Source organism: Protopterus annectens, chromosome 2.part2 (assembly GCF_019279795.1).
Source record: "Protopterus annectens isolate FY-2018-M chromosome 2.part2, PAN1.0, whole genome shotgun sequence".
NCBI classification, from domain to species: Eukaryota; Metazoa; Chordata; order Ceratodontiformes; family Protopteridae; genus Protopterus; species Protopterus annectens.
Window position 1 is genome coordinate 50954724 of NC_056730.1, and position 72089 is coordinate 51026812.

Sequence of the window (72089 nt, forward strand, 5' to 3'; positions counted from 1 at the left end):
TGAAGGCTTCTGCAGGGTAACTATTTCAGGTCCCAATACAAGGCTGAGTCTTAGAATAGCTTAGCCAAGAAGGGCACCAGTTTAACTGTGAGTCCACACATGGGTGAACAATGCTGTCACCAATATAAGGACTTAAAAAGGCAAAAACAGGAGTTGCTTAGCTGATGGAAGGAATATTATAGGCCCCATGACCCATCTTAGTTGTGTAAGTATATTGGCCCATAGCAGGCAATACACTGCAATGAATTGGCAACTCAGATAAGTGTTCATTACTTGTTTGTCTGTATATCTTCTGTAGAGACTGAAGGAAACTGGAAGGTGCATCAAGAGAGACTGTACTACCTCAGAGAGACACAGGGTACAGCTTCAGGTATGACTGATTGTAATTTCATAATAACATCAATTTCATATATAGGTTATTATTGATATGGAAATCAATTCATAACTGTTTGTCAGAGAAATACATGACTATGCATACTCCACAGAATGTAGAGACCTGTAAGATTAGCTCTTGCAACTTGTCAGTAGTCAATGGTTAGGTAAATGCAGATGACTGTGGGTTCATAGCCAAACAACCGACACTACTCTCTATGATTTAATATTTAGCATATGTAATCAATAAGTTAGAATAATATGTACTCAGCTGTCATATATATTTAATAAAATGTTTTGCATAAATCAGTGTTTCTATAGTCACACTTTTAAATAATTTTTATAACAGTGAGAACCACAGACATTACCCTTTAGTGTAATAGAATTTTTTGGACCCATACTCATATCTGGTTTGTAAGAAATGTATGTGGAATATTTAGTAACCGGCACATATTAAAATGATATAACATCCATGATATATTTTCTTTTTTGCCTGTCCCCCCACCCTCTATCAAGTTATAGGTGTTATTATTATTATTATTATTATTATTATTATTATTATTATTATTACATTTGAAATAACATTCCTGCTGCATCACCAACGACAACATGGGGAGCTAGACCAGTCTTAGCAGCTCAGACCACCATCCCTCAGCATGTAGCTGTGGTGGCACTACCACCAAGAGCACAGGCACCCATCACATCACAATCACAACCTGTCAGAGCTGCCACCACAGCCTCTGCACTACCTGCATCACCTGTATCAGGTAGTATCCACCAGGAGTAGTGCTTGTGTGCAGGAGCTGACAGGGCTGGTGGAGGGGGTTATAGAGAGGTGCATCAGTGCTGCATCACCTACAAAGAAAGGGTCCTGGAGCATATCATGAAATCACTGCCACATCCAGCACTTCTTTAAGCATCAGGTACAGGAGACAGTGGTGACATTTCTGAGGATGAGGACTCGATTCTGCTGTATTCGTGCTGAATGAGGATTCACATCTGAAGTCCCATATCTAACCCCAGTCTTGGTGTCCCCCATCCTGCTGTGTCCACCATCATCCCTGTCTGTCTTATATGCCCTGTATGTTTGCATCTGCTACTTAAGTGACTCTTCATACATATCTGTCTTCCTAAATACCTTCCCAGCACTCCTACAAAATGGAAAGGGGCATCTGTCCCACAAAAAAATATATATATATTTCTCATACACAACTTTCCACTTTACATACATGTATGTCTGTGTATGACATGCTTGATTTGATCAAATTGATCACATGACATTGTTACTTCACTGTCACACATCCGTTATGGTGTAATTATCCCTCCTTTCACAAATCCCTCATAAAATACAGTCTTACTTTATGAAGAAGTGGATACCTTTGCTGCTCAACCACCACCATCCTGCACATTCCTTTATTACTTCCCCAGTGTCCTACCCTCTGCTTGTTGTCAGTTTTTACCACTGTGCTATCACGATCATTTTGCACCATTAATCTTGTCAAAAATAGATTCACACACCACATACATGGCAAGAAATGGCCCATAAACAAACATATGTATTTCTGTTCTCAGCATTTGCACTCTGCTTGGCACTGAGCAGCACCTCTACCCATACTTATGTAATAGTAACTACTGTTTCCAGTCGTATGGCAAGAACTCATTGGTTTTTGCTTTAGGCTGCATTCATGTGGTGTCCCTCACACTACTGTGCTTACCCCTTCACAGAAAGAAACATGGCTATCACTATGAGGAGACCATCATTATTATATGTATAATGGGCTTCAGGGTGTAATGTACTCCTGATGGGATATTTCAATTATGCATACAGTATTTTGTGAAGTCTGATCCACACATTGCCAGTGTCTGATTCACAAAGCACATTGACCTTTGCTTCATACATTTCTCATGCTCCCTTCAACTGTGTGATTTCTGCTAACCGAAAATCTGACCTCTTCTATGGTATGCTCACCTAGTGCATAGTTCTATCAAATGTTGACTGAGACTGGCAAGTGTTCAAATCCAGCATTGTGTACACTTTTTTATTATACAGTCTTATCTTGTAAAGAAGTGCATAGATACATTTCTCTCCTGCAACCATTCTGCTACTTTGTTAATTAATCTACAAGTATCCTACCCTTTGCTTGCTCTATATTTTCAACAGTGTCCTTAATACCCCATTGCATACTCTAAAATCATTATTAGCATTACTCTTGGCAGTGAACAGCAAATCCTACTGCTAGTTCTTGTCATATGTTAAAAAAATAAAAAAATAATTTCCCAGGGGTGACACAAATAAGCGTGGCAGCAATGCTCTTCAGTAAGCAATTGTGGCAGATTGAAAATAATGGCAGTGGCCTCTAGCAGCTCTGTAGTATTTCTTGGCTAACGTTATCCCAGAAATGGGTAGCCTATTGTAATGTTGTTACTGTACTGTCATCTGTAAATGAGTATGGTAGTGTCTCACATTTCCCTTCCAAGTGTGTTCCATTGTGCTGCTACCATTGCAAACACATTTTCAGAATGGTATTAATGATTCACCTGTGCCTGGCTTACAGGGGCAGTCTCTGACCTTGTCCTCATGGAAATGCTACACATTCTTAAATCAAACTGCACAAGGTTCACTCACTCCTGGGATCTTAAACTAGCTTCTGACATGAGCAGGTCATGTTGGAGAGATAGATACAACTTTTACTAGACCTCACTCAATATAATCTCCTCGCTGACTCCCAACATGGCTTTAGACCACACCATAAAACCACCTCAGCCTTCCTATCCTTTACTAACTTTGTTAAGTTCAACCTTAACAATAACATGCTATCCTCAGTCCTGTTTCTAGACCTTTCTAAGGCCTTTGACATTGTTAATCACCAGTTACTCTTACAAACTCTAAACAAAATATCCCTCAGCAATAATTCCATACAATGGTTTCAGTCCTAGCTTAATGGTAGACAACAGGCTGTGAAGTGGCAGGATTAACTCTCCACCCTTCTCTCTGTCACCCTCAGTGTTCCCCAAGGTTCCATACTAGGTCCCCTTCTGTTCTCCCTTTTTATCAATGACCTTCATATTGCTATCACAGACACTACCTGTATCCAATATGCTGACAACTCCACTCTGATTTGCTTAGCCTTAACCTCTACAGATCTGCTTATTCTAACCCAGAAAATATTTAACACAGTGGAAAACTGGCTCTCTAAGCAACAACTACTACTAAAATCCAAATAAAACAAAACTACTGCTCTTTTACCCTACTCGTAAATCCTCCCAACCCTCATTCAATATTACATCCAACAATGGCATAATAACCTCACCAGATAAATCTACCAAACTCCTAGGTATCACAATTGATAATAACCTCAAATGTGATATGCATGATAACCAAATTATTAAAACCATTAATAAAAAACTAGGATCACTATACAAACATAAAATATTCCTTACCCCTTTAGCCAAGACTACAATTGTCCATACACAGCTCCTCTCTGCCCTACGCTATGCCTCACTAATACTCACTAACCTGAATAAGGCTGATGTCAACAAACTTTCTAGTTGCTACAATCAAATTGCTAGGTTTGCAACAGGTACTCCTTACAGAACCCATCACTGTCAGAACTTGCATCTCTTAGGGTGGCTAGAACTCCCTCAGCTAATTCAATATAATCAACTCTTAGTAACCTATAAGATTATTCATCATCCTGAAAACACACCTTCCCTCAAAAACATTATCCCTAAAAAAATACCAGATCACTTCAATCCAGCTCTAAATTGCTGATTCAATCTGTCAAAGCTAATAACCTATCCGGAGACTCTTTGTTTGCTAATGTAGTTGCCAAAATCTGGAATTCACTCCCACCTGACCTTACTATGAATCACTCTCTTAGCCAAGTCAAAAAAAAACTGACCCAGTATTTTAAAACTCAGTGGCTATGTCCTTGCCCTACACCCACCTAATAGTTCACCCACTTTATCTATAGCTACATCCGATAAGTACCTATCTTCTGACTTTAATTTTTGTGTATGCAATAAAAACTGTACCATGGTATCTGATACACTGTATTTAGATTGCCTATAAATACTTTTACAAGAATTATATGTAACTTATTTGTACATACTCACAAAATGTAGAAACTGTACTCCTGTATATTTCTGTAACACTTGTTTTTGTCTTTATATATTCTATGTGTTGGAGCTTTTCTCCCTGGGTCTCTGCTGAAAATGGACATGCATCCAGTCAGACTATCCCAGTCAACAAATGCAAATAAATAAAAATAAAATAAAATGTTTTTATAATATGTCTATGAAAGAAAAGAATGCTTTACAGATGCTAATTGATAATAAAGATGTGTATATTACTAAAGCGGATAAGGGTAATGCTGTAGTAGTCATGGACTACATTTTTTATAAAGAAAGTATTTTTGATATTTTATCAGATGTTGTTTTTTATTGTGAAGTGAATTGGGGTGAAATTGATAAGATTTATAATTTTATTGACTCATTAATCGAAGAATGGGCAGCTGAAGGAAGAATTAATAATGAATTGGCTGAGTATTTTTGTATCAAGAAGCCTAGATTGGGGAGGTTTTTTGACCTTCCCAAGATTCATAAGAATTTGGATGAGCCCACTTTTAGGCCTATAGTGGCTAATGGTGGGAGCAAAACTGAGTCCATGGCTATATTTGTTGATAGATGCTTAGAAAGAGCAGTTATTACAGCTGAATCATATTTTAAAGATTCAGTTGATTTTATGCAACATATAAAAAGCATTTCTGTAGGAAAAGATACATGGTTAGTCACTGCAGATGTGTGTTTTTTATATACTGTAATTCCTAATGATGAGGAAATTGAAAGAGTTACAGAAGTTTTGAGAGGTTGTTCAGGTTTTGCTGCTGATGAAACCAGTCTGTTATCTGAATTACTGGATGTAATATTATCTTATAATTTTTTTACTTTTGATAATATATTTTTTTAAGCAATGCAAAGGTGTGGCTATGGGGGCAGCTATGGCCCCCAGCTATACTAATCTGTTTATGACTAGTTGGGAAAGGGAGCATGTTTTGAATTCTAGATTTGCTGTGAATATTTATTTTTATAAACATTTTATTGATGATTTTTTTTTTTTGTGGGTTGGTTCTGAAATGGAACTACTCAATTTTTGTGAATATTTAAATTCTGTTTCTAGTTATTTGAGGCTTTCTTTTAATAGGAATAAATTGAGTATAAATTACTTGGATCTGACTGTATACAAGAAGAGTGATAAGATTTTAGTAAAAATATATAAAAAAGATGTTCAGAGTAATAGTTATCTGGAGTATAGTAGTATGCACAGTGCAACATTTAAAAATAATATTGTGTATAGCCAGTTTGATAGAATAAATAGGCTTACTGATGAAGATGATTATTTTTTAGAAGAATGTGAAATTTTAAAAAATAAATTTTTGATCAGAGGCTATCCCAGATGAAGCTATAGCCAAAACTTTATTGGTTAGAGGAAAGGGAATTACTTGTGATTCATTAAAGATGTTATGTCAAATTTGGATTACAATTTATGTTGCACATTAGATAATTCAGTGGATTTATTCAATGTCAAGCAAGTTATTATGAATAATTGGAAGCTTTTAAAAAATTTCCAAGAGATAAATAAATTGATAGGTGAGAGACCTATTTTTGTTACTAAGAGAGGGAAAAGTTTAAAAGATTTTTTTGAAACTAAGAAATATGATGTTATTTCTACTTTAAATGGGATGTCAAAGTGTGATGATTGTAATTGTTGTAAGTTTGTTTATTCAGGCAATAAGGTTACTGTAAGTGCTAGGAATTATACTATTAATATAAGGGACAACTATAATTGTAAATCTAAATGTGTTGTGTGTTTAATATGATGTAATTCTTGTCAGGGATTTTAAGTAGGTAGAACTACACATAGTTTCCATCGTAGAATTTACGAACATCTTAGTGCTGTTGACAAACTAGATTTATCAAATGCCTTAGCTAGACATGTTGTAAATGTCCACAATAATATTAAAGTGGGGTTTAGGTTTATTATAATTGATCAAGTTTTTGATACAGCAAAAAGATAGGATGCAGAAGATGACCTAAATTGCAAGGAATATGCCTGGCAAGTAAGGCTTAATACAGATGCAGATCCAGGTATGAATGAAAGAGAAAACTTTAAAGTCATTTTATGCAAAAAAGGGTTAAAGCATTGTTAGTGTATTAGTCATGTGACTTTTTGATGTTTAAATGAAGTGTTTTTTGTGATGCAACCAGGTCTGAAGAAGTTCTATGTGAATGAAAGTGCTTACTGGTTGTTTTTTTGTTTTATTAAAAAGTATTTATATTTATATTGCCGTTTTGTTGTATTATTTTTTTATTTTTTGGACTTGTTACACAACTTTCTAAAAAGCTTGGAACTTTAACTGTTCGCACTTTAGTTACAGGGTCCTTATAGATAGCCTACACTAATTCTTCCAATGATTCTGGGACTTTGAATGGCCACGGGACTTCTCAGATCAGCGTTCTTGGGACTTTGTCATATGCTTTAACCAAGTCTAGGAAGGTCCAGTTGGACTCTTTCCTCATCTCTAGCTTCTTCTCAACTATCTACCTCACTGCAAACATCAAGTCAGTTGTGTTGCATTTTGATCTAAATTTAAACTGCTCATCTCCCATCTTACTTTCTACTGCTCTGTATATTCTTTTATGAAGCACCCTCTCCAGAACTTTCATGCGATGTGGCAGGATTTGGATGCCTCTGTACTGCCCACAGTTGTGGATGTTCCCTTTGTTCTTGCACACTGGTACTAGCACACTTTTCTCCAGTCATCTGGGATATATCTTTCTCCCAACACTAGTATGAGTACCCTCAGGAGGTATTTCTCCCCTAAGTCACTCCACATCTTTATCATATCTGCTGTGATCTCATCTGAGTCTACTGCATTCCCTGACTTATTTTTCTTTAATGCTGTTTTACTTCTTCTAGAGTGGGATCCTCTTCATTTTTCATCTTAGGCTGTTTCAAGGGCAGTAAAGCTACTGTGGGTTTTTCTTCATTTAGAAGCTGCTAGAAGTATTCCTTCCATCTGCCTTTGATGTCCTGTTGGCTAGTGAGCAGTTTGTTGCTGGCATCCTTTATGATGGGTGTCTGACTATCTTTATTATATCTTTGCCTTGCAATGCTGACAGAATTTCTTTGTACCATCTATTGAGTCACTTTCCAGAAGCTAGTAGAGCACCTTTGATGCCTTGTTCTTTGCTATTGTAATTCTCTCTTAGCCTCTTCTTAGCCTGATCCATCTTTTCCATCTCCTAATTGTTTTCTTCGTGCTTTCTCCTAATTGTTTCTTCATGCTTTCTCCTAATTGTTTTCTTCGTGCTTTCTCCTAATTGTTTTCTTCGTGCTTTCTCCTAATTGTTTTCTTCATGCTTTCTCCTAATTGTTTTCTTCATGCTTTCTCCTAATTGTTTTCTACATGCTTTCTCCTAATTGTTTTCTTCATGCTTTCTTCTAATTATAAAAAATTATAAAAAAAAATTATAAAAAATTATAAAAAAACAGCAAGCCGCCAAAGAACATCCAAGCTCCTCTTGTCTTAACGTAGGTTTATTAAACAGGCAAAACACAACCAACATTTTCGCCACTTAGTAAAACATTAGCTTCTTCAGAGATGCAGTAAAAAGAAGCACCACAATTTTTAAAATGCTTGTTATAAAACGCCCACTACCTGCGTCACTCTTTACCTTAAAAAGGCAGTGTTAACATTCAGAAATTGAAAACGTCTTCCTACTTTATATTACTACAGACAACGTTATAACTTTCAAATCAATTGCAAAAATATTTAAAAATATTTGTAAAACATATAAGTATAGATAAAAGTGAAAATGTTTATGTTTGCTAATACATTCTATACTCTACTACCCAGAAATTGTATATGTGTTTTTACGCACAAAAAAGGGTAGTTGTATACACATTACTTCAAATTGTCAAGTTTGAAATATAAAGTATAGAAAAAATACTTCATATTAACTACTCCAAATGTTAAAAATTAAGAATTAAGAATTAAAGATAAAATTATAAAAAGCTCAACACATCAAATGGGTCTTATCGGTACAAGAATGCATATAACAAATCATAACTTAATATAAAATGTAACCACAAACTTGATATTTTACATATAAACTACCTTTTGTAACTTCTCAATTTCAAAATACATGCTATATTACAATTTTCATTGAGTCCTGGAGGGCTGAAGGAATTGAGGGTTAATTGCCATTCCAGTTCCCTACTTTCTAATAACAATGAAACAGGGCCACCTCTAATTGAAGGCAAGACTTGGTCGATGGCTAAAAAGTGAAAACTATGGCCAGGACATTTAAGTATGTGTTTAGCTAATGCATTATCAGACTTGTTTTTCTTTATAGCATATTGATGTTCGTAAAGTCTGTCACGTAACCTTCGATCAGTCTTGCCTATATAATAATTTCTCCTAATTGTTTTATTCATGCTTTCTCCTAATTGTTTCTTCATGCTTTCTCCTAATTGTTTTCTTCATGCTTTCTCCTAACTATTTCTTCATGCTTTCAGTTTTTTTGATAACCTCCCAGACTTCTGTATTCCACCATTAGCTTTCCTTATGTATCATGTTTCCATACCTGGCTTGGCTGCATATATGTTCTATAGTCCTTAAATATGTTGTTATGAGGCACTGCCATTCTTCAGCTTCATCTATTTGGTCTTCTTACTGAGGTGCTAGAGCACTTAGTGATTCATTGAACTCTTGTGCTTACTCTCCAGTCAACATCATCATCTTCATCCTTGTTTGTATTGACCTTAGAGCCTTCTCTGACCACTTCTTCCAGATGATTGTGGCAACCAGTGGTTTATACTGATGGCCAACTGTTTCACTGCGGATGACTTTGCAATCACTGATTCTACCCCAGTACCTATTCCTTACTAGGAGGAAGTCTGCCTGAGTTGCATGTTGGCTAATCTTATATCTGATCTTGTGACTGTCTATCTCTTGCTGAACTATTTGCTGGCCACCATCAAGCCATTTTTCAGGAAGAAGTCAAGAATGGACTTCTTTCTTTATTCTTTTTGCTCCATCCATGAGGAACCAGGCAATTCACATATATTGTTCTGTCGGTCTCAATATGTGCATTCACATCACCCATTATCAACACTAATTCATGCTGTCTTGCTGTATCTAATAGGTCCTGCAACTGTTGTCTGTAGACAGTCTTCCTCACTATCACAACTCTGGTATGGGACATACACTGCTATAATTAATAGTGCCTTATCCTTACGATGTAGTCTGACTGGCATACGTCTGTCTTTAATTCTGATGACATCTTTCACTGTCTTCTGAAGACTCTCCCTCACCACAGTTCCCACACCTTCTGTAGTCTGTCTTCTTCCTGAGTAACAGACTTTGGATCCCATGTCAAGTGGATTTGCTGAACCACCCTTTCATCTTGTTTACTGAATACAAAGGATGTCCAGCCTCCTCCTTACTATCATGTCATCCACGTCCAAGCTGCATCCTGTATGTGAAGCTACACTGAGTGAAGCAATCATTAGTTCATGTTTGGAAGGTTGACAGGTAACCCAAGCTGGGCAACTGGACATCAGTCAGCCAGAAACTTATTGATTCAGAGCTACTGCTCTTTATGGTAGGCACATACTAGGCAGCAGGAGCACATGCACCCCTCCCATCATTAGCACGGATTGTTGGCATATATCAGAGTAGGTCAGGTTCTCAGTCCAGGTCTTACCCATTTTTGGTGACATTACTCAACAAGACTGAATGACATAGACCCAATTATTAGACTGCTGCATGACTAGCCTTGACACAGGGTACAGTCTGTGACTCTTGTTTTCTAATGTAGATTATATGATGCACCATAGCTGATGCTAAAAGCAGCTGGTCAATACATTCCTTCTCCTATATGGCACCATCTAGTGTCTTTGCTGCTCCCCACAACTCCATACTTGGGTGAGTTTGACTGTAAACCGTCAGTATGTTTTGATAGGTGGTAGAGACCTCACAGGAAATATATGTAGACTCCATAAAGCTATTGGACAGAGGTCAGACTCTAACTTTGTATCTTGTGCATGTGAGGCAAACAACTTAGCCACTATGCTAACTGGTCATTAGTTTGTTAACTACTTTCAAGGCAGAATGAAGCAATACGTATATACTGTGATTCTTACATAGATACACAGTTGTTGCTACACAATAATGAATTAATGCACATGGGCACTTATTACATCTTCTTGGAAGTAACACTTTCATAGGTGAGTATTTTGATCTCATATTTTAATCACATCCGTACTCATACGCAGACATAAAAGATGCTAATGAACTTCCTGTCTGTGACAGTTTTCTAGCAAGATTTCCATCTCAGTACAGGTTTGTTGACATGTCCCACATCTCCTGTGTACAAACATCTCACCTGTTAAAGTTTACACATCTGTAACAATTTATGCATCATAATAATTTATTTTCTGTTCCATATGACCTTTGTGTTTCTGTTGCACATCCTTGGGGACTCCAGTCTATAATGATTTCATTCTGTGTCTCACTTCCTGCCCTTCACAGCATACATGCTATTGCAACAAATGTTATTGTATCCATGTATCCATGTTCACTACTTGTTGGGGCAGTATGCACAAGTGTTCGATAACTTATTGCATTTGTCCACACATTTATGTATTTGTTTTTTCAGTATTTCTGTACTGGGAGTTTGATGCATGTACCCACGTGAAGTTCTAAACTTTTATCACTTGCGCTTATTTTCCAGTGACACCTTTTGCCTTCTGAACAGTTAATGATGGTTTATTCATATGAATGACCATGTCAGTGCTGTTTCCCATGTCCATACATTCACTCAGTACAACGAACAGCAGTATAATCCATCATTGTCCACTTTTTACCAGACTTCCTCTTGCTTATGTATTCCTGATTTAGCAGTCTATTGTTGTTCTTTATGTGTGCTTTTTGTGTGCACTGCTTTGTTTACATTGTGTACACACATAGGTTGAAACCTGGCTTACTTTGATGTATCCGTGAAGCTGTGTTATGGGCTGGAGCTGAGGCTACTCATCATATTATGTGACATGGCTTACTGCATATATGTTTAGCAATGAAGCCCATGACTCAGAATTGACCAATTGCGTTAACTCCAGTTCAATGTGTACATGGAATTAATTAATCACATCTTTTATAGAAATTTTGTGCTAAATTGAAATGAAATGCTTTTCTTCCTGAATGTATACAGCCAATAAATACGCATCTGGTTAAGGCTTATTTTTGCCTGCATAAGTCTGGATTCCCATAATAAAACACATGACTTCAAAGCACATTATGTTTGTTTTGCTAACTTAAGAAAATCCATCAGTCTAAAAACCCATGCTTTAAAATGTAGTGCCATCTCCAGAACTCACTGAAAATAGTTAGTCACAATGAAATCCCCCTATGCTTCAAATGCAGTCAACAGCTATAGGAGGTGTGTTGCACAAATGAAATCCTGGGGTACTGGGTCTCTTACTTCAGAGGATCACATGATCAATCTACAAATCTACAAGAAGTTCACTAAAGTCCCCTTGGTAATAAATGTAAAGAAAGGCATTGCAGGCAGTTTGTAACAGTGGTATGGAATCAAATACCAACCAATAACCACCATATGAGTAGAATGGATGGGTCTACTGCAGTTCTTCTTTGCATCTGTCTTAGAAAAACTGTACTTAAGTAACAAATACTTTTATTGTGTATAACAGCCTACCTGAAAACTACACAAAGAAGCATACAGACCAATTAATAAGCCATATCTACCCAATTCAGACAATCTGTGGTAAGCATTTTTTAAGATAGATACATGACCACTGGCATCTATCAAAACATATGAACACTCCAATGTGCAAATTTGAATTTGAAACAAGCACTGCAGTCAGACTTTTGAGACTGCATTCATGTTATTTGCCACACTACATCTGTTGTACAAATCATCATTCCCAAAATGAGTACACTTGATTGCTTTTTATAAGGCTAAAGAAATGAATGTAATGTATCGTGAAACTTTTTACAATCTGTCATTACACACAGCAAGTGACAAAGCTTTTGCTTATATGGCAAATATTGATTATTTATGAATGCACTTTTGTAAAAGGAATTGGTGCACACATTAAGAGTATTTATGTCCCTTCAATTTGAAATATTAACTGTTCTTTTCAAGGACATGAAGATACATACCTTGCTCATGTACAAACTGTAGACGAATGGAGACATACTCTCAAATCTAACTGTTAATACAGCCTTCAGCCTTCAGGTTTTCTGGTGCTTATGTTTCATCCTTCCTCTCTAGCATAGCTACAACCACTTCACCTGTTCAGCTCTTCTTAAATTACTGAGTTCCTTGGAATTTCTGCAATCCCCACTTTCAGTGAATAATATTTCCTGATATCAGTCCAAATTTTGTTCTGTCATGTGCTCCCTCGATAGCATATATGGTATAAAAACCCTGATTATGAAACAGATAAGCTGTGTTTGACTACAGGAAAAGGAGTTAGAAAAGTGACATCAAAGGCAGATGAAAGGAGTACTTCTAGAAGTTTCTGAATGAAGAAACTCCACAGAATCTCTACTGCCCCAGCCACAGACTACAATGAAAGATGAGGAGGAAGAAGTAAGTACAGCATTAAGGAACATGAAATGAGGAAAATGAACATGCACAGATGAAATCATTGCAAAAATGATATAGATGTTTGGTGAGTTAGGGAAGAAATGGTTTCAGAGTGCTCATAGCAGTATAGAGAGAAAGACATAACCCAGATGACCTGAGGATCAGCATTCTAGAGTCAGTGAAAATTAAAGCAAACAAATACGGATGGCAAATGAGGGAGAGGGAAATATTCTAGGAGATAAAAAAGGAAGACATGCAGAATGATGGCAGTTAGGAAATATTTCTACTAACTCAATCATGTATTATTCTGTAACACTAAATGCTAAAATACCAGCACCACTCTTGTAGAGGGATAAAGCTGTGGATATGTTTCATTTGACTTACAATTCATTAGTGTCCCAGGCACTAGCATTACAACTGGCAAAGGAATAGAGGAATGACAAATCTATTTCTACTTGCCTGTCTGAGTGATAAAGGAGTCTGTGCACATTACTGGAGCACGCATACTACATTGGATTCTCTGGTGATGACTAAAGACTTCTCAGGAAGTGCCTGTCTCAAGTGGGTGGAGCTAATGAGATCAATGTCATTTGTTGAGGGGGTAACAACCTCATGTAGTGGCCTCAAACCTCTCAACGTGTTAATGCAAAAAATCTGGACAAAGCTTGACAAAATGGGGGTACAAATAAGGACATAGTTTAAATATTGCTCTTATAAACTTAGAAAGTTGCTAGAGTAACAGGATTTGTTTTAACATACATTTTCTGAAGGATTTGAAATCTGAAACTCAGACGTATGTCATTATTTAGTAACTTCAATCCTGAGATCATCCCAGTGATTTGCCAGGAAAAAAAGAGGAACAGGCCAAAAATATGAGAGAAAACTCTGGACATTCTGTGAAAATCTGTACAGTTGAGAGGTATGAGTGGCATATTGATCACCATCTTCCTAGATAACAACTAGCATGAGCAATGGAAAGAGAAAACACTGCTCCTGGACACACATGCCAATGCCATGCTCCTGGCATGCTTAACAATGAATGGACTGAAGGGCTTTCATCCTGAAGGAAGGAACAGGTCAATGGAGCATTCAGGGAAGGTATTGATGGTTATATGGGAGAACTCTGAAAACAATGAATGATAAACTGCTTTTAATAACTGTCTTCCACATTATGATTTATAACATTTTGTATCAGTTATCTGGTATGTGAGGCATACTTAATTATCATATTATTTCTAATTAGAAGACTTTAAGTTCATTTTAATATTCTGCGATATTATGGATTACTTAGGGTGGTGATAAGTGCTACAACATGTCACAAGCCATAATTTAGAATAATTTGGGAAACCACAACAATACATGGATTTTCAGTGCTAAGAAAATAATTGCCAAATGTCATTGGTGGCTATTGAACACTGCTTTGTGATTGACTTATTTTAGACAGTGACAAAATGAAGGTATTGACATAAAAGTTGAAGAATATATAGCACAAGGAAAATAATTGCATTGCAAATTAAGGCCAAATATCTCATCATCTGGTGAGCATCCTGCAAAGAAAAAAGAGGTGGTGCAATGGAAGGCCATCCTTGAAAGCAAGGGTCTGACATCAGAATAGGAGACCACTTAATATTCATTCCCTGAATAAAGCAACATGGGTCAGCACAGAAATTGGAATCTTTCTGCAAGGCCATAATCGGGGTGAGGTGAAAGGGGCAGGTGCATGGATATAAACTGTCACGAGGCACAATCAAGCAAATGCTGATGATGCAGAATTGCACCTCTGGGATTCATTCATGAAGGCTTATAATGTGTTTACAGCATATCACTTAACTTCGCTGCTCAGTAAGTGTGAACAAAGCCAAAATAATGGGGGGACAAACACCCATAACAATGGGCAATTTGTAATTACATCTCTCTAATTCATTTGAAAAGTTAATTGCATAATTATTTTGTATTCACATGCATTTTGAACAATGAAAAGTAAGAATCTCTAAAGTCTGGCATTATTGACTGACTGTAATCCTTAGCAGTTTACCAGAAGATGTAATAGTCTATGAAGGACAGGGCAGAACTATGAGGTAAAATTAGGGACATAGTGGTGGCTTAACTGCAGCAACCTGTAAGTGAAATAAACACAAAGCAAATTGACAGTGAAATCTACAAACCTATCAATATTGCCCTTCCCCAAACTTACAAACAAAAAAAATCTAATTTTCCTGGATCTTAAATGTGCCTTTGAGCATATTTATTACTAGCTAATACTTCAGTGTCTGACAAATCACCTATAGAAAAGATAGTCAGGTCACTGTGAATGAAAAGATTTTTTGGGTTAATACCTACATGGGAAAAATGTCCTGTTTTAAAAAATGCAAATGTGTAGAGCATCCAAGCCTAGTTTTTTGGCATACGTGTTCAGACTGGATGACGTGCATTTGTCATGATCAGGGAACAGAATTTTTGCAGCAGATATTTTGCAATATTTGACAAAGAGTAGGCAGGATTTTTGCCAAGTTGAAAATTTAACATTTCACAGATAACAAGAGTTGATGCATCTGTGATGGTTGTTAATGCTAGGAGCATTAATAATAAAGTTTTTTTATTGCTACGTTCTCACAACACTAATGTTATTGTTTGTGAAACATGGTTAAAGAATAATGACTGGAAACCAGTTCTGTCAGGGCATAAATGTTTTTACTGTAACAGACATTCTAACAAAAAATCATGTGGAAGTGTTATGATAGGGATTAAAGATAGCTATGAGACTTGTGATTATTACATGTTCAATGATAACACCAATACTATAGACTGTGTAACTGTGACAATAAAGACAACCTTGGAACATATAACAATTGTTGGAGTGCATAGACCACCAAAGTCAAGTGCAGATAACCTAGAGGAATTCATACATTTCTTGCAAGAAACACAGGAGGGAAGAATAATATTAGCTGGTGACTTAAATTTACCAGAAACAGACTGAAATAATATTGGTTCAACAGCATTAGTAAGGAAATTATTCACAGTGTATATTCAGCAACAATAATTGCTTCAGATTGTAAAAAAACCTACCAGAGGACGGAACATACTAGATATTGTTTGTGTTCCTAAATAAATTACTGTTAATTCAAGTCAGGTTTTACCACCACTGATGTACAGTGATCATGGGGTTATAAAGGTTAATTTGTTGCTAGATAATTCTGCCAAACTGAAATCTAAACTAATGCACAGAAGGTTAATTACAGATTATATGGAAGCAACAGTCACTATGTAAAACTAACTGGAGTGAGTTATTCAGTAGAAAACTGTAGATGGAATTTTAAAAGTTTTGAAAGAGAAATTGGCTGAGTGCAAAAAATAAAAAAAAATGTTTAACATCAGGATCTAGGCATACAACATCAGGGGGATATATTTTCATAAGAACAAGATATCTGATAAAGGTGAGAGACAAAAAATATAAAAAAAATGGAAGAGAGCTCGAATTACAACTTTGAAAACTGAAATAAACAAGCTGGACAAACAGATTAAGCATAGTGTAAGACAAGATCAAGAAAATTTATGTAAAGATATTCAGCATAATAGGAAACCTTTTTATAGATAGATAAGATGTGGAGGGAGTAAAGACACACAAATTGATAAACTGCGTCCAGATTCTAAAATTTCATTCTCAGACACAACAGATTATAGAAATATTTACAAACTCTTATGCAAAACAGGTTGGCTCCACAAAAGGGGTGATAAGTTGTCATAGAGATATCCAGGTAACCCCAGATACCGGAATCAAATTATATTATATTGAAAAAGAACTGTGCAAACTGGATCCAAACAAAGCACAGGGAGGAGATGGAATTAGTAACAATGACCTGAGAACACTTCAGCAAGAACTTGCAGTACCATTATATCTATTATTCACTAGGTCATATAAATATGGAGAGATTCCTCAAGATTGGAGACATGTGCTTATTAAGCCTGTCTTCAAGGGAAAGAGGAGTAGGACCAACCCAGAGTCATATAGACTCTTAAGTCTACTTTCATGTTGTGGAAAAATCATGGAGAAGGTAATACTGGATAAATTATTGCCAGAACTAGATAGGTTGGGAATTGAAAGCATATGTCAGCATGCATGTGTTGAAAACAGATCTATTACCACCTTTAACATGATGTTCTATAACAATATAATAACAGTTATGAATGAAAAATTGTAATGTGATATAATTTATATAGATTTAAGTTCAGCATTTGACAGACTCATACACAAACACTGTTCAATAAATTAATACAACTAGGTATTAACATACTCTTGATAAGATGGATAGTTGCATGGCTTACAAATAGGACATAGTAAGTATCACACACCAACTGGACAGGGGAACTCCTTGGTTACAGTTAGGGTGTCCCACAGGGCTTTGTCCTAGGCCCTTACTTGTTTAGATTGCATCTTTCTGACCTAACATTTTCATCTCAGGTGTTCTACAGTCTATATGCAGATGACTTGAAATTGGGTAAACTAATTACATGTGTTAACAGGTAAGACATGTCTGCAAAATAACTTGACTAAATTGACCATTTGGGCACAGGAGAATAATATGCTGATAAGTACATAGAAAACTAATTATATGAGATTTGGGAGACATAAACTAAAAGGTGAATATTCAATACAGCACACAGTGTTTTAAACTGTAGACTCATTTAAGGACCTGGGTATATGGGTAGATTCAGTTATGAGTTTTTCTAATCATATCAACCAATTGGTTAATGATAGTTATAGAACTATAAGTTGTATAAAAAGATTTATAAAGTCTAGGAAATCAAAAATGATGAAGTCATTGTTTGTTAGTTACACTAGACCCAAACTTGGAATAACAGTATGAAAACCCTATAAGAAAACAAGCATGAGTTAACTGGAAAGAGTACAGTGGAAATATACCAAGGGCATCCACGGATGTGAACATTTAAGTTATTATGAAAGACTAAAATATCTGAACTTGTACGGTGTCTCTTACAGATATTTAAGAGGGGATCTTATTCAGGTATATAGGGCATGTAGGGACAACTACCTCTGGGAATGTTTGGGGTTATCAAAAAGTACTAGAGAATCATCAGATAACCTCTGTAGAAGATTCTATAAGAATGAGAAGTGGACTAATTGGTTTTCTGATAGAGTAGTTGATGCTTGAAACAGACTACCAGTTTCATTAAAGCAAGTACTAGTTTAGATATTTTAAGAACAGCCTAGACACTTATTATGGGAACAAGTGTTTTGGTATATTGGCAAGTTAGAAGGCCATTAATGCCTATGCTTGAAATATTTGTATGTATGTATGTAACTGTATTTACTGAAGAAATACTACAGTTGGTCCTAAACTTCCCTGACAACAGGACCTTTGTAGTGCAACTTAACAATGCTGCCTGCATACACCAGAAGGAGATCCACATTGCTGGGACCGCTGCTATGGTCCCTATTTTCCAATACTCCACCTTAAGATCTCCTAAATATCATCTGTACAATGTATTCAGATAATATTATGTTCCTATAAGGACATTATCCAGTACATTAAACAATCATTTACATGAGGATTTATTGCAGATATGGGGTGGTCAGTATTTTAATAATCCAACTATTAATACCCAACAATTTTCTGCTATGATATGAGCATCTTACAAGCTCAACCTCCAAACATTAAAGAACCAGAATAAATAGAATGGTATCTGGTACTACAATAGATAACAAATTGTCCTTTGAGAGGCGTGTTGAAAAACAGGTTGGCAAGAATCTTAAACCAATAAAAGTAACCTATGGAATCTCATACCTTTTGGTTAAACCAATAAAAGTAACCTATGGAATCTCATACCTTTTGGTTAAACCAATAAAAGTAACCTATGGGATCTCATACCTTTTGGTTAAACCAATAAAAGTAACCTATGGAATCATATACCTTTTGGTTAAACCAATAAAAGTAACCTATGGAATCTCATACCTTTTGGTTAAACCAATAAAAGTAACATATGGAATCTCATACCTTTTGGTTAAACCAATAAAAGTAACCTATGGAACCTCATACCTTTCGGTTAAACCAATAAAAGTAACATATGGAATCTCATACCTTTTGGTTAAACCAATAAAAGTAACCTATGGAACCTCATACCTTTTGGTTAAACCAATAAAAGTAACCTATGGAATCTCATACCTTTTGATTACTGGAGCTTGAAGATCAATAAACAAAATGTTGCCATTGAATATCTTCAGTATGATGCACCACTAATCTGCCTAAATTCCAAACAAAATTGTGTTATTGTTAAATAGCCAAAAACAATATACTCAGATTCATTAATCATGTAAGAGAAGACCACTGTGATCCCATACAGAGAAGCAAATGGTTATCGCTTAAAGTCGCAGCACTTTTCTACAAAATACTCTAACCTGCAAGTTCTAAAGTGATAGCCACTGCCCCCTTTAGTAGCATTCCATATACAGCAGCGTCAACTAACAGCCTTCTACAAAACTGCCCCTTTGGCTGGAATACTCTATTAACAAAATATTAAAAAAGACTTATTTTCATTGGTTCATAGGTTCAAAGGTTTATACCAGGCTATCAACTACCAGGGTCTTTATAGGCCTTGCCCAGCAACCCAACCCAGCTTTGTCCTCGAGTACATTGAATGCCTATATGGTGGGGATATGTTAATAATGAGGTAGTTTAGGGTTGTGTGTAGGTGTGAGGGATATGTAAGTTTGGAACTTAATGTTGGTCTTTATCAGTGACATGGGGGGGGTCAGACCAGGTTTGAATTTACAATCTCACATACAATGATCAAAGTTTCACTTGAAAAGGGTCAGGGATGAACTCCACTTCACATGGATGGGGTGCCTGTTTCATAGTGTGAGCATCCTCTAAGACACATATCGGTCTCTCCAGCATGTTCTCTTTATGTTGCAGATAAAGTTCAGGTCCTTGGATCTAGTGCTCCTGGTACTGTTTGCTTTGCAGATGTGCAAGAGATCCAGAAGAGCTGGATATGAGGATGACTTATATGCCAGGTATAGATTTCCTCTCAGTAGCCCGTAGAAGACTGAGTAAAGAGACAGGACCTTAAGGCAATGTGTGTAGAACAAGGTATTGACACCCTGGCTTCTTCTGCTGGGAAACCTTTGGGGGCATTCCAACTATTGCAGATGGCTGGTTAGGTACATGTTAAAAAGTCATTGCATTCGATGATGGGTCTGATAAGGTCTGAGATGAGTGGTACTATAACTTCTGAGACTTGTATGTGGGTCTACTTTATTCCCACGAAAGCCAAATTGGTTGAATACAATTCACATGACACATAACGAGCGAAACACGAGTACATCGAACGCACTAAACCACGAAAGTAGAAATATCGAATTTGCATAGTTGGCCCGTCTGCAGAATAGCTCCGTAAGGTAAGTGTGCAATAGTTATGGACCTTAGGGTTAGTGTGCGGGTTAAGGTAAGTGCATAGATAGGTAATGTATGTAAGGTTTAGTGTAAGTTTTTGTTAAGTGTATGTATGTGGAATATTTAGTTTGTTTGGGTATAGCTCAGTAGGGTAAGTGTGCGGTAGTTACAGACCTTAGGGTTAGGGGGGGTTAAGGATAGTGCATAGATAGTTGTGTATGTAGGATTTAGTGTAGGGTTAGAAGTAGGGTTTTGGTGCTTTACTTTAGGGTTAGAAGTAGGGTTTTGGTTAGTGTGTGTATGTTTTGTTTTTTAATGTGTTTCAGTAGGTAGTATGTTGCGGGCGGTGGGGTTGGCCAACTATGAGAGATCGAGATTTCGAATTTCATGGTTTAGTGCATTCGACATACTCGCGTTTCGCTTGTTATGGTTCATGCGAATTGTATTTGACCGATTCGGCTTTCGCGGGAATAAAGTAGACCCCTTGCATGTCATACCATTGCTTATGAGTTTGGCAACATATATTACACTACAAGCTGTGAGTACAGTTGTTAACGCAACCAGGTTAGATTTAGGGAATTGGTAACTAAGGTGTGTTAATAAGAACCGCACCATACTCATCAATATATATTCATACTGATACATACAAACAGCTATGTAAAAAGTGTAAATATGGAAAGAACTAGTGCTGGCATTCTTGCATATAACAAGCTAAAAGCACAATTATAGAAGTCATTGACCTGTATTAGTGTCAGTATCCAGTGCTCTCTCTCTGTGCTCATCCCTGTGCAGACTGCAGTAATTTGTGTAAATGTTCATGTAAAAGCAGAGCTATATCAGTTATTCCAGTGTATATAATGGTTATAATGTAACCTGAAAGTAAATGCTATTTTGAAATGTAACTTAGAAGGTAATCTATTTTGTAAATGTTTGTTCTGAAAAGGTGATAGTGCATTTTGGTCAGATTCATGTCTGAAAATAGTCTTTTGACCAGGTCACTTACCCAGTTATAATAATACATGATTCATCATGGAAGAAATGCATGTAAATAGACAAGTAGACTAAAACAATCTCAAAAGGGAGGTTGAAATGTCATAAAATAGATAAAAAATACACCAGCCCGTATAACCAAAAAGCTTTTTTTTCTGTTGAAAGAGAAAGCACTTACCGAATGTCCATTTTCCTCTCCCTCACCTCCATCCGTTGAACTATTCAGGAAACCATTCCTGCACAGTGACACAAACATTGCAACTGTGAAGTGTTCCAGACTGTTAATTCAGTCTCCCATAAATATCTTATAGTCCACGTTATGTGTAATGAAATGGGTTAATAACTGAAGAAAGTTGAAGCATCCTTTTTAAGTCTGAGTTTAAGGTATATTGCAATATGTTTCTGTGAATCTTGGAGAAGCTAATTCCACATTAACTCTAGAGGCCTAGCAAAATAAACCCAAGAACTTGGAAGCTTTTTATAAACTTCATAATGGATCCAGTCTTAGCCAGAAGACTTTGGGCCAGATTCAGGAAGCCTCCGTGTAAGAGTTATAACTCTTACACGGAGGCTGCAGTGAAACTGTGTGATGTCAGCATGTCATGCATATGCATGAGGTGCATAAGGCATGCTGAATCACACTAGTAACTCTTACACGGTCCGTGTAAGAGAGTAGGGGGCGTGTCTGTAGGCTAAGCCCTGCAAGCGGACACGCCCCCCGGAAGACTAGAATGGCTGAAAGTAAACAGCCACGAGAGAGGCCATGGAAATGTGCATAAACACACTACACAACACATGCCCCGATAGACCATCACTGTATAAAGTGAAGAGATGTAATAAAATTAAATTAAAACCTTTTTTTTTAAAACCCCGTAAATGTTTGCTACTGTGCCGATGTGCTGTGGTGTGCTACTAAGCGCAATCACAGTTAGCAATCAGTGGAAAAGGATATAAGAACTAAATATGCAAAGTAAGCCATGAAGTAATAGCTTAGCAGTAGAGTTGCCAGCCTAAGAGTAGGCAGGCAGGGTTTGAGCCCCCACAACAACCTTTTTTTTTTTTTGTAAATAAGCAATAAAAAGCCCCCTGACAGTATTGTACACATGTAAATGTATTCCCTTTTGTAAAATGGAATGAAACGGAGCATATATTCTGAAGTAACACAATAACAAAAATAGTCAGAAATGTACTCATAGGTAAGCTGCTGTGAGACGGAGTGCCAGTAGCTGAGTAGTGTTTAAAAAGCTGTAAACTGCGTGCCTGTTGCTAGGCATCGGTTTAACAGAGTGAAACTGTTTGCAACTAGCTGTGCTTAGCTGAACATGTGTGTCACTAGCCAATTAAGGTTTATCCCAGCGCACACCGTTTGCGCGGCATTCCCACAAGCTAACTGCCAGTGCGCATGCGTTAGCTCCATAAGCAGCAGACCTGCTTTTAAGTGCTTAAAAGTGCTTTTGGCATGTTTGATTGACAGGTCTCAACTCATTTCTGTCAGGAAAATCAAAAATCAGTTGCCAGATTCGAACCCAGGATACCATGCACTAGAGTCAAGGTACTAAACCACTAAGCCATGACAGCAATACCTAGAAATGCAGAAATAGCATATATATGGAATAAAATACAGAATGGAGCATGATAAAGCATTTACAGTGAAGTAGATACAATTCCAAAGCGGCCAATCAGAGAGTAATGCGGGAAAATCGGCATATATAAGCCCCATAGGCGGAATACACAGCAGAAACGATTGTAGATCAGAGCTGCAGTCAGAATGAGTGGAGTAGGTGAGGGGCGTTGCTTTCGAGCACAGCGTTGGGCGTTGAGGAGTCCAGATACATGGTCTGGCTCCTTGTCCACCATCACGAGGCCCAACTCATGCAGGGCCAGGTCTCATGGGGAGCATATAGGGCAGAGGCATGGGACCAGTTGGCTCGTGATCTGACCAGTGCTACTGGCATTCCACGCACTGGTGAGCAGGTCCGTCACCACCATGCGGACTTGAAACGACGCAAGCAAGACCAGTTGTCGAATGGATCCAGGAGGCCGGGATATGCCCAACGCCTCACTACTGAGTAAGTTACATTTTACTTATGTATGTAAGGATTTCAACTAGCTGATACCATGGAGATGTGTAGTCCAATATTACTTCTTTTGTATTACAGCTGCAGGTGTCCGCTCTATGAATCGCGAGATGCATGCCCATAGGCTGGTGCGGATGCGCCACCGTGCAGGTTAGTAACCCCACCCAGTACTTGTAAATAAATATTATACTGTAGCATGTATCAGAACACTGCAGTGTATTGATTAAAAGTAATATAATGTGCAAGCAAGATTTGAAAGTCTGCAGGTATGGCTGCAACAAGTTCATCAGTATGCAAGTGTAACTGGAAATATAATTGATAGAATTAAACAGTGCTGTCATACAGATGTCCCACCATTAATTAAATATAGTGTAACCTGCAGTAGTCTCAAGAGTACAGCTTCAGAATCTGAGGTAGTCACATGTGAGATATATCCCTGTTGAAATGCTGAATCATGACAGAAGTGAGGCTGTTGGAAAGTGTTTGAATCACCACTAGTCTAACATGTGAACAAAGCCTAGAAGTAGCAACCTGAACTGTGAATTTGCAGGAAGTGTGAGACTGACAGAAAGGGTAATGTATGAATAAATAAAGTAGTAATAACTTGAATATATTAGCCCCAGTGTGTTTCTACAGAACTAAATGCATGTGGGAAGTACAACTTAATATACCAAACTGATTTCAGTGTGTCAGAATCTGGAATGTCTAGCCAAATGCTGTATATGGTGATCACAGTAAACAATTTGCAGATAGAATGAATGATTATCTGACAGACTAAACAGCCATAGTTGTCCCCTGTCCTGTCATCAAAGTGTAGCAGGATGATGTATCTGATCAGATTCAAAATAAGTAGGATAGTGATGTATTTGTAACAGGTGTAGCTTGACAGTCAAATAAAATTTATTTTGAAACATCAGCCTCAACTTAATTGTGTACCTATTATAAATGTAAATCAATGTGTAACATATGAATGTGTCATCACTTTCTATCTCCGCCCAACCCTATAATTCCATATAACAACACCCACTAAATAATGGTATGTGAACATTTCATTAATCATGGACATTTGCCCGTTTCAAAAATATATGCATGTCTGTTCATGCATGTGCCCTGTTCATACCTGCAAATCTGATGGCCTGTTGCCATTAATCAACCCTGCATGTTGTTTGACTGTGTATTTCTGTTCAAATAATGCATGTGATATTGATATGCCCCTTGTTCAATGGTGTTAATATCTGGGTGTTTGTTTGATGGGAATACCAATGCATGCTGTTACAACTAATCTGAATGGAATACAATGCCACTAACCCAAACTAACATAACTACTCACAAACCTAGAACGCTTGGGAAGGCAGGTCCCAGCGGACCCACCTCTCCCACCTCAGCTGGTGACTGCACCTGGCACTAGTGCCCAGGCCGGAACCCCTCCAGTGGCCCTGTGCCACCTTCGGGTGGAAGCGCTGCAGGGGATGGGGCCCGTCCCCCCTCTGCAAGTGTGGCCGGAGGGGTTCGTCCACTCACCCTCCAAGGTGTCCGGTCTGTGGTGCGAAGGGAGATCCAAGACACTGTTCTTGGGCCCCTACGCCAGCTCGAGGCTCGTGTGGCACAGCTAACGGCCCCGGCCGTTGCCCGCCACAGCCCCAGCACAGCCCCGTCCTGGGCTGTGAAGGAACAGTGGCAACTGCCTATGGGTGGGGATATCAGTTCCACTGTTGCCATCTGTGGGCTCATGCATCTTGGAAATCCCAACCTCCGTCCCCGTCAATTGTGTAACCCCCGTGTGTCATACACCGCCCCTGTATGCGTCTTGTCTGTCTTGTCTGTTAACCTACCCAACCTACCTCCCCAGGTATACCGACTTCCTTCACCTGACATACCACTCTCACCTGAAAAAAAAAAAAAAGGCACTCTGTACCCACAAAAAAATTACACCCCATACATAGCTGTCCATGTCGCACACATGTCTGCTTGACATTGAAACAGTTAATTACAATTGGCTCTACAACAACTATTAATGTTGTCCTGACACCTCTCTCAGGGGTGAAAGGTTTCTAATGTCTCACCAAAATACATGGAAATGCACAGCTGTTGCTGCCAAAGACATGGGCATCTATGGGCCTTACCTACATCCCTCCTACAAATCCCACGCTTGTTTCCCTATTGTCTTACCCTCTTTGTGACCCCTTTTTCACCACTTTCCTGTCACCCCTTTTTCTTTTCTTTCAAAGAAATTAGCGGTGGTGTGCGCTTGTGTTAGCGGAGCTCACCGCCAGTGCATGCGTGAGCTCAGCAAAGCGCAGACCTGGTTTAAAGTGCTTAAAAGTGCCTTTATGGCACTTTGATTGACAGGTCCTGTACTCAGTTTGAAAGTTTGCTAAGAAAAATAAATTCCTACTGTCAGTCTCGAACCCAGGACCTTGGTAACATTAGTCTGTATGACCTACCACTAAGCCATGCCTGCTTTACAAGAACACACTGCTAAAATAAATATAACATGTAATAGTAGGAATCCGTATAAAGGCAACATAGGAGATGTACTATCTAAAGCATGTCAGGTAGGGTTTTAATGGCCAAATTACTGGATTCCCATACTAGTTCAGTGTGAACAGAAACAGCCCTGCTACCTGTTAGCTTGTACATAATAATGTAAGGTAATGTACATATGTGAAGGTATGTATATCTACACATACATATATATAAATATATATTAATACATATGAAATATAGTCGTACGTCTCAGTAGCCATACACACTCACTACAGGAAACAGTGAACATAATTGCAGCAACCTGAATCTGCAACACAGCCTGACCCCTGTGTGACCTACTTACCCTTCTAACTGCTTAAAGGTGGCCTCAGCACTTTGATTGACAAGTCCTGTACTCAGTTTGAAAGTTTGCAAAGTAAAAAAAATTCCCGCTGTCAGTCTCAAACCCAGGACTTTGGTAACAGTAGTCTGTATGACCTACCACTAAGCCATGCTTGCTTTGCAAGAACACAGTGCTAAAATAAATATAACATGTAATAGTAGGAATCAGTATAAAGGCAATATAGGAGATGTACTATCCAAAGCATGTCAGGTAGAGTTTTAATGGCCAAATTACTGGATTCCCATACTAGTTCAGTGTGAACAGAAACAGCCCTGCTACCTGTTAGCTTGTACATAATAATGTAAGGTAATGTACATATGTGAAGGTATGTATATCTACACATACATATATATAAATATATATTAATACATATGAAATATAGTTGTAGGTCTCAGTAGCCATACACACTCACTACAGGAAATAGTGAAGATATATGCAGCAACCAGAATCTGCAACACAGCCTGGCTCCTGTGAGACCTACTAAGCCCTTTAACTGCTTAAAGGTGCCTCCAGCACTTTGATTGATAGGCCCTATACTCAACTCAAAAGCAGAATATGAGCATACTAGTAGGCCCTACCACAAGACCATTGTAACACTAGTCTGTATGACCTACCACTAAGCCATGACTCTCATACAGGAATATAGTGCTAAATAAGTGGAACACGTAATAGTATGAATGAAGATAAAGGCAATATAGTATGTCTACTACCCAAAGCATGTCATGCAGACTTTTATAGTCCCAATTACTGGGTTCCCATACTAGTGTGGTGTTAACAGAAACAGCCCTGCTAATTGTTAGCTTGTACCCAATAATGTCAACTAATGTACATATATGAAAGTATGCATATGTACACAGATATATATATATATATTTATATAGCAATACATATGACATATAGTTGTAGGTGTCAGTATGCATACACACTCACTATAGGGAACAGGCAAGATAAATGCAGCAACCTGAATCTACAACACAGCACGAAGCATGGTAGATGTACTAACCTTCACACTCACAAAACACTGTCAACAGCATACCAGCATGGTCCACGCCCTACAATCTGAAAGGGCAACGCCTATCTCACATACCCTTTTATAGCAGTGTCCTGAAATCACAGTGAGACATGCAATCAGTACACACCCAGCTGCATGCAATTAGCAAATGCTGCCTTACAATTGGTGCAGAGGCCATCACATGGACCTATGCAGATACCTACAAAAGCAATGAGTACCCACACTACACTCATGCAATACATTCATTGCACAAAACCGACAGAGAAAGAGAGAGAGAGACAGAGAGAGAACAAAACAGAACAAAACAGAAATAAAGACAGCCAGCAGCAAAACCAGCAGCAGCAGCAGCAGCAAGCTTCAAGCAGCACCAGTGACACACCAACACCTGCCACAAACACAGGTAATGCAAAGTAGCAGGTTAATCCTGTGCATACTGTGACACCTCCAAATGTATCATAGTTCACTATCTATAGGTATGTCCATGAGATAGGTTGTGTGTACATAGTCATGAAATATAAACATATGTAATATTGTTGTACATGTGGGCCATAACTAACACTTCCATAGCTTAGAACACAAGGCCAGTTGTGCATATGATGCAGTAGTTCCCAGGGTCAGTAGAGGTTCCTCCTCATTGGTGTGGGACCACTGTGTATGTATGGCACTGTTCAGGTACATATCCTGTAGTATGGCCAGGGATTAATATCAGTCTGTCATGTGGTGCTATGTCCTCCAGGGACGAATGTAGCACACATCCAGGGATACCATTTCGTAACAGTGATGATATGTGTTCTGCAATGATGAGGGTGGCTCTCACCTGGACATGTGAGAGGATAGGGAGGTTACAGTAATCTGGGATAACTAATAACACGTGTGTAGGACAATGGGGGGGGGTACCTGCACCTAAACTGTCTGCAACAATGTTGGCAATATATGTGCATTTGGTGAATGTGAAGCATCTTAACACTGCAGACAACAGATGCCTTCCCGTCATGTGAATCTGCCCTGTGCTGCAGTAGCCTCCTACTATTGTTATACAATATGCCTGTATCTGTAGTCCACTGGACAGGATTAATAAGTGGTGTGCAGTTGTTCTGGGTTAGATAACTGTGTGCACAGTACATGCAGTATGTGGGATGTCTGTGGTACGCATATGCAAAGGTGCTGGCGGTGTGTGTTGTGGCTTCCACTGGCCCAGTGGGCTGCATGGATAGCATCACTGTCATAACTACTGAATAACTGTGTAATAACATGCATACATAGCAAGGTAGTGTACTGTGCTTGTGGTGTTGTTCACATATGTATATCCAGGCTGAGTAATGTGTGTCCACATCACAGGGTTGGATGGCAGCACACATCCAGTATGTATGGATGAACACCCAGAATGTGTCAGGCGTGTCACCTGTGCAGAAGTGTCTGGCCATTACCTGTGCATCCCCACAACACACACACATGCAACATATGGCAGATGTACTATAGCAGTACACACATGTTCATAGGTTCATACTAGGCTATCTGCCCGAGGGCATTTACAAGCCTAGCCCATCGTTTTGTGGCTTACGCCACCCCTTTAGTATGGGGAACCATACCCATTATTTTGCTGTGCCTCTGTCGAGCAGTGACACGGAGGTAATCCCTGGGGTATATCTGTGATCTCCCATCCATTGGTCAAGATTTCTCTTGAACAAGGCTAGCGAGGTGCTCTGCCTCACATATACCGTGATTTTGTTCCACAGCATAGGAGTCTTTGGGTGATGAATCTATCCTCCAGCATGTCCTATTAATAGCCGTGTCGAGGTTTAAGTCTCCGCCCCTTGTGGCTCTGATGGATCTAGGTTTTTAGGTGAAGCATATTCATCAAATCTGGGTTTGACATGGCCTTGTATGTTGGGCAAAGGTCACCTCTGAGCAAGCGGTAAGCGACTGAATAGAACATACATGGACATGCTGGAGGGGCAAATTCCTAACTGAGAGGCTCCCTTCACTTTGTAATGAGCTCGAACAGTTGAGAATGAACAGTTCATAGGTTCATACTAGGCTATTTGCCCTAGGGCATTGGTAAGCCTAGTAGAATGTGTTTGTCTTTTGCCACCCAATCACATCTTATGCTGCTATGCCCTTGTCCAACTTTAGTATACTTTGCCTCTGTCTAACAGCGACATAGAAGTGATACCTGGGGTACAACTATGATCTCCATCCACTCATCCAGATTCCTATGGAAGAGAGTCAATGAGGGACTCTGCCTAACCAGTAGTGTGAGCTCATTACAGAGTGAAGGGAGCCTCTCGGTTAGGAATATGCCCCTCCAGCATGTCCATGTATGTCAGTGCTGAGGTCCAGCTCTCCTGAGCATGTGGCTGTATGGGACTCTGATTGCCTGAGGTGCATCATGTTCATTACTGCTAGGTAGGACATGGCTGTATATGGCATGCACAGATTGCCTCTGAACAGGCAGTATGCCACTGAGTCCAGCTGGATTCACTTTACCTGGGCAGCATATGACATCTGTGTGAGCCATTGCATCCCCTTGATGATGTACTGTTGTCCTGTACCAGTTGCTGTAGGTGTCTGGTTAGGTACATCCCAAAAGGTGCATTGTACGCAATTATAGGCCTGATGATGGATGAGTACAGAGGCACAATGACCTCCCCTGCCATACATGTGAATCAGTCATGATTAGCTGGGCTATATAACATGTCTGTCAATCCACGTTGGCCATGTGGTAGACAAATGACAGACTGCTACCATGTTTCTTCCCAGGTCCCCAACTACGTCTTCTGTACTCAATGGCCTAACACCTATGTTGTACTGTGCCACCAATGTCGGGGTGTGGGAATCTGCATTGAATACTGATACTCCCCCTCCCTTGTTCAAGTGTTGTGGCCGACAAGAATGGTAACAGCTATAATGTGGTAGTACTGGTGTGCTCCTGTGAAACCTGAAACAGGTTCATGTTACTGCACAGATATCGATGTCCAGAATGCTAGGTAGGGTTTTGGGTGTGTGCATCCTTGGGTCTAGACGTCCAGTGTTGAATAGCATCACTCTTACTTCCTCATCCTTTGTGATACAAATGGATGTGGGTTTGCCTTATGAGCCTTGCCTAATACAGGCACTATGGGTGTAGCAGGAGGCTCCGCCAAATGTCAATAGGACTGTGGTGACAGGTGCAAGCTGTCCCTAGCAAAGCATACCACCCCAAGATGGCAGGCATTGGCACACCTGTGAATGACACCAGTATGTCAGTCAATTGTTGGAAGGAATCATCGTGCCTTGATATTGTGGCATTGTTCTAGGTGAGGGTAGGATGCTACTCAAGGTCAGGGTCAAACTGTCTCGGCTACGTGCTCAGAGAGCTCTGTAATGTCTCATGTCATGTAGTCCAGGGAGGAATGTGTCAGGCCATTCACAGCAGCATGGACATTGACTGAGTCATACCTGTACCTGCCTTGGGGTTACCTGACTGTTTGTGTTATGTGGCAGTTCATAGTGCCTGACAGGCTGCACACCGTGACCCTCACCTCGTTAAGCCTGGTGAACGTGATGTGAGTGTGCCTGATGATAGAGGCACCTAGTACAGGTGTATGAGGTGTGTTGTTAACTGTTAATGGCTGTGAGTGTTCAGCACATTGGCTTTGTGTGATATGTGTTGCACATGTTCGTTTATGTGGTAGTGGTTGCCTGGATGTCTGCTTAGGAGGTCTCTGCTGCATAGGCAGAGCTGTGGTCTGAGCCTACAAGTATGATCATGTGTGATCATGTGTTAGGTCCGCTGTTGTGGTAGGTCTACATGAGACTGGAAGTGTAGTGAGTGATCCCCTTTGCCATGTGACTGGTTATGGCAGTATTGACTAGACAGAGCCTAGCCTCCAGTCTGGTATATGGTTGCATCACTCACATGAGTTTGAATTTGTTGTTAGGAGGAGGGGGTTGTCTGTGTACATGCATCTGTTCTAACATTGTCTCTGGAGTACCACACTCACCAGCTGGACTGAGGAGGGAACAGACAACTGACCTCTGGACATGCTAGAATACTATTGTGAACTCTGTAATCACTAATGATTGAAAACAAGGTCCAGTGGGGAGTGAGGGTGTACTGACATTACCTACAACTGCTGACTGATATAAAAGCGCCAGTGAGCAAATGCCAGGTAACCTAAGTGCAATGTGTCACAATGAAGTAAATGCAACAATGACAAGCAGTCACTTGCTGTCATGTGTAACATGGAAGTACGTACAGTAAGCAATGCAGATAACAGTAGTGAGTCACAGATGTGTTGCAAAGATGTGTACTATGTGGATGTAGCATACCAGTGAAATAACAAGCTAACAGATAACAAGCATATAAACAAAGGTAGATGCAGGAGGCCTGGATGTAGTGTTTGCTACAACAAACAAGGTGTAGCAATGTCAGTAAGATACAGCTCAGATATGCAGGCACTATAAACCTGAAACCAGATGTCCCCAGCTATGAATGGCAGAGTACAGCCTATTGTCACACATGGGTGCAGACCACAAACCTCGTTAATGTTAAATAACTGGCCTGAAGGCCAACTGCCCATACCAGAAGTAATACACTTGTACACTGGGCCCACAATCAGCAGTTCCCAACTTCAATGGATGAAAGATATGTGTCCTGCCACCACAGTGCTTGCCACCAACCTCCCTAATGTAAAACAACTGGTCTGAAGGCCAAGTACTTAGTACAAATGACATAGAATGATAGCTACACTGTAATCAGGTTTTAACCAATCAGTAATAAGTAGAAGTTAACACTACCTGTATAGAATGTGTACCATGTATTGTTGAGATACTATGCTGATAACCTGTTTGTGTACCTTTCCAGATAGACATGGCACCTAAACGGAATCCTGCCTACTCTGCTGCAGAGGATGACGTGATCCACCAGAGCCTGGTGCGTGACTATGCCATCCTGTTCTCACGCACCACCCAGAATCAGCAGGAGAGGTCTGCACTGTGGCAAAACCTTGTTAGCAGGATAAATGATGTTGGCATGCATGATAGGACATATGAGCAGGTGAGACATCACTGCAGTGATTTGATAAGAAATGTCCGCCAGCGTGCTGCAGATATCCGCAGGCAACAGGCTGCCTCAGGTGGTGGGGTGGCCACATCCCCCTCACCAGACAGGAGGGCTACTGCTAAGTGTTGTGGATCCAGCCCCAGAACAACAGCAACCATCATGCATCCTGATGGAGGTTGGATCCACACAGCAGCAAGACAGCGAGCGTGCAGGTAAGATGCCATATTCATTTATTGTTATTACTTTTACATTTGTTGACCCAGATAGTCTAGCTGGATATAAGTTCATTTTCAGTAGAGGCCTGTGGAGAAAAGCTCCACACATAACGTAATAAAGGCAGACAGACAAGTTGTCATTACAGACAGCCAACATAATAGAATTGTACACCAGCCTGTTAATTAAATCAACATACATGTAAGGAAGTCAAACAGTTTAGAGTCATACACAATGTACCGTTGGTTTCAAAGCAATCCTACCTAAAGCATAATGGTTATGCAATAAGGCAAAAGCCATATACATAATAGTTAGGGCTCAGAAGGGTAGAGAAGTAGAAGGAGTATGACAGATACAATGATATGGAAGAGGCAGGAGTCAAGAAGGGAAGTGAGGAAAAGAAGGAAGACAGTCAAGAGGAGGTGGGAGGGATGGGAGAAGTAGGTCAGAGCATAGAAGGACATCAAGGTGAAAGAAACAGGGTAGAAGCTAGTTTCTATGCACAATGAGGGGTTAAAGGTGAAGAGAGGGTAGGGAGAGGGACGTTAGCCTGGACTCCAAGAAGAACAAAGCCAGTGGGTTTGGAAGTACAGTTTGAGTTGACGTTTGAAGAGAGGTAAGGGTGAGATTAGAGTTAACTCCTAGTATGTACATATGACTGTTCTGTACGCTGTTACTTCATGCACGCATAAGGTGTGCATGTGGTATGTATCTGTCATCATGATATATATACAGACATGATGTGCAGCTGATGTGTATAAGGGAACTAGTGTACTACTGTACTGTATCATGTGCAAAATGAATGGCACACGTGCCCACTGACATTACTCTCTTCACACTTCCAGGTCCCTCCCATGTAGCAATGAGGCAGGCCATACATGCTGGTGAGTCTTTTTAAAATTATCTGTAAAACAATTTATAAAACTAGGAAGAGTAGTGTAACTCTGTAGTAGACATGCTGGTGACTGTGTTCACAATAACTGTAATTGACAGGTAGTAAATTGAGTAGTGTAACACGGTACTGATGTGTGGGTTTACTGTGGAGTGTGCATGTGTGCAAGTGTGCCTGTGCCCAAGTGTGCATGTGTGTTAGTGTCCATGAGTGCATGTGTCCATTTCTGAATGTGTGCATTAGTATTGAAGTGCATCTCTTTCAAATATGTATTGAGACTGTAATCTGTGTTCCATGTTTTCCTCCCGTAGGTTCTGGTGCTGCTCTGGTGACCTGCAGCAGGGAACCTGAATCTTGTGCCCCAGGTACTGATGATGATGAAATGTCTGTAATGGTGCAGGAAGGTGTGTCTGGGTCCGCCATTGGTGAGCCAATTGACAGTACACAGCTTTCAACCCCGTCAATGCACACAGTCATCCTGCCGTTACATCCTTTGTCACCATTATCCCTAGGTGATGGACAGTCAGCAGTGGGCATAGATCAGGGTAATGTGGTACCTGTGGTACATGCATCCTCACAAGGCAGCCATGTGCAGAGGCCTCCAATGGTACCACACAGACAGTCGCCCATGGGTTATCGTGGGGGCATCCGTGGCCGTACTGCCTCTGGCCGACGTGCCCAAGGAGGTATGTCAACCTCCACTATGTTTAGAACTGTCATGCAGGCACAGGCACGTATGGAAAGGTACACCAGACAGGGTCTGAGGGAGCTGAGAGCATGTCGCATAGCCATGACAGACGGCATGCATGATGTTGCGAATGCTATCCGTAACTTCACAGATGTCGTTGACAGACGTTGTGGGGGCATAGAACAGCTGCTCCACAACCAGATGTCCATGGGCCAGGGTGATGGTGTGCGTTTGCGACGTCGACGTGGCCGTATGCCAGCAAGAGCACCAGCTGGCAGTGGCCGCGGACAACAACAGGCCCACTCGCGCGCCTCAAGTGCCAGCACCAGCCCCAGCAATGCTGGGTCTGTGCTGTCATCCAGACGCCCCAGGAGACCACGTGGCTCTGGACAGTCCCAACAGGGAACTGTGTCCAGTCAACACACCCCTGCTTCCGATGACAGTACCCAGTCTGGGTTAGTACGGATCTGACCCGTAGCACCCTGCCAGGCACAGGTACCGTGTCCGTGCCCACAGACACTGATCTGGATGACCTGACAGGTGCAGTCTGTGGCTGTCCACAAAACCCTGTACATGGCAGCCATTATGTGGGACTGTGTGCGTGCTTACACACATGCAGAAACCTGGAAACCTAACACCTAGGGCAAACACATACACACACACACTGCACCAACAACGGTCCACCCTGTACTGCTGCCCCTCACAAACACACATACACACACATGTCAATTGGTGTTACCAGTGGCCGGCTTAGGCATACCTAACCCACACCCTGTGCATATGATGACACTGTGCCACCTCCTGCATACTACAACATCGGTGCAGGTAAAGGTAAACACGTTGCTGATGCACAGGGTGACTACATAGATGTGTATAAGTAGTAACATGTTGGTAACTGTTGACTGTTGCAGTATAAATGTGTGTATATCCCAGCAGTCCTGCTGCAGTAACTGTATGAATGTCCTCAATTGTTATCTGCACCCATACTACTTAACAAAGTGTACCAGCTGCACACCATCGCATGCTAACATTGACTATGGCAATGCGCATCTTGTGCTGTTATGTAGATTCAGCTACATGTATCTGTTCTGTCACACATGCATCTATACACACCCTGCTACCCACACAGATGCACACACTCACCTGCCATTCCCATTATTTATCACCCTACATGAGTAGCTGTTGATACATGACAGGTACACATTTCAGAAGTGCACTATGTTGTTTACTACTGGCATTCCCTTCTCTACCTGTACTCACAGGGTTCAGGCAACCTCATCAGTTGGAAGATGTAATGTGCATCAGGTACTGTAGTACCCTGATTGCCACAGCAAACATGTTTCCCATACGGAAATGCACACACAGACACATCCCACATCCACACACTTGCCACATTCAGGCTTCAGAACACTATCTAGGTATATTCGGTACATGTGCATGCGTGTTACAGTAGCATGTAACACTATACTGAGTACTGGCAGTTAGTTGTCTGTTGTCATGTTGTCTGTATAGAATAAAAGAATTGTTTGATTATCCTACTCCGTTTTGTGGACATTACTTGAAGAAGTGTTACCTTACATGTGTTATCAGTACCACCACCTTCTGTTTTGTAGTTTTGTTTGTATAGGGTGCTATCAACATCACTGCTTGTTAAGGGTAATGACCACCCTGCAGTGCATAGCCCCATGTGGCAAAAGCCACATCCCACCCCATCATTGTGCACACACACTAACAGTAAAACACATACTTTCCATTTGCAAGATTCAAACCCATACCTAACTGTGCAATGACAGTAGAAACAGACACATTAGCAGAGTGTGCTATTTGCAGCAGTTGGAGGAATCCTTACTAATGCTGTACTTAGAGGGTGCTGACATCATCTGTGTGTAGGAGGAGGGATGTGCACCCTGTAGTGTGTTCTCCCAGTTGGCAAAAGGCAGTTAACCCTCCCAGCATAGTGCACACACATAAACCATACTCATACTAACACACATACATTCCTTTTGCAGGATTCAAACCCCTACCTAGTTATGTTAAGACACTACAGACGGACATTGGCGCTTGCGAGCTATTCGCATTACTGGGGGATTTCTTTTCCCCTGATATACTTATAGGGTGCTGACATCATCAGAGTCTAGAAAGTTGTGGTGTTTTTTCCCAGTTGCCAAAAGGGATGTTTCTTTCATACACACTTGCACACACACTTACCCCCCCTTCACACACACTTGCCACCTGCTGGATTTAAACCCCTACCTAACTATGTTATGACACTACAGACGGACGCATTAGCACGGCACGCTATTTGGATTACTGAGAGAATCTTTTTCTCCAATATACTTATAGGGTGCTGACATCATCAGAGTCTAGAAAGTGGAATGATCATCCTGTGGTGTGTTTTCCCAGTTGCCAAAAGTGATGTTTTTTTCAAACACACTTACACCCCCTTCACACACACTTGCCACCTGCTGGATTCAAACCTCCTACCTAACTATGTTATGACACTAGAGACGGACGCATTAGCGCAGCGCGCTATTCGCATTACTGGGGAATTTCCTTTCCCCTGATATACTTATAGGGTGCTGACATCATCAGAGTTTAGAAAGTGGAATGATCATCCTGTGGTGTGTTTTCCCAGTTGCCAAAAGGGATGTTTCTTTCATACACACTTACACACACACTTACCCCTCTTCACACACACTTGCCACCTGCTGGATTCAAACCCCTACCTAACTATGTTATGACACTAGAGACGGACACATTAGCACAGCGCACTATTCGTATTACTGGGGAATTTCCTTTCCCCTGATATACTTATAGGGTGCTGACATCATCAGAGTTTAGAAAGTGGAATGATCATCCTGTGGTGTGTTTTCCCAGTTGCCAAAAGGGATGTTTCTTTCATACACACTTACACACACACTTATCCCCTTCACACACACTTGCCACCTGCTGGATTCAAACCCCTACCTAACTATGTTATGACACTAGAAACAGACGCATTAGCACGGTGCGCTATTCGGATTACTGAGAGAATCCTTTTCTCCAATATACTTATAGGGTGCTGACATCATCAGAGTCTAGAAAGTGGAATGATCATCCTGTGGTGTGTTTTCCCAGTTGCCAAAAGGGATGTTTCTTTCATACACACTTACCCCCTTCACACACACTTGCCACCTGCTGGATTCAAACCCCTACCTAACTATGTTATGACACTAGAGACGGATGCATTAGCACGGCGCGCTATTTGGAGTACTGAGAGAATCCTTTTCTCCAATATACTTATAGGGTGCTTACATGATCAGTGTCTAGAAAGGGGGATGAGCATCCTCTGGTGTGTTTTCACATTTGCTAGGGGTAACATTTGGACCAAGTGTGTGAGCATGCCCAGTTCCGCCTTCCTGTGGCATGTTGTGTGAAAGATGTCTCATTTATCTAAGTGTGTGAGCATGCCCAGTGTGGGCTTTACATATGTTGAACTCTGCAGCCCATCCCATTTGTGGATGAGTGTGACCTTCAACAAATAACTGAAGTTTATGGTTGTGTGTTCTGTGCCATGTTGTGTAGTTACTGTCCGAATGCTTTTCGTGTGAACAAAACAGGGAGTATACTGTGCCTGCAGGTTTTGCATGGGATACTTTGCACACAATTGTCAACATCCGTTCATACTGACCTAACACTGTAGCACTGTCTAGTGTAGTGTTTCAGTACTTTCACTGTGGTGGTCAGTATCCTGGCCTTTAGTCCTATCACTGCTTTACATTTCCATAGTGTGCACAACAGCCTGGTTAGGGTCCAGTTGTGCACATCTGCACAAAGGCAGTGCCTCTACAGACCCTGTTAATTGCTGCCCCATAAGCTTAACAAGTGTAGTCTGCAAATCTATGGAGAGGATCATAATTGAGCTCATAAACAAAGATATAGGGGACATGCAGACATTGTACCCATCCCATTTTGGCTTGGTCAGGGGCAGATCATGCCTTTTGTACTGAGTTGACATCTTCAAATTGGTCACTTAGGCCATTGTTGGGGAAAGGCAGTCCATACAGCCTACCTTGGCCTTGCAAACACTTTCAACACAATACCCCACTCAGGTATTGTGGAAAACCCTAACAACTGAAATGTAAACCCATATGTCACAAGATGGGTTGCAAACTGGCTTAAGGACGGGACCCACAGGGTTAGAGTTGCTGGCACTATGTTAGACTCCAGGCTGGTCACAGGTGGTGTCACACAGGGCTCAGTCCTTGGCCCCATTGTTTGTCATGTACTTCCCAGAAGTACAGGCCAACATGGGAGGACTTTGGATGACAATGTTAGCAGATGACTGCACACTGGGCACCATAGTGGACAGTGCATCACACACAGATATCCTTCAGAAGGGACTCACAGTAACTGATAGCTGGTGCCAGGGCCATGGCCTGAAGTCAGAGTGCACAACATGTGTAGACATACCCTTCAGGAAAAGCAAGGTGACCCCAAGCTACCATATAGGTGGCAATCCTCTAAGCACAGAGGAGGTTATCATGGACCTGGGGACCCAGGTTAACAGTCGCCATTCTTCTGAGACTCACATTGCTAAAGTGGCTAGGAAGACCTTCTACATTGCCCACCTGATCAGGCTGGGATTCACATCCAGATCTAGTGGGTCATTGTTCCCCTGTACTCTTCACTTATCAGACCGGTGATCGAGTCGAATGCCCTATTCTGGCTGCATCTCACACAACATCTGCAGCAATTGGAGACACCCTGACTGTCCCCCACCTAAAGGATCAAGGAACCCCAACAGCTGTCATATGCTGCCAGATTGACGACACTGACACTCTATTCACTCACATACCGTCTGCTTAGAGGTGACATGTGCCTGACATGCAAGGCCATGTCCAAACAGAGATTAATGGGCATGCTCCACCTCAGACTCAGAAGATCCACCTGAACCACTAGTGCAGGTGACTTACACCTTAGCAGGGATGTATGTTGGACATGTTGGAGGGATGGAGTTATCACTCGGAGACTGCCTATGCTGTGGAATACAATCCTGGTCTATTTGAGGCAGAGCACCTTGCTGGCTGTGTTCAAGAGGTATCTTGACCTAATGCTAGTCGGAGAATGTGTTTGTCCATCAACACATTGTAAGCGTAGTTCGACATGTCATATGTCTTGTTTAGTATACTGTGCCTCTGTCTACCTGTGACATAACATTGATACCCAGGGTAAACCTCCCATCTCCCATCCACTCATTAGGATTCCTGTTGAGGGGACTCAACCAGTGTCTCTATGGACAACCTGTACTGGTAGTTTACTCATGTGTGGGGTGGCTTCTGTGTTTTGGATAATGCAGTACAGCCTGTCCTATATATGTCAGTGCTGGGGTTCAGGTCCCTCATGTGCATAGCTCCCTGCCATTCAGATTGTACAAGGTGCAGCATGTGCATTGATTCCAGCTTGGACATGGCTTTCTACATCAGGCACAGCTTGCATCTGGGTGGACAGCATGGCAGTGTGTGGAGCTGCACTCTGTTTAATCAGACTACACATTACATGTGTTCCAGCTCTGTCATACTCCTGGTGAGGTACTGTTGTGGACTTTACAGGTGCTGGATGTGTGTGCATGAGGTACACCCCACAGGGGCTGTTGTGGTCATTTCTAATGCTGATGAAAGATAACTGCAGAACCAGAATGACCTCCCTTAGCTAGATGTCAGACAGCATGGACCATACAATCACAACTGAAAACAGGACCCTCTCCACAAAGGGAAAGTGTCCTGTCTGGTGGACCCCAGCCATAAACAAACTGTATGACAGATGAGGGTTACTAATGCAAGACAGAGCTACATCTCCAAAGGGAAGACAGCTGTGATCAGCACTAGTAGAAAGCTACATTATCTCATAAAGACATGCAAGGTCAACCTGGGGACATAAATCACCAAAGACAATGAAGGTAACCACACTGCTTTCTTCAGTTATGTCAGACACCTGGTTGTGAACCCTCGGATATGCTCAGAGTTGGTACACAACAACATATATTCCAGTGACCTGACAGATATTGGCAACATTCCGGCGGACAGCTTCAGTGCGATTTACCCCTCCCTCACCCCCAAAACAAGATAGTTATCACTGCTGTATGTAACCTCACTGTCATCTTGGATGTCCATGTGAGAGCCACACTCAGCAAAGACAAGTACACAGCATCCATGGGACCTGCTGGTATCTCCAGTTGCATGCTATGTGAACTCCAGAAGGGGCTGGACCCATATATACAACTGCTATTTAACCTTAGTCTTGCTACAGGATATGTACCTGAACACTGGCATACGGCAACAGTGGTCCCACTCCACAAGGGGATGCCTCCACAGACCATGGCAACTACCACCACACAGGCTTAACCAGCCTTGTCTGCAAAGATATGGGAGGAGTCATGGAGCTCTTACACAGACACATTACTGACCCACGGACCCTTGTTCCCACCTAGTTCAGCTTTGTACAGGGCAGATCCTGCCTTTTGCACCTTTGCACCGAAAAGTACCTACCATGAAGATCAGGGTTCTTCAACACATGTCATATGCTTCCAGAATAGAGGAAGTCCAGCTTTGTTCAGTGTCATACCGCATACTTACAGGTGACCTATGCCTGACATACAAGACCATGTCCAATCAGGATTTGGTGGACATACTCCACTGCAAGCAATCCAAATCCACCAGAGCCATGAGAGCTGAGTATTTGAACCTCAGCACATACATGTATAGGACATGCTGGAGGGACAGAGTCATAACTCAGAGGCATCTCACACTCTAGCAGAGTATCCCAGTTCATGTTTGACAGAGTCCCTCACTGACTCTCTTCAGGAGACATCTGGACAACTGCATATGACACAGAGGCACAGACTAGACAGAGACACAGTCATGTTATTCAATTACGTAAGGGGGTCATAATGTGTCACTACTAAGTCAGAGGCACAATATTCAGAATCTATTCTGTACACTTATTACCACTATAAGGGGTGGCAATAGCCACATCACTATGGCTAGGCTTATACATGCACTAGGGCAGATAGCCTAGTAGTACACTATGACACTATGAAACACCGGTGTATGTGTAGCTATTGTCAATCAAACAGTATGATGTGGCTTGGGGGCTTGATATCTCCTGTATTCCAACATTGTTTTGTCTATTCCTTCTAGCATGTCTAGGGATCAGTTGCTAGTGTCCTCTCCTGCTCAGCTGGTGAACCTGGGAATATTGAGGCACTGTTACAGTTGCCTCATGTACACTGACAACCCTCTCCTTCTGCCATAAAACACACATACATGTGAGAGATGCAACTATATAGCCAAAGTGGAGGCTGAGCTCTCTCAACATAGGACTAGCAAGACCAGAGAGAGGGTGAAGGTAACCACACACACATCTTTAATCCAGTCTCACATGGCACTGTCACAACTTAAGATCATACACATAGACACACAGAGACACTCTCGGAGGCTCTGATCAGAAGTCTACCAGAATGGCGGTGGACACCACAGCAGACACTCACACAACTGCCTCCACAGGGCACAGCACATGCAACACATTGACCACAGAGTTGGTGTGCCAAACAGTCACAGCCCTTAAGGCCAAACACAATGCCGGACACACTTGTCATAGGTGACTCCATAGTCAGACACTCTGATGTCCCACTCACCAGATCAGGTACAGAGGAGGTCACAGTTAGCTGCCTATCAGGCACTGGAATCCACCACATAATGCAAGCACTCAGGTCACTAAACTGCAAGTACAGGTCTGACCCAGTCATAATCCATGCTGGTGTGAACGACCTGAAATGTACCTCCCTGGACTACATGGAAAGAGACATAGAGGATCCCTCTGATTATGTAGGCCAGGCAGGTATGACCCTGACCTTCAGCAGTATCCTACCTTCACCAAGTATGATGCCACATAAACAGAGACAAGATGATCAGCTGTAGTATTTTGCTTAGACTATGGTGTCATTCTAAGGGGTCCAATGTCTGTCTGCCTGGGATGACATGCTGGACAGGCCACGGTGATTTGCAAGGGACGGCTTGCACCTGTCACCCTGGGCTTCGGATTTCAGATGATGCTCTTGCCACCCCATTGTGCCTTTTATGCAAGACTCAGATTCTACACCTACCACCCTAGAACACAGTAAAGGAAAGACACTAAGGGTAATGCTGCTCAATGCCCAAGGTCTCAACCTCAAGCTGCACACACTCTATGCCCTTCTCAGTATGTAGCACATTGATGTCTGTGCTGTGCCTGAAACCTGGTTCACAGCTTCTGACAGCACCCGGCACTATCGGGTGTTACCTCATATCATGCATTCTGGCACCAGCATCCCGACAACACCAAGAAGGATGGTGGGTGTCCATATTCATCAAGGACACCCTCACCTCATGGTTGGTGGCAACACGATGCATCAGAGACCATTCAGGTGCCAGTGACCGTAGGCAAGACTGCTCTGCAGTTTGTAGCATGTTACATGCCACCCGCTCAAACTCAGGTACCTCACACAGCTATCCTGCAAACACTGAAGGGGATAAATGTATCTCAAAACACCATCCTACTGGGTGATTCCAACTATCCACATATAGACTGGGATCACTAATCATGCCACAACACTCTAACACAAAGGTTCCAAGAGTTCATACACTGAAATGCCATGGAACAACTGGTCCCAATCCCCTCAAGTGGAGGCAACATACTAGAACACATCATCACGAACATGGGGTCACACTGTTCAACACCAGACATATACCCATCATTGGTGAGATCAGATCATGGACTATTCTCAGTGGGAGTCCACATCCCACCCACACCCCAGATGGGAAATGAAACGGTGAAGACCTTCTCAAATGCCGACTTCACATTTCTGAGGACTGGTGTGGTCTCTTTCAAGGCCCCCAGGCCAGCAGACACCATTACCCAAGCCACTGTATCACTTAGAAATGCCTTCTGCCAGCACCTCCAGGACTGCATGGTTCAGGCAATCCCAAATAATAATGACTCTTAGTACCACAGGCAAGCATCCAGTCTGGTGGACCCTAGCCATAAACAAGCTGTACAACACAAGGAAGGAGCTACTACAAGATAGAGCGTAATCCGTAGGGGGGAAGGCACCCTGCTCATTGTGAGTAAAACACTGGGTTCCCCCATACAATCATCCGAGGCATGTTTTGAGAGTAAACCCACTCAGGACTCCAGGGACAATCATGAGGCCTTTTTTACCTATGTTTGAAACCTGGGAGGAAACTCCCAGATATGCTCAGACTTAGTTCAGAATAATGTTGATATCACTGCACCTACAGACATTGGCAACATACTGACTGACAGGTTCAGTGCAGATTTCTCCCCCCCTCCCAACTGGGGTATGTACACCAGACGATTGTAGCCCCAAACATCTCCACTGCTGGGGTGGGAACTGCTCAATCCAAGGCAGAAAACACTTTATCCATGGGACCAGATGGTGTCCCCAGTTGTGTGCTCCATGAACTCAATGAGTAATTACACCCGCAGTTAGGGCAGCTGTTTAATCTTAGCCTCACCTCAGGATATGTTCCCAAGGAGTGGCATACAGCAATGGTGGACCCACTTCACAAAGGAGGTGCCTCCACCAACCCCAGAAACTACCATCCCATCACCTTGACAAGCCTGTTCTGCTAAGCTATGGAGAGGATCATAATGGGAATTCTAAATGAAGACATAGGGGACTTGCAGACATTGGATCCAATCCAGTTTGGCTTTGTCAAGGGCAGATCATGCCTTTTAAACTTGGTTGACTTTTTCAAAACACTCACCCAGGCCATTGACGTGGGCAAGGCAGTCCACACAGCCTACCTTGACCTGGCAAAGGCTTTCACACAATACCCCACTCAGGTATCATTGAAAACATCACCAGCTTAATTGTGAACCCATACATCACAGCATGGGTTGCAAACTGGCTAAGTGACAGAACACACAGGGTCAAAGTTGCTGGTGCCAGTTCACACTCCAGAGCTGTCACAAGTGGTGTCCCATAGGGCTCAGTCCTGGGCCCACATTTGTTCAGTATCTACTTTTCAGAAGTACGAGCAAACACAGGAGGATTATGGCTGACAAAGTTTGAAGATGACTGCAAACTGGGAAGCATAGCTGGAAACCCATCTGACACAGACATCCTTCAGAAGGGTCTCATAGACACAGATAACTGGTGCCACGGCCATGGCCTTACATTAAACACTAAACAATGCATAGCCATACCCTTCAGGAAGAACAAGGTTACCACTACTTCCCATCTAGGTGGCAATCCTCTAAGCACAACGTAGGTTATCAGGGACCTGGGCACCCAGGTTGACAGTGACCTTTGCTTGACACTCACATTGCCAGGGTAGTTTGGAAGGCCTTCTACATTGGCCACCTCATCATGCAGTGATTCACAACTAGATCAAGGGAGGTCATCGTTCCCCTGTACTCATCACACCAATGATTGCATACACTGCCCCATTCAGATTGGATGGGCCCACAAATTCCTCGACAGGAGGTGAAAGGGTCTCAAACATATTTCTTATGCTGCCCGACTGAAGGAATTCCAGCTGTATTCAGTCACTTACTGACTGCTCAGAGGTGATCTGTGCCTGACATACAAGGCTATGTCCAACCCAGACTTTATGAACATGCTTCACCTCAAGACCTCTACATCCATCAGAACTACAAGGGCAGGAGACCTAAACCTCAACACAGATATTAATAGGATGTGCTGGAGGACAGATTCATCACCCAGAGAGTCCATATGCTGTGGAACAACATCCTGGTACATGTGGGGCTGAGCACCTCACTGGCTTTGTTCAAGTGAGATCTTGACCAATGGATGGGAGATTGCAGGTATACCCCAGGGATAACCTCAGTATCACTGCTTGACAGAGGCACAGCAAAATAATGGGCATATCTATCAACTTGCAGGGGTGGCAGACGCCACAAAACTCTGGCCTAGGCTTATTAATGCCCTAGGGCAGATAGCCTAGTATGAACCTATGGACATAGGCCTGGGGCAGTTCCTGCTATTAGGACAGTGGTCTGCAGCAGGCTATATAGTAGTAGTCGGTTTTAGCCATTGTTTTTTGACCATGGCTATTCCATGTTGCTTCTTGTTGTGGTACAAACATGGGTGTGTGGTTATCCATGCTATTTATTACTAGACACCCTCATTTTGTATCTTGTTCCATGTTTTTGCACATGTACATCACTGTATGACGTGCAGCTGTTTCCACAGGGTCATATGCGTGGATATGGATGTTAGTTGGGGTCCTCAGGTGTGCATATTGTACATGATATTACATTACTTAACACATGGCATTCATGCCTCAGGTGGTGCTGCAGGGCCACCTCTGTCGGATACACATACTACACTCCTGTACATTTGGAAGCAGGTTGTGTCATGTTAGGCATCCCTGTTACTGTATGAGTGAGTCAGAGTGGGTATCAGTCCCAGTGTTCCTACTGACCAAGCATATGTGCTATCGTTGCCTCTTTGCCAAGGCCAGGGCATACTGGGCATGCCTCCTTCTGCCTACTGGGACAAGGTCAGGTTGTTCCTCCTCCAGTCACCCCTGCCTGTGGTGGCCTTGGCAATGGTGGGGATGTTTGGCCCAGCCCTGTGCTGGTCCTGCTGCAGCTGTTTCCGCAGGATCATATTATGTAGCATAGCACATATCATGATCATTTGGGTACATGTAGTTGGTGTGTACTGCAAAGCTCCACCAGATGTGTCCAGACACCGGAACCGTGACTTGAGCAGCCCAAACACACGCTCTATGATATTACGTGTTTGTGCGTGTGCCTCATTATGGCGTTCCTGTTCAGGTGTGTGTGCATTTCTGATGGGTGTCATCAGCCACGGCTCAAGTGCATAACCTGCATCCCCCACTAGGTGTCCGTGTGGGAAGTCCCCATTGGCAAATGATTCGTACAGCTGCATCAGATGCCAGATGTGGGAATCGTGGTAGCTCCCAGGGCAGCCAGCACACACATTAATTATTATGCCCTGGGCATCACACACGACCTGGCAGTTGATGGAGGGGTATCCCTTGCGGTTAATGTAGACTCTACCCCGCTCACCGGCTGGTGCTTTGATGCGTATGTGCGTGCAGTCTATTGCACCCAGCACCTCAGGGTATCCCGCTATTTGCTGGAAGAGACGCATATTGCTGGCCACAACTTCACGGTCATTAGGGACATATATATGTAAACAGTTTGCAACACGCTCCCACATGTTGAACCTGCCTTACACGCACGCACACGCGCGCATACACGTATATCAAGAAACTTGGAGTGTAGGGATAGCGTATACCCTCAATTTCTTGACTTTCCTAGTGTTCTGTTGGGACACACCTCCCCCCCTGATGTCTGTCTGTCATCTGTTACCTTACATTGCCCTGCAATCTGGGACATTTCTTTCTATCCTTCCCCTCCGTGATGTCACCTACCTCTTACTCTGTTCCTCCCCTTTCTCTAACTCTTACACTACTCAGAAAGTGCTCATTACCTATGTGGCAGTGTGATTCAGTATTGTAACCCTCATTTACATAGGATTGCCTAGTAATGCTTAGTTACATATCTTACACGGAGCTTCCCCCCCTTGACAACCACTAAATGGAGGCCATATTGTTTTTAGTCTGCAAGTCCCTCCATTGACATTCCATGTAATACATAAATCCCACAATTGTGGGCTTATAAGCTTCGGTTTTCAGTTTTAGGTAGCGCACCCGTTTTGCTGGTGTGCGCTGCAGTTAAACACAATCCCGTGAAAAAAAAAAGTTAAATAACTTATTTTTGCAACACTTTTCATGCCAATGGCCACATATTTGGCCATTGGCATGCTTAATGACACATATGCACCCTTTATTTGGAGCTGACATAGCTCCGTTTTGATTTTGCAGAAATGTACTCAGTTGTCAGCTGAGTACATTTCTGCAACAAATCCGTTACACGGACTGGTTTCTGCTTGGATCGCTCAAATACCTCATTTGCATATCTTGGAGCTGCAAATGAGGTATTGAGCATTTCCACGCCCAATCCGTGTAAGAGACGTGTTAGCTGTCTCTTACACGGAGGTTTGGGCTGTACCTGAATCGGGAGGCTTACACGGAGGCTTACACTACTCTTGAACTCCGTGTAAGCCTTCCTGAATCTGGCCCTTTTATGTCTTGCAGTTTTGAAATACATTGCAGTCTTAGCTATATCTGCTGAGAGACACATTTAATTTCCAGAGCCATAGCTTGCTCATGTAGCAGCTAGTGCAGATCCTTAATATGGTGCCCCTCAATGTTAAGTTGTGGAGAAAAACAAGAGGTCTGTTCTCCAATCCCAGCTGTCTGTTATGGATGCAGGTGCCACGTTGTGCTCTTTAGTAAAATGTATTCTGCTTTAAAATTGTAGAAAACTACTTGCTACATTTGTAGCAAGCAGTTTGTTGCAAGTTGTACCAAAAACATCAATACAATGATCATGTTTCATTCACTGTGGGTGGGGTTGTCCTCCTTCTTCATGATGAGACCATCACAACTGTCTTCAATTGCCTTAGTTTCAATTTAGACCTGCATGCCAGGTACTTAGATACCTACAAAGACATTTCATAGAACAGCAGATCAACCCCATCCATGTAAAACTCCCCTTTTTTATCAACAAATGCTTTGATTTTTCACACTAGATACTTTGCATGTACTCTTAATTCAATAATGAGCCTAAGTAGTGTCACATGTGCAGCTTTAATTTGATACTTTAACCTTCTTCAACTCTATAGATCAGTTTCTCCACAGAACATTAGTCCAAGTGCATGTTATATGTTCATACCTTCATAAGTGTACATTAGGCTAATGACCACTGGTGCCTTTATAAGACTAGCCATGCAACCCAAATGTATCCCAGATCTTATTGAGCCTTAGAGGTTATTTGGGGGGGGGGGGTATGTTAATTAGGGCATGATTAATGCCTGTTTCTATCCATGAGAGACATGGGTGTCAGACCATCGGTGATTTCTGATTTTCCATCCACTTATCCTGGCTGCACTTTAATAAGGTTAGGGAAAGGCTCTGATTCACATGAATGGGAAGCCTATTCCAGAGATTGTTGATTCTCTAGAAACATACTTGTCCCCATAATGTGCCCTATTTAAATTGATGGCAAAGTTTAAATCCTTGGATTTAGTAGTACTGCTGCTCTTTCAGAATTTCCATCAACGCAAGGTCCAATAATGCCATCTACGCCTGGCATAAATTGCCTTTCAGCAGTTGGTAGGAAACTGGGTATAAAGATAGGGTTTTGAGGTGATCTGTGTAGCACATTGTGTTTATGGTCTGTATCCACTTTTGGGAAGGTCTTTGGATGTTCCATTTGTTTAATGTACTTGGTCAAGTACATATAGAAGGTGACATGATACTCAGTGATGGGTCTGATGATGGCAGAGCAATGTGGCATGGGGAGTTCCTTGGTTAGATGCCATGCCCTTACTTATAAGGGTACACTTATAAGCATTCCATATGTCAGCCAAGGAATATTGAGTTTGGTCATACAATTGCAAAAAAAGCATTTTTGACTTCCATCAACAGATGTTTGAAATCATCTCCGAAGGAATCCTACATGAGGGTCTTACACAAACAAATAACTGGTGCCAAAGTCATGGCCTTAAACTCAATGCAAAAAAATGTATTATCATCCCTTTCAGTAAAACTGATATTCCTGCTAACTACCACATCAATAACAACACCCTAAGTATGCACTCAGTGGCAAGGGACCTGCACACACAGGTTGACAGAAACCATAGCTATGATCACCATGTATCCACAGTGGTAAGAAGAGCAGTCTATATCACTCATCTCATAAGTAAGAGCATTTCCTCCAGAGAAAAAAAAGTTATGACCTCCCTGTATTCTTCCCTCATCAGGCCAATAACTGAGTTTTGGTATGTACCTTTCCAAGCACCTGCAACAAATAAAGAGACCACAATGTTCCTCACAAGGAAAATTCAAGGTCTTCAGCATCTGTCCTATGAGGATCATCTGCAATTACTGTCACTTTATTCTGTTTCATACAGACTGCTCAGAGGTGATCTCTGCCTTGCATATAAGGCAATCGTTGACCTTGCTTTATTGGAAATGCTGCATATTTGTAAGTCGAATGGTACACAAGTTACTTACCCTAATGGCCTTAACCTGGTACAGATTTGTCCCCAGAGGTTACCACACCTTTGAACAGACTTCTGCTTCATGCCAAAAAGAGCATCTCATTGGCCCTCTTCAAATGCAGTCTGGACAATGGGATGGGTAACTATAAATTCACCCTGGGGTTCCACCTATGTCCCTCTTAGACAGGGGTAATATGTGCTGATCTTGGAAATAAGGGTAAAACTTGGCTAGGCTTGTAAGGGTCCTAGGGTCATTAGCCTAGTAATTTCCTATGGGCCTATGATACCATGATCTCAGAAGGTATAATAGGAAACAGACTTTATTGGAAAAGAGTTAAGATAGATTATGTTAAAGAAAAGGCCCACTTAGTTGGAATAAGGATTTGGAGAGATACTGAAAAGTGAAGTTGAGGCCATCAAGTTCACTGCCAAAAATACCTTATCAGTGTGGCTTCTGGTGGAATGTTTTAAGAGTAGTGGGTGAAAATATTATCCACTGAAAATGCTGTAAACCCCAGTGTACAACTCTGATATCCAGCAACACTTTATTTACATACCTAGATATAGCAGTAAATGTGAGATGGGTCAAGACACATCTGAGGTTAATGGCCAGCATTAAATGCGCCTGATTCATCCTGTATAAAATGAATGTGCTTGCTACCTTCCCTGAGTCCCATACCTAAATAAATATTAACAGAACATGTGCTGTGGTTCTGATGTTTGATTTTAGTGCCCCCCCATCCACTGCCTGATTTCCCCTAATAAAAGTGAAAATTATAACCTCACTTGATTAAACCGTGCAAAGACACATGACCACCCCTTCAATTTTCAATTCGGATAGCGTGCAGATATGACCAGAGTAAAACCACCTCTAGAGTGCTTCAAATGCATGCTTGATGAAGGCTAGATGAGTCTCCTCTGTGGAAAGCACATCTTGGTAAAAAGTCAAGTAAAGACCCTTGAACATTTAACAGATGATTATGGTCTTTCACAATGATGCCCATAGTGTTTATTTTCTTATAAAATATAAAAAGTAGCACTGACATGGGTAGAACTTTAATAATGATTAATGCAAGCTCTTTACCTCAAAAAACTCTTCAAGGGAATCCATTCACCTGGAAACACCCACCTAGTATTGAGGCAGCCTGATGAAATTAAGGATGTCCATACCTAAAGAGAACCTGGAAAATGGGTGCTGGCATTAATAATGGCATAATATGTCCTACATGTCATCATATACAATTGCTGCTATAATACTAAACCAGGACTGCCACGGCATTGACACAGATCAAAAAGAGAAACAGTATCAATGAATAAATACCCAACAGATTCTGAATGGGATCATTCTTAATGCACAAGGAGGGAAACCTTCAGTATCTACTATAAGAAGAGTAATGATGAAAAAAATGGCATTGGGAAGAAGTATGAATTGTGAGCATGTGATTTTACACTTATAATCAAGGACGTTAAGTTAGTCAAATTGGCCAGCTTACCACTTGTCAAAACTAACCTGCAAAGCTGCCTCAAAGGAAGCTTTAAGTCATAAGCTGATGTAGAATCGATGGTTCCTTGGAAAATATCAGGAAAAACATGCAGAGGACATTGACAGCCTATACTGAGCAAGATGGTGAATGGCTAATGTCCTTCCTGTCATAAAGTTCTACCTCTCCAAAGTTGAATCAGCAGTGACAATGATCAAATGAGAAAGCTCTAACAGGTACATGCCACTGAGGCCTAGAATGCAACAATCAGGATATGTACTCATGTGTTTCTTCCCAATATTCTCAGAATGACAACATTAGTGGTAATAAAGTACAACAGTCTATGGAAGGAATACCTTTAGTTGGATGTTTCCCATGTGGACATTGAACTGCTTGTCAATATGTTATGAAAATTAACATTTTTCCTCTGCTAATACATCTCTGGTATTCAATATTACATTTTTGTTAATTGTATTTCAGAATGGGTGATTTATTTGGCTGAATGTCAGTGTTCTGCATTTTATGTAGGACAAACTTCTAGACAATTTATGATTCATATTTCTGAATATTTGAGTGACATTCATTGTCAAAGAATGTCTAATGCTTTATATAGCCATTATTACAACATTCCACTGCTAGATTTAGATTTACAGCTATTGATTGAACTATGGTTAAAGGAAGTAATAAACTAGGTTGGCACAACATATTGAATAAAAAAGAAAAGTGTTGGATAATTAAGTTAGGGGCCTTGTTCACTCCAGATTTAAATGATATGTTATAATTAATGAAAGGTAGGGGGTTGTCTTGTTCTGTCTATTTAAGAGCTACTATGGATGGCATTTGTGTTTACACAGAAGAAGGCTTTTGCTGAAACCACTTTGTAAATGTATTATTCTGCAGCATTTTTTTCCTGTTTGTTGTTTTACAATAAATAGTTATTGATGGTTCACCTTAATTTTGCTGGCCGTTTGTGTTTTGAAATTCTAATACAATACTAGGACAAAAATGCACTCATTAGTGCCATTCAGCCTCCCCCAAGGGTTTTACTGTACCTTAATCGGAGTTTACATATCAACACAATGCCCTATGGTTTAAAGATAATTACCAAGCTTGCAGTCCAGGAGACCATCACGGAGCCTAGTTCAAATTCCATTTGTCCAGAAGCACTGTCTTATTCAGAGACTTGCTCAAGGTCACAACATAGGCAAATGTGACAAATGTGGCAAATGTGGGCTGAGGGACTCAAACCCTGTGCCACAGGAATTACAGCTCACAGTTTTACCCCTCTGCATCAAATGCTCTTCTCATGAATAGATTCAAGGTCTCCCTCTTTATGTTCTAACAGAAAAGTTGCTTTGGCTTGTGAAATAAAAAATATTTTTTATTTACTTCACGATAAATGAAAACTTAGCATATATATATATATATATATATATATATATATATATATATATATATATATATATATATATATATGCATATGGGTCTACTTCAGACCATCAAAAAGACACAATATTGAATTACAAAACATTGAGATGGAAACAATGAAACACCAGAACATTGAAGGACGAAATGCTCGAACCATGGAAAATTGAACCAAATCTAACAAGCAAATATACTTGATACAACAGTTTTGTAGGGGGCAAGCCCCCTGCACCCCCCCATGTGGGGAGCCTCAACCCCACACCACGTAAATTATATATACCAACTCCAAGACCCCAGTACAGTGGGGTAAGTGTACATTTCCCAATCCTCACTGTTCCGCAATCTCCATTTCATACAACTGTGTACTACCAGACATCCACACTACCTAAATCAATGTTCTGTGGTCTGAGCATGTCATCTGTCGATATTCTGGTGTTTCATTGATTTTTTGTAATTTGATCCTGTGGCATTTTGATGGTTTGAAGTAGACCCATATATATATATATATATATAGGTAGATAAATATGCTCTGTACCATAGTTTCACTCTGCCCTGGGAGCAATAGTCATATAGTATATACCTGCAAATAGAATACAACCATGGAAAGCTTCTAATACCTTATAATATTATAACATTTTTCATGATCCAATTTTGCAACCATTATATAATATGGACATTTTTTAGGTCTGATAAAGCCTTAAGATATAGCAATATGAATTTTCAGGCTCATTTATATCAGTCCAAAATAAATCATTAATTCATTACTAACAAAATGGCTATTTTATGGAAAAATACTCCCAGTAATGTTCACTTGTCAAATAATTTTGCTGCTTTTAACAAATCAGCTGATTGCTGGATTTGACCCAGTTGTTTAGGAGTTGGGAGCTTATGTAGACAGTGACATATCTTTTGACCAACATGTGTCTAGTGTTGCTAGAAAGTTCTTTTATATCGCACAGCTTATAAAAAAAAAGGGACTGTGTCTAGATCTAGGGATGTCATTGTTCCTCTTTATTAAGCCGTCATTAGGCCAGTCATTGAATATAATGCCCCCTTTGGCATATATCTGACCAGACACATGCAACGACTGGAACACCCACAGAGATACCTTACTAAAAGGATACATGGCCTAAACAACATGTCCTACATGGACTGACTCAAAGCCCTGTCACATAATCTGTATCCTATAGATTGCTAACAGGTGACCTGTTTCTGGCATATAAGGCATTCTCTAACCCTTTACGGATGCATTTATTGCACATCAGCTTGTCAAATGGCATCAGAAATTCTCAGTCTAGGGATCTAAGCCCCTAATGCAACATCAACAGTACAGTTTGGAGGGACAGGTATATTTTGCAGAGCAACAGACTCCTCATCCACATAAAACAAATTCCATCCCTGTCCATATTCAAGCATAACTTAGATCTATGGATGGGAAACAGAAAATGTATCTCAGAACTGCCCCTCCCCCATACTACTATTGGACAGAGGCAGCTCCTAAATGCTTTATCCCATGCATGCATCCTGTCAAATTATCTACAGTATGATCCAAATTATTTAAAGTGGATAATATATAATTATCGACCATGGGATGGATAATGCCAATATATAACCAAATGAGACTGGTTATTTCAAGCAAAAGAATGGAAACTGGATAGGCTTAAAAGGGTCATCAATGGCAGCTAGCTTAGTAGTCATATTTATGAATCTATATGTAACTTATATTAAGGAATCCATTTTCCTAGTTGGCCAATAGGCCTTGACACTGTAAAACAACGTATTAACTTATAAAATACTAACTAGATATGTTAAATGCCTGCAAGTGGGAATATGTTAGCTCCTATAAGACAGTTTACAATTAAAAATTCAGGGGGTTCTAAAGAAATATATAGTAATTAAAACATACACACATGCTGACCCATTGCTATGTTCCCCTCCTGACAGAATACACAATCTTTGACTGTGACATCATCACACAAATATAATTCTCAGGTTGCTCTTTGGCAATATTGCCTTCCCAACAAAAAAACATATCAGTAATCATTCATACGTGATCCTACAAATGAACTTTGCTTTTGTTTGTCACCTGCCATCCAGTAATGATACATACATTCTGTATACCTCTAATGTGTTGCTGAAAATAAAACAAAAAGCAGAACTGTCAGGAGTGGAATATGGCAATGGTTCAGCATGTGTGTGTGTTTTAATTATTATATATTTCATTAGAACCCCCTGAATTTAGTCACATGCATTGCCCCAAACAAACCATGCAATTTTTATTCCTCTGATTGTGTAATGACCATGTGTTTTCATGTCCAACATGACTCCTCACCCTTATCCAAAAATAAATCCGCCTGATTGAGTTAATCCACCTTCTGAGTAACCATCAGATGATTGATTTAATCCACCTTCTGTGTAAACATCAGATGACTGAATGTCAGGAAAGTAAAAGAAACACTGACCACAGTAATTTATTTCAATCTGCTACTCTTGGGCCCTTATATACCCCCCAAATTGTGTTAATTATTGTTTTGCATGAATCATGTAATTACCCTTTGCTTTAATACATAGTCTGTCCCCAAAACAATCTAGCCAGTTTTTGTGCATATTTCTTGTTTAACTCATTGCTTCCTACCTGAGTATATTTTCAGGAAATGGGAGTTGTCCTGCAGTGTGTAATTGCATACCTGTCTTAAAAGGAGAGTTCTCTGTACTCCTGAGAAGAGTATGCTCATTAGTTAATTTAACTTTTAAACTCTTTTAAAATACTGCACTTAAAGCTCACAAATTAAGATAAAAACATAACTTAGTATATTGGCTGTAAAAGCAGAAAGGAAAAATGCATGTTTGTATTGGAAAAAAACAAGAAAAATCACATTAACTCCACCCCCGACCTACCATGCCTTGTCTTCTGTAGACAGCTATATTGCACAAATAATCCTGCTTCCACAGTGATGCCTATTAAAATATATGACTTATTGAACAGCACAAAATGTAAATTTTATATGTCACCCTTTTAACAACCTTTGGTTGTTTTTGTGTCTTTCGGCTTTTACTGGTTAGGGGTCACTACAGCGGAACTCTGGTCCGCTAATGATTGGCAGTTGATTTTTACGTGCCGGGTTGCCAGCCCTGATGCACAACCTTCAACGAAGGTATGCCCATTCACGCATGTCTCCCCGCAGAAGACGCTCTAGCTGAGAGTCAAACCGGACAGCGTCTTACTGTGAGGCGACAATGCTACCGCAGCACCACCACCGCATTTTAACAACCTTTGGTAGCATTCATAATATCAGCCCATTCAGATTTCTTTAGCTGTCACAAATTAAGTGCTATAACCCAATTACATTTCTACTTTCCAATACTCTATTCTAATTAATCCATGCAGGTAAAGCAGAGGTATGATTTTCTGTACCCCCAACAAAGTCCATTTATTTTTTATAAGTAGACACTTTGTGACATTGGCTTTATAGCTGGAACTAACACTCATAGGAAACCATTTTTAAAACAAGCCAAAAGGTAGAATATTACTGCAGAACCAACACCAATGAAGAAAACAAAAGACCATTCCCAAGGAAGAGTTTTGAGATTGTGGAAGTCCATTTTCATTTGCTACTTATGGCCAGTAGGCTTACAAGTGAGAAAGCATTTCTGTATGACTGTATATGTGTACATATAGTTGGGCTTGGGGGCATACTTCTCAATCTCTTATTTCAAGAAATCTGGACAAAGCCTAAAATAATGGGGGTATAAAGGTCCAAAAATAGGGAAAGATTTTAAAGATCGCTCTTATAAACTTAGAATGTTGCTAGAATAACAGGACTTTTGTTATCATGCATTTTCTGAGGAATATGAACTCTGAAACTCAAATGTATGCCATTATTTACTGACTTTAGTCCTCAGTGATTTGGGGTGGGTGTTTCTGTGTGTGTGTGTGTGTGTGTGTGTGTGTGTGTGTGTGTGTGTGTGTGTGTGTGTGTGTGTGTGTGTGTGTGTGTGCATGAATGTTTCTGCACGTGTGTTTGTGTGTCTGAGTATGGGTGTCTGTTTATTTGTGTGTATGTGTATTCTTCTATACTGTATCCTGATATTGTAAAAGGGAACTTATTTTGCTTCATGTTTTTCTTATGCCTCTTACAAAGTTGCATGAACCTGGCTGCATGCGTGTGGTGGTGGGGGGGTCAGTTTGAGTGTGAGTGTACATGTGTTTCATTCCTCTCTCCCATTCTTTTGATGCAAAATCATCTTATTTCTAAGCATCAGATCAGCACTAGTTAGTTATAAATAATTCCTGTTATTGTATAAACATTTGAAAGAAATTAAAGGCACCCATTCCAAAAGACTGCTCTCAGTATAAGTGGCCACTTACACTAAGAGCAGGCTGAGAACAGGGTTTTGGAATCTGGTCCCCGCAGTAAGCCTGTTTATACGTAGGCCTTACACCAAAGTAAGTCAGTTACACTGAGAGCAAGGGGCCCGAATGGAGAGATAAGGGTCTAAATGGAGAGATAATAGGGGTCTGAATGGAGAGATGATGTCAGCAAGTAAAGGAGAGTATCACTGCTGAAATTGAATTCATCCTCAAGTTTTGGTGAGTACCTTCACAAGGTGGACCCTGTTTTTCACAAAATCTCACCAAGACAACACTGATATATAGACTGTATTTATATAGAATATATCATGGACAGAAATAGGTTAAAATTTTAAAAAAAGAGAGCTGCATGTACAAGACCCAGAATAAAAAATTGCCCAATGCTGGTAGGCACATTGGTGAAAGGACTGGAAATGATGGCAGTTTAGAATCATCTAAATACGGAAACATTCCTACAATGGGGCCAGGCCAGGCCTAGGGGGAGGATGCCCCCCCCCCATTGTAGAAGGAAGTGGTAGTCCACAAAAATCACAAAAACTGATAAGCCATAGAACAGCCATAACGATGATAAAATGGAGTATTGAGAATAAGAAAGAAATTATGTATTACTATTATGCAAAAATCCCAGAATTTCCAGACACATGATCTACAAAATGATTAAAAGAGAAATTAGACAAAAGAAAAATACTTCCACAGGAAAAACTGGCAGAAGCTTCAAATTAAAATTTGTGTTCATGAATACAACAGATTTGAGAAAAACAGTATATAGATCAAGAAACTTTCATCTGTTTGGAAAAAGAAGCATCTGAGAAAATGCAAAAATATAAACAATAAAACCCAGAGATATTTGAAAAGTATAAAAAATAAATATGGACATGGGAAAGAAAGCGAGATTTGATATGGTACAATATTTATGCAAAGGAGAAAGCCAAATTAATCAATATAAAGAAGACAGCTCCAAAGATATTCAAAGAGAAATGCAGGCAAAGGCATACAGATATGAAAAAATTCACAATAAAGAAATATCACAAAGATGGAATGTAAAAAATAAGATTAGTAAAGCAGAAGTTAAAAAAAAGGGACATTGAAGTTATGGAATGTAGAAGGTCTAACACAGGTTACATCACAGCATGATGGAGTAAAACCCCAAGTAAGGAGAAGCAGGAAGATCAGGAGACATCTGAAGAAGAAATATGGACATGGGAAAGAAAAGAGATGTAAAATGGTATGATATTTATGCAAAGGATAAAGCAAAGCTAACCAATACAAATAGAGCAACACCAAAGATATTTGAAGAGAAATACAGACAAAGGAATCCGGGCATGGAAAACTTTACAACACAAAAAATAAGAAGACAAAGAGGAAAATAAGAAAAAGAGATCAGTAATGGAGAAGTTAAAGAAATAGAAATTGAGATTATGGAGTACCTGTGAAGTGAAGGATTCATTTTAGAAAATCTAATTCAGAAAGCACCGCAACAGAATAGAGCAATGGATATCCAAATTAAGGTGAAACCAGTAGAATGGGAAGCAATTGGTCAGGTGCCATATGATGATATTCTGGCACCTTCCACAGGAAACCAGTATAAACGTTCACTTGAAGTTAGACATCAAGGGAAGGAACAGGAATCTGTGGAAACTCTGATGCAGTCAATGTTGAGGAGTGATAGGCCAGTGAGCTCCCATATGACAGAACAAAGGCTGGCACAGGATGAAATGGAAGAGAATGTGCCACAGGAAGATGCTACACAACTTTCTATAGAATGCCCATAGGAAATGGAAAACAAGAGATGTGCCCTCAGTATGGAAGAAAATGAGCTAAGAAAAGAGTTGCTTAATTTAATAGCGATAGGTAGATATATTAAGATCAATGAAAGAAATGGACTGCAGAAGATCAATAAAACCCAAAAAGTCAGAATTCTGATAAAGCAAATGAAAACAGTAATTAGGACTCTCCATAGAGATCCATGTGATATAACAGAAGTAAACAGGATATATTACTGTGCAGTTAAATTAATAACTGATATAGTCCTACCACAAGAACACAGGGTAGTGAGGGAAAGGAAGGGGAAAAAACGAATACCATCATGGAAATATTGAATATAAAAAAAACTGTAAAGCAATTGAGACAAGAAGTGTCCCTGTTAGTAGGCTATAGAAGAGGGAATAGATCAACAAAAATACTAAGAAAGACAGATGTGATAAAACCAATGGGCAATATTAGAACAGACCAGGATCTATCATGCACTATTGCAAACAGCAAACTAAAATTTTCAGCACAGGCAGGAAAACTTAGAAGATACGAAGATAAATATAAAGGAAAAGTACAAAATAAGCACTTTATTGATGACCCAAAATGGTTTTATACAGAACTGGGAAATAAGATAAAATTAATTGAAAGACCGCCAAAAAAAGAAGAAATAGATACATTTTGGAGAAGTAACTATGACAATCCTGTGGAACATAACAAAGATGCTAAATTGACAGAAGAAGTAAAAGAAAGAATAAGACGTTTAAAGGTACAGGATATGAAATGGGATGAAGTAACATCCAGAGATATTGAAACAAAGTTAAGAAAAGGCTCTAACTGTAAAACCCCAGGCCCAGATTTTAACTTTTGGTTCAAAGTATAAAACATCTTTGCACGAAGATCTAGCTATGAGTAAAAATTATTTATATGCCCACCCCGAACAGACACCAACCTGGCTAACAACAGGAAAAACAATGCTCCTACTTAACAGTGAACCTGCAAGCTACCCTAAAAATTATAGACCAATACCTTGCCTTCCAATGACATATAAACTATACATGGGAATTGATGCTGACAGAGTTTATAGTCATTTAGAAGGAAACTCAATTATGGCATTAGAAAAAAGGGCAATAAAAGAAAGTCATATGGAACAAAGGATCATTTGTTGTTAAGAACTGCAAAAAGGGGAAGAATCTAAGTATGGCATGGCTTGACTACAAAAAAGCATTTGATCATATCCCACATTCATGGATAAAAGAGTACTTAAAATGTATAAGGTAAATCCTACACTGATCAACTACATTACAGAGACCATGAAACAGTGGTAGACCACTTTGCAATTAAGCCATGATAAAGGACAAATTATTATATCAGGGATAAAAATTCAAAGGGGGATACTCCAGGGTGACTCTTTGCCACTGTTGCTATTCTGCCTTGCCCTTAACCCATTAAGCTGTTTACTTAACAGCTTAGGCCATGGCTAAAATTTGGCTCATAGAAAACAACAAAGTGTAAAGACTTCTCATATTCTCTTTGTTGATGATATAAAACTGCATAGTTCATCAGAAGAGGAACAGAAAGCACAACTGCAGGTTGTTAAAACTTTTTCAGGTGATATAAGAATGTCATTTGGCCTTGATAAATGTGCAAAAACAATCTTTAAAGCAGAAAATCTACAGCACCAGGTAACATCAGTTTGGGACAAGAATGTGATATAAAAGAACGAGCAAGAGGGAGTGTATAAATATTTGGGAATTGATGAAGGATCAACAATAAAACATGAACAGATGTGAATAAACCTTAATAAGGAATACTTTAGAAGACTCAAATTAATCCTGAAAACAGCGTTGACATCTAGGAAAAAAATCCAATCTATAAATCAATTTGCTCTTCCTGTCCTAACATATAGTTTTGGAGCAATTGACTGGTCCCAACACATGTTGGATAGATTAGACAGGAAAACAAGAAGGATGCTTCATGCTCTCAAATCATTTATAAAAATCAGTTTATACCAAGATTATATATTCCCCATTCCGAAGGAGGGATGGGCCTCCTTGAAACTGATTACATGTATGGATCTAAAATCATGGTACTCCACACATATCTGCCGACCTTGTAAGACCCAAATGTAGTGAATGTTTTGAAACATGAGGAGAATAAATCTAAGATGACTTCTCTGCTTAATCTAGCAGAAGCATATTGGTGTCAAGCAGGAATGGAAATCAAACCAGAAGTAGATAAAAATCAGGCAGCAACTGAATATGCCAGAAAAACAAAAGAAAGAATATAAGGTAAAGGACCAGATGAGAAGGCAAGAAATGTGGAAAATGCATAAATATAGTTGCAAGTATAGAAAACTTCTAGAAGAACCTCATGTTGATCACGAACAAATGCAGGAATGGTTAAGGAGAGGCATATTCAAACAAAGAGAGGAAAGGTTAATACTGGCAGCAAAAGATAGTGGGCTACGTACATGCTGGTTTACAATGTCCATTGAACATGTGGAAGAAACAGACAAACATAGGTTTTGTAAAACAAGACTGGAAACAGTCGCACACCTTGTTGCTGGTTGTGATATACTAATGGCAGTAGGACTGTACACTGAAAGACATAATAATGTGGCAAGGCTGTTACCCTGGGAATTGTGCAAACATTATGGTATTGAAGTGGCTGAAAAACACTGGAAACATAAGCCACAAACCATCATAGAAAATAATGAAGTTTATATCACATGGGATCACCCATTACCAACAGTTCAAAAGACAGATGCTAGTAAACTGGATATAGTGGTCCATGAAAAGAAGACAAAAGTAGCATTGATCAATGAAATCACCACATCCAGTGACTACATTGTGTGTCATACAGAGAGAAACAAAGTCATAAAATATCAGGATCTGCTGGCAGAAATGAGTCTCATGTGGAAGAAAGTTACCCAGACAGTTCCAATAGTAGTACGAGCAATGGGTCTTATAAAAAAGAATCTACAATCTTATTTAGATATGTTACCAATCCATGTAACCCCATACAAATTGCAGAAGGAGTCATTACTGGGTGCATTTCAGGTGCTGCGAAGAGCACATTTGGCTGACATCAAAAACTAAAACAATATTAATTTCATGAACTTTAATTGTACTTTGACTTAGGAATGGGGTCCATTCCTGGGGTCTGTATCATGAAGGTGAATGTTAAAGACAGTGAACACTCTTATGTCGACCTGTAAATATTGATATCACAGAATGTCAATCGTCCAGAACAGCGATTTTTTTCCCAGGGGAAAAAATTACTGGGTCATTGCCGGGACCTTGCCATTTACTCCACTGTGGTGTGATCTCGGAGTTGGTATATTTAAGTGGGGGGGACACACCCCTCCACATCAGGGGGTGTGAGGAGTGAAGCCCCCGCTTTATTTTGTCTGTGGATTTTTTTTTTTTTTTTTTTTGGGAGCAGTGATTTTTTTTCCCTGGGAAAAAATCGCTGTTCTGTGTTTATGACATTCTGTGGTTTCGTTGTTTGGAGTTCGATGTAAGTGCATTCTTTGTTTTTAACATTTGACTTCGTGATATAGACCCCCATTCCCATCAGGTATTAGAAACCCAAAAGATTTGGAGAAATTAAAAAGAGCAAGCTTTTCAGAATCAGGGCACATTTACACTGAGAGTAACTCTTTTGGAATCTGCCTCAATGTTTTGTGTACTAATTGTAAAGGGAGTGCAAGGTCTTATGGTTGCAATTGCCTGATGTCTGACTTTATGACATACAGGCAGTATAAAATATCACCAAATAATGTTAGTTTTTCATCCAAGTAATGTATCTAAAAAGCACAATAACCATCTCTCTATTAAAGTTATTATGAATAACGCCTAATGGTTGTTCAATTAGCGTTTTGAAATAAATTATAGTTTTATTTAAATACTTGTGCCAGATGAAGCGGGCATGATGTCTTAATGGGTGCAATAAGCTGATGCCAATTATTTGTACTTTGTATCTGACTTTCTGATGTAAGTGTATTTTTATTCAGTTTTTCATCAAAGTAATATCCAAGTGTTTCTCCTGAATTGCTTATCATATGCACTGTGTTGGTAATACAATTCTGGATTTTGAATACAGGATTTGTATCTAATAAAGGCTAAAACTCTGTTGGTATGTTGATTTTATTGTCTGACAGCTGATTCAGATGATTAATAACTTACACAGGTTGTATAAAATGTTCAGTTTATTTCTCATTATTATGAATATTGCTAGAGAGAAGAATAGCAGATGTGTCCATACAGTGCAGGAACATCTCTGCTTTAATTCTAATGCCTCACAGAGATCTTCTATGGACAATATTGTGTCTACTACTTGTAATCACTATCCTAATGTGAAAAAGAGGAATTTGTCTATAAAATTAGTCAGGTATTTAAACTGCTATAAAATTAATTTCAATAAAAAATGTGCAAGAAAAATTGGGTTTTAGTATATGTATGAGTTGGGGGGGGGGGTGTTTGAATGTGTCTGTTTCATTCCTCTCTGTTATCATAGGTTCATAGGTGTTTACTAGGCTAACAACCACAAAGGCCTTTTTAAGCCTAGCCATGCATCCCAAATCTGTGAGAAGTTCTGATATCCTTGATGAGTGTAAGCTGGAGCTTGGGAGATGAAATATTTACAAGCAGAGCCAGGGAGATGAACTATGTACATATAGGTTACCTGTGTCCATTAGAGACATACATGCCAAACCAGGAATGAATTTCCTGTTCTCCACCCAACTGTCCAAGTTACACTTAAAGTGGGTTATGGAGGAATGCTGCTTCACACAAATGGGGAGCCTGTTCCAGAGAAGGGGTAGTGTCTGGGATACATACCAATCTCTCCAGCAGGTCCTATTTATATCACAAGCAAGGCTTAAGTCTTTAGAACTGGTAATTCTGGTGCTGTTTGTTTTGTGGATATGTAGAAGGTCCATCAGAGTGGGGTCTGATAATGCCCTGTATGCCAGGCATAGATCTCCCCTCAAAAGCCAGTAGGAGACAGAATTCAGGGATAGGGCCTTGAGGCATCTTCTGACATTTTATTCCCATTCAGATGGGAAGAAGTCTGTTTGCAGATGAAAATGCTGTTCATTACTCTGTTAAAGTGTTAATGTGTATGTGTATGTGCTGAGGTTTTTATTTATTATGAAGTGGAGTGAATATTAAACATTTTTACTGCATCCAGAGGTCTTTGTGGGCTCTTTCCTAAGTGCTTAGTGGTTTTCAAATATTGTTGTGGTTGAATAAGCAGTGTAGCCCAGTTTTGTGTGTTGTTAGGTAGCTAGAGAACATAGAGACAGCTGAGGGGGGAGAGAATGAGGGAAGACAATTTAGAGAGAAGATTGTGATGAAAGGCGATGTTAAAGGCAGTGAAGAGATCAAGAAAGAGATTAGAAACCAATTTATTATTGTTCATCGCAAGGGAGACAGAGTGGGTAAAGGAAATGAGAGCTGTAGAGGTGCCGTGATAAGGTTGGAATCCGTGTTGAATCAGGATGAGTACATTTTTAGATAGCAAGTAGTCTGTGATTTGTTTGTGAGCACATTTTTCAAATAGCTTGGATAGGGGGGATAGTATAGCTACAGGGCGACAGAAAAATCTGTGGAGTTACCCCCTTTGTGAATTGGTATAAGAAAGAATTATTTCCAAAGTGAGGGGGCAGTGGATTCAGTTAAAGAGTGATTGATGAGGATGGATATGGGGTAGGCAACAGATTTTGCAGTGAGACTGAGAACGTTAGGGGGTAGGTCATCTGTAGAAGGAGAACAAGGCTTGAGTTTTGGGAGGAGTAGTTTAATGAAGTTGGTAGAGACAGATTTAAGAGAGAAGGAGTGGTTTGGGTTAGTGCAGGGGGGTTTGTTGGAGTTGGAAGAGTTTGCAGGAAGGATGAGGTTACTAACAGAGTTAACAAAGTGGCTGTTAAATAAGGTGGCTGTTTGGAGGAGAGGGGTATCCAAGCAGGGATTGGGAGTATTGGAGTTACCTGGACTGAGGAGATGAGAGATGGTGTTCCCGAATTTTTTTTGGTTATTATGGTATGATGTTTGGGGTTTCAGATAACAGTTTTTCTTGTCAAGATAGACCTGTCTTTAGTGAGGTTACAGATCTCTTTATAATTTTGGAGATGGGTGGGGTATTTGCTCTTGGTCCATTGTTTCCAAGCTTTGTCTCTTAAGTGCATTAGAGCTTGTGTGTCCTTAGTTAGCCAGGGGGAATGGCAGGATTTCACTGTAAGCTTTCGGGGTGGGGAGGGCAAGACAACTGAGTATGTCTAGAAAAATGGTGTTACACATGAGCACGGCTTCATTAAGTGGAATGTGGGCTAGAAAAGGCCATTAAATAGCAGAGAGCATGTTATTAAAATTTTCATTGTTAAAATGTGAGACATTTCTGCTTTCTTTGATTTTCTGAGGTTTCTGGAAGTGGGGGAGTATCTTTGGACAGTGATAGGGGGTGGTCACTGATGGAGTCTGGTAAGGTATCTGGGTGGTGGTAGTGATTAGGATTGGAGACTAGTATCCAGTCAATAATGGTGGATGTCATAGTAGGCTTGTTTAGCTGCATGGGCTCAGTGATAAGTTGAGTAAAGCCACGTAAATGCATGGATGAGCATGGTGCATTAGAGGAAAAAGTTTGTTATTTAATGTTGACATCCCCTAATAAAATAGTTTTATAGGTTAGGTTATGGGAGAATTAAGCAAGGGTATTGTCAAGTAAAGGGATGTTATCCCGGGGGGTATCTAGATAGCTACAACAGCAATAGATAGATGGTCATTGAGCTTACATAGTAATGTAAGGAGCTCAACTTTATGGAGTGAGGGGGGTGAAATGGATAAGAGAGAGATGTTAAGGTGGTCGGCATATTAGAATAGCAATACTACCTCCTTTTTTACTGGCATGGTCAAGGTGATGGATGTTATATCAAGGGGAGAGGAATGCAGTATTAGGAATGTGTGGTTTCAGCCAGGTTGCAGTTAACGTGATGATGTCAGGTGAGTAATGTTTACTCCAAGCATGGAATTCAGTGATTTTGTTTATGATGCTGTGAATATTTATGGAAAAAAATGTGAGATGCTTATTTGGAGAGTTGAGTTGGTGCGAAGATTGGTGAGTAGGAGGGGTGAAAGAGGAAGGGTTAGAGATAGGTCCAGGGTGGGGTGGGTTTCACCAGAGAGAGGAAGGGTAGTGTGTAGGAGAGTTTGAATTTGGAGTGAAAGGTGATGATAGCAGTATTTAAATTTGAGATCAGTGAGGGTATGGGTGTGTAGGGATATCTTGATTTTGTAAAAGAGGAAGATGGAAAGGTTAAATAGGTAGAGTGTTAGGGGGAAACTATGCAGTGTTTGGTTAGTAGAGTTCAAAATTGTAGAGGTTGGTGAGAAGTTTTGGGGTTGAATATGGAGGTGAGGAAGGACAGTACTAGTAGGAGAGGAGTAAGGAAATAAGAAAGAAGCATTTTTATAAATTGATAGGAGAAAGAGGAGGGCTGAAATAAAGAAAAGCTGTGAAAGAGGAGTTATTAGGTTGGGAGGTAGCAGAGTAGTGGAGGAGTAGGATTGGTAAATTTGAGTGGTAGAGTACGGAGGGGATAGGTTGAGGTAAATAGGAGTGGTGTATGGGATTATAAGCTGGAAGGTGAGAGTGAGTGTAAAGTTAAAAAGGGGTGGAGGTGGACGAGTTTGAGCTATTGGTTGCAGAGAACAAGAAGGGGAGGACCTAGGGCAGCTGTGTAAACATTCCAGTTAGAATAAACGCAATGGGGGTGGGAATCGGGGTAGGTTAGGGGAGTGGAGTGAGCCTGAGTAGAGCGAGGGGGAATGAAACAGGTTGAACCTCTAGAGGGCAACCAACAGAAAAAAATAATCAGTAAAGTTTTTCAATGGCCGAAAGGTAAGTGGTTAGGTTCCAGTGAAAAACAACAGTGTTTGAAAAAGTGGGATCACTTTTTGCATATTATAGTAAGCTTATCACACCAGTAACAATTAAGGCTAGTCGTGCAAGGTGTGAGCTGAAATAATGCACAGCATATGACTTTTGTCTAGTAGAATAATAAGAGAGAAACACAAACAGTAAATGGAAGGTCAAAGTAAACTTATGCCAGAATTCCCAGTGGCGTGCTCACTAAGAGCAGAGTTAAGGATTAAAGCAGTAGAGCTAACATCTTTTTAAACAGGTTTGAGGAGGTAGAAAGTAAAACATACATGCATTTTATAGAGTTTTCAGCTGAAGTTTTACTGTTGCAACTGCTACATTCAGCACAGGATACTCCTGACCGTTAACTGCAAACCTTAACTAAGTTGAAACACATCAGACAACGCTAGCATTATTTTCTTCTGATTATGCAAAAAGTACCTATTCTGTTAATAATTTAACAATCTTTAATAATCATTTCCCCAAAATTTGGGGTACATAACCATTCATGAAAGAGATAATAGATCTAGTAACTTCATTTCTTAGGAAACTATTCAAGATGTAAGCAAGTTTTATATTATTTCTAGCAACTACATTGTAGTCTAAATAAAGCATCATTTGTGATGGTATTATAAATAGAAACTTGAAAACTTTAGATGAAGAATGGCCAGTATAATTGTGTAAACTACTTATTAAAGTCTTCAGGCAAATAATATTCATTCCATCTTGCAAAAAGTTAGAGAAAAAATATGACAAAATATAGACCTATCAGCTTGCTATGCCTCACTGGTAGAATAATGGGAAAATAGTTATGAAAATATTAATAAATATCTAGAGCATAACCATATGAATAAGAATGTTTGGTTGATAGAACTTTGAATAGTAGCAAAATCTGCCTGGAAAGCCATAGCAAGAAATGGCTGTCTTCCAAAACTGGAATATAGCCGCCCCCTGCTTACTTTATATTCCTTACAAAATTCACAAAAGCTCCATGTACAAGAAAGTAAAATTTACAGATGCATGCTTTTAGCAGATTCATAGATACACACACACACACACACACACACACACACACACACACACACACACACACACACACACACACACACACACACACACACTGACCTATTTAAATCAAGTAGTGAAAGATTGGACCATAGTACTACTGGGTACCCTTCTTTTCAAAAATCATCAAACTTGGCTGCTGTCCACATCTGAGGACATGTCTTCATTTTTGAAACCAAGTGTATTTCTTCAGAAATTCATGGGATAATTATTTTGGCCTCAGAGACAAAAATTCTAAACAGTTATTGGGGAATGGGCCTTCTTTCAGACCAGACTTTGACACCTAGAATCACCTGCCAAATGATACCAGACGCCAAACAGCAGTTGATGTTTTTAAGACATCATTGTCGGAACATCTCAGTAGTGAAGCTTTGTCTATCAGTTTCAGTGACAATGAATAATCCTAGACTTATATAATACATCAGTTCTGATGGAGAACTGTTGTTTTTATCATACAAATTACCAGCTACCATAGCCATTACTTTACTCTTTATTAGTCTCTGTTGAGCTGTGTACATTGTTCTACTATGTAATTATTTAATGCATGTGTCTTAACTCTGCCTTTGCATATATGTCTATCTATATATTTCTCTTTGTATTATTATTCTTTAAGCTTGGGCTATGGCTGAAAATGGTCAGTTGACCAGAGACCACCTACTCGGTTAACAAATATAATTAAATAAATAAATAATTAAATAAATACATTCTTATGGCAAATGTAGTTACTGGTAGTTTTAGGTAGGAGGTACTATACCTATCCTGTTTTACCTTGCGGCTTTTATAGCATGCCAACACACACAGCATTGGACTGAGACACATTTATCCATCTAAAATGGTTAGCCAGTATCAGTCACTCCCTACCCCCACTTCTAGGCTCATTCATTGATGGAACACATCAACTAAGATGAGCAAAACAGAAAAATGAATACTTTTGGAGAGAGAAAAGCATTATAGGTTCATAGCTTCAAACGTAAGTACTTGACTAGCTGCCCATGTGGGCATTAAGCCTAACCAGTTTCCTTTTCAAAGGTAAGAGTCATACTCTGTACCTTGTGACCGGGAAGTAAGTACCTTAATCATTACACTAAAAATAGAATGACAAGGCAATGAATCCTAGTACTCTTTCAAGTTCATAGGTTCATAGCTGAATACTAGGCTAACTGCCCTGAAGGGTCATTTTAAACGTAGCCAATAATCCAAGGTCAGTACAAAGCCCTGCTTCTTGTGTCTATGAAGTGAAGACGCTAACCATTTTGCCAAACCCACACACCCAAAAGCAGTGATACAAAGCAACAAGCTCCTGGCAGTGGACTGATAGGTAGTTACTAGGAATTAAGTTAATGAGACCATTGAGGAGGATCAAACCTTGTACCACAGAACATAGCTACGTAATAGTTCACAGTCTTAATCCATCCACTAACTACAAGATCAAAACATGCACCTACTCCCCATTAGGGATTTGAACCCTGGTGTCATGTGTGATAGGTGGACATATTCACTGCAATATTAATAAAGAATACAAATAAATAATACAAAAGTCGACAGAAAATGATACAAGAATGCTGAGCACATGGTAGATCCAATAATTCAATTATGTTTCACTAGTTACTTTCATTTTGCAATCCATTAACAAAAAACATACCACTAAATTGAAGCAAAGTGTGTCTGACTATGGAAAGACTTTTAAGGTAAGGTATAGGATTGGGGGCAGGAGTAGGTATAAGTTAGCATGCATTACTTATAAAGTAGGGAGCCTTCCAGACGATGTAAGTGGCCATTCTCTCACCTACATAATTGGGAAAAAATTGATATCACCCAACCCACTATATTCCGCTCAATTCGGAGCAACAAACAATTTAGCATACAGCTATTCCAAAGTGAACTTACTGCTTGTAATTGGTCTCCCCTAAGAACACTACCACTTGAAGATGCTGTCAAATACTTCAACTCTAAATTCCTAACTATCCTAGACCACCATGCACCTAAGCGTACCATTCGAATTAGATCAAAACCAGCTCCTTGGCTATCTAAAGAAACCAGGCAAAAAATCTTACTCAGAAACAAAACTTGGGATAGGTGGCGAACTACCGAACTTACAGCAGACCAACAAATTTTGAAACAGCTGAGAAACTCAACAAAAAAAGCAATACTCTCAGATAAAAAAAATTCTACTGTAAAATGCAGAAAACACAGCAATATAATCCACAGAAATTTTGGGCTAATATCAATAGACTCATGAACCATGGGCACTCCAGTACACCAAGTCCAACAGACACTAATCTCAAAACCCCAAGTGAAATCGCCAATACTTTTAACTCATTCTTTACTGAGACCATACAATCCCTGGCCAGCCAACTATCCCTTGACAACTCTAGCTTTCTTATCCCCAATAATAACCCTATTCCCAATTTCAAATTACAACCCATCTCTACCAAATTTATCTTCAAACTCATCCAAAAACTGAAGCCTTGTACTCCTTCTGCTGACCAGATCTCAGTTGTATATTTGTAAAAAGCAGCTACAGCTGTAGCCTGTCCCATATCAATTCTTATAAATAGAACCATAAATGAAGCAACCATCCCAGACATATGGAAAATTTCTCACATCATTCCTCTACATAAAGGAGGTAACTCAAACGATTACTCCAACTACCGACCAATAGCTTTATTATCCCCATTAACTAAACTAAAATCATGGAAAAAGGCATTAATTACCAGCTACTGAACCATTTAATTCAGCATAACTTACTAGTCAATACCCAGCATGGTTTTAGACCATTCCACAGCACCACTACTGCCCTTCTTTCCTTCACTGACTCTATCAACAGAAACCGCAACAAAAATACTCTCTCCTCAGCTCTCTTCTTAGATCTTTCAAAAGCTTTTGACATGGTGAACTACCCTTTGCTTTTAAATATACTAAAGTCACTTTCTTTTGACTCACTAGCTATGCAATGGTTCTCCTCCTACCTCAGCAATAGGCAGCAAGCAGTGCTCTGAGAAAATAATTTATCATCCCTCCTGCCTGTCACTTTGGGTGTCCCCCAGGGATCAATTCTAGGCCCGCTACTTTTCCCCATTTTTATAAATTATCTGCATTTAGCTATTCCACAAGCTACTTGCATACAATATGCAGACGATTCCACACTTATTTGTACAGCTAAATCTTCTTCTGAACTACAATCCATAACTCAGAAGGTGTTTAACACAGTAGAGTCATGGTTTTTAAAGTGCTGTCTCCTCTGGAATCTCAAAAAAACAAACTCTTACTCTTCTCTCCTACCCGCAAGTCTACACCACTTGACTTCTCAGTCATCTCTAATAATGGTATCCTCATTTCACCAGAATCCTACACTAAACTCCTTGGAATTACAATAGATACCAACCTTAACTTTGACATTCACATTAACAACACTGTAAAAAAGTTAACAGAAGACTGGGCTCCCTATATAGGATTAGACCCTTCCCCACCTCTACAACTAGAACTACTATTGCCCAATCTCTTCTAATCTCCATACTGTTCTATGCCTCACCAATCTACACTAATGTAACTAAAAGCAATTTGCTCAAACTAGCAAGCTCCTATAATAACATCGCCTGATTTGTCTCTAGTAACCCCTTCAGAACCCATCACTGTCACAATTTAAAACAACTTGGCTGGCTTGAACTACTGAGTCAGCCTCAATTTAACCAACTTACCATAGCTCATAAGATCCTCTATGATCCAAACAAAACTCCAATTATCTCCAACCTTATAATCCCCTATAAAAATCTCAATACCTTACGCTCTTCGAATAAACTATTAGTTAGCATAAACATGTCCAACAACTTGGCAGGTGACTCACTCTTTTCGAACACAGTTGGCAAAAACTGGAACCTTCTACCTAGTGAACTTACATTACTTCCTTCCCTACTCTTCAAACAAAAACTCAAATTACACCTTAAAACACACTGGCTATGCCCTTGTAGTAACCCTGACTAGATTTTCACCTCTGTTTATAACACTTCCTTGTGTATAACACTTCCTTGTTTATATACTAATCAAGATATGATTGCTTAGCTGAAACGAAAGTTAACAGTAAAACTACTGTAACATCTAAGTATTTTTCTCATTTGAAAAGTCACGTCCAATTTTCTGTTTTTGTCATTTTATGTACAACATAACATATTTGATTTAATTGCTATTTACTATTTTACTGTTATTTACTACCTAGTTAAGTACTATCTGTAAGCTAATTTATGGTAATCTTTAACCTTGTTATAACTGTGGTTAGTTTGGAGCTTTTCTCCCCGGGCCTCTACTGAAAATGGAAATATATCCAGTTAGACTAGCCTGGTCAACAAATGTAAAATAAAATAAATAAAATAAAAATTACCAAAGGACATGATCATATCATCAGAGCTCTATGTAACAGGAGATAGTCATGAGGTACACCTGCATACCTACACATATGCAAACACATGTACACGACTCCATGATTGCACAAAAGTGAGGAAAAGGTAACTTCCATTATCCACTGTTGGTGAGCTTGCAAGAAAACACACATCAAACAGTCCCAAAGCACTCATCAAGATAAAATCAACCAAGAAAGACAAAGTTTTTCCTTTCACTGAATGCACTATACAGCAAAATGTACATTAATCATACATAAATATGTATA